The sequence below is a fragment of the Hermetia illucens genome, chromosome 3 (genome assembly GCF_905115235.1).
Source record: "Hermetia illucens chromosome 3, iHerIll2.2.curated.20191125, whole genome shotgun sequence".
NCBI lineage: Eukaryota > Metazoa > Arthropoda > Insecta > Diptera > Stratiomyidae > Hermetia > Hermetia illucens.
This window is the reverse complement of record NC_051851.1, coordinates 85,268,646-85,340,734: the sequence shown is the minus strand read 5'-3', so window position 1 is coordinate 85,340,734 and position 72,089 is coordinate 85,268,646.

Below are 72,089 nucleotides of genomic sequence, written 5' to 3'. Positions count from 1 at the left end.
CGCTACAGGTGCTTTCAGCACATCCGCACCGTGTGGCGGTCCGGGTGCTACCATTCTGGCGACGTAACCCGAAGGTTTGTCTGTTCTTATTCAAAGTTAAAGGGCACCATCATCAGAAGATCCCCACATCTTCGTCGACAAGGCAAAGATCACAAACTTCCTACAATCAAAAATAGTCAAGGATCTCCGAAGGTTTTTGGACATGTTAAATTTCTATTGTCGTTTCTAACCCAAAGCCGCACAACATCAAGTGGTCCTCAACGCCTTCTTGTCTAGGCCAAAGACCAAAGATTCGCCCATCATTCCGTGGTCTATAAAGGCCATCCAGGCATTTGAGCTAGCCGTCGCTATACTCCTGGCATTTCCTCAACTAGATGTACCCCTAGCCGTATTCGTTAATGCTTCAGGCATCGCAATAGGTGCTGCCCTTCACTAAATGGTGAACAAAATCTGGAAGCCAGCTTGTTTTCAAAGCAATCGAATACAGCTCAACGGCACTACAGCATCCACGATCGTGAGCTATTAGCGATGTACATAGTAATCAAATACTTCCGATATTCCTAAGAAGGAAGTCCGTTCAAAGTGTTCCCGGACTACAAGCCTGTTACCTTCGCTTTGAAGCAGAAGCCCAGCAAAGCATCTCCTCCTCAACTTCGGCACCTGAACTTCATAAGCCAGTTTACTTCGTACACCTCTAAAAGGGTCTTGGACCATATATTCTGGCCCCATTTCGATCGATCTTGGGCATCCAACATTCGGACATAGGAAATATTTCCGGTCATCGATGGATAAGTATGTTAACTCCTGGGAAGTGTAAAGTCATCAAGCACATACAGAAAGCGGTTCCACGCGATTATCATTGGTCCCTTCGAGACTCGTGTGGCTTCAAGTATTATTGTCTCTCAATCATCCATAAGTTCACGCCGTGGCCAACCTCTACCGCCATTTCCGCATAATCGTGCATCGGGGGCATTTGACGGGAATGAAACTCACGGTTTGGAGTTCCAGCCGACCAGACCAAAGCCATTCGAGTTTATCCTGTTCATGGAGTTGGGCAAATTCCTAGGTTTCAAACGCCAGGGGACGACTGCGTACCATCTGCAATCCAATGGAATGTTGGAACGCAGGCATAGGACGTTGAAGGCCGCTACAATGGCACACAATGACTCCTCGTACTCGCAACTCCGGCCTTTTGTTCTACTTTATCTCCAGACTCAGACTTTGCCGCCAACTCCGCTGAGATAGTATGCAAAGAGAGCTTGAGGCTCCTTGGTGACCCAGTGCTTGATACTAGGTCAACCCTTTCCATCATTAGACTTGGGCTTTTGTTCCGGGACGCAGTGGCCAAGATAAAATCTCCCTCAACATCCTGTCATTATTTAACGAAAGCCAAGGACCTGCACACACGTCTTGGTGTAGATGGATGCTTCGCGGAGGACCCATATGAAGTGGGGGACCCATATGAACAGAGGGGAAATACTTTCTTCGACCCAAGAACGTCTCCGTGTCCAGGCTAAAGCCTTTTGTCCCCGGGGCTCAAATTTCAGGAAAGAGAGGTACACGGCGCGTGACATTCGATCTGCGTCCATAGAGCTGGCTGGAGTTGAGTTTTATCGCTGAAGCCCAGTATAAGCTGGAGGTGAGGTAGTGTGGAGGCGTTGCAGTGTGTGAATGGCTTAGCGGAGATGGACCCAAGCTCCACACCAAAATAAGCGCACCACAATTTACCACGACTGAGCAAACCGACTGGAAGCACAACTGCCTGAGCAACTCGCCTACTTGTCAGTATCAGGATGACAGCCACGAAGACGGCGTAGAAATCGGGCTCATGAGAGTCTGCAGCTAGCTGCCGGTCGTTATTATTAATATGATAGCAAGAGTGCGTCTTAATTATAAAACAATGAATTGCCTTTTTGTTAAGAGAGACTAAAACTTGAATTGATTTAATCGAAAAAGAAAATGTAGAAATTGAACTGAATTTACTTTAAAACGAATAAACAAGCTAAAATATTTTAATGAACGATACCATTTGCATGGACCCCATATTTTTTTCAGATAATTGGGTTATTATCTATTAACTATTATCGGCTTCGTAAAGCACTAATCGATACCTTGATACCTCACACGAATATAATCTATAAAAAAATGTACACCTCTCTTTTAAATGTATGGAGACTCCTCCCCACTGAGCTCAACGTAGAACTATGTTGCTCCATGGATGTAATGGGATTCATAGGTCCCACCTTTCTACCAAAATCTCGTAACACTAGGGGTAACCGTTTCAGAGGTATAAGGTATGGCAGAACCTTAAAAAGGGGCTGGGGAGACTTCTTCATAAACAAAACTTTATTATTTCATTCGGATGTCAATTATTCTCATTAATCATGACGTCACCATACATACCTACATAGATACTTTATAAGTTTGAACCGCTATCACTGTGATATTAACAGCTAGATTTCCAGGAAACTTGAGCGTATTTATGCGCGATACTGTCCTCCATGGGCTGATGATTTAGTAACTCCAGGATGAACTCCTGGGCGGTTTTTCGGTCAATTTCGAAAAGTTGGTAATACACAATTAGTAAGTTTATTTGAGTAGAAATTGCAAAGGGACATATTTGAGGCCTAGATTTCGTATGAGCTTATCATCCTTTTTTTCAGTTTTTCGGGTTAGGTCATCATAAACGGCGCTACAACCGGTCTAGGCCTGCCTTAGATAACAACTCGAAAAATTCCAGTTTTGCGCCGAGGTCCATCAATTTGTTATCCCTAAAAGCAAGCTCTATCCCAAGGTCTGCCACGTCTTCTGTTTCTTCAATAGATATTGCTCTTATAGACTTTCAGGGCTGGATCATCCTCATCCATACGGATTACGTGACCGACCCAACGCAACCTGCTAAGCCGAATTTTATCGTGGTATCGCTAATAAATTGCATTGTTATAGAGGATAAGGAATCGTTCATCCTCATGCAGGCGTTGAAAAATTCTTCGGAGGATGCTTCTTCCGAACATGGCCAAAAACTTGCAATTTTTCTTCAGGTCTTCAAGGAATAAATAAGGACTGGCAAGATCATTGCCCTGTACAGTAAGAGTTTCGATCCTAAGTTGAAATAGGCTCTGTAGACAGCTAACAATCGTGCCTGATTTTGATAATCACAGCTGTTATCGGTTCCGATTTTCGACCCTAGATGGGAGAAATTATCAGCGTTCTCAAAATTGTAATCTCCTATCTTTATTGTCCGCGTCTGGCCAGTGCGATTCGATGTTGTTTGTTCTTGGGGTTTTGGTGCTAATGTTGCCATCATGCAATTCGTCTTGCCTTCATTAATGAGCACCCCGAGATCTCGTGCCACCTGCTTTATCTGGATGAAGGCAGACTGTACACATTAGGCCGGGTTAAAGAGGACGCATAATAGGGCGTCCCCTTGTCTTAGACCATTGTTGATGATGAATGGTTGCGAGAATGATCCTGCTGCTTTTATCTGACCTGGAACTTTGGTCAGGGTCAGCATAGTCAGCCTTAACAATTTTGTCGGGATACCGACTTCTCTTACGGCTGTATACAATTTTACCCTACTATTCTATCACACGCAGACTCCAACAGTTTTCCATCGCTAGTCGCAGAGAGAAAATTTGATCTGTTGCTGATTTGCCTGGAGTGAAGCCTCTTTAGTATGGGCCGATGATGTTCTGGACGTAAGAGACTATCCGGTCTAGCGAGATAGTGGAAAATATCTTATGGATAGTACTCAGCAAATTGATACCTCCGTAATTGCCGCACTGCGTAATATCTCCCTTTTTATGTGTATCCCGCACCTTGAGTATAAGCTTATGAACCGCTTGGTGTAGTTAGTCGCCTACATATTCAACCTGTTCGGCTGTAATTCATCGGCTCCCGGCGACTTATGGTTTTCAAGCCAGTGGATTGCACAGATTATTTCTTCTATGCTTGTTGGCGGCCGCATTCGTCCTTCGTTTTTAGTTGGCGGGACATCCAACTCGCCGATATATTGGTTGTTGAGCGGATCATCAAAGTACTCAACCTATCGCTCCAATATGCCCATTCTGTCGGAAATCAGACTTCTCTCTTTGTCTCGGCAGGATGAGCATCGAGATGTGCAAGGTTTCATGCTGCTGGCCTGTTGGTAAAACCTCCTCACCTGGTGTGGTTGCTCCTTGTACCTCTCAAGTTCACAGACCTGTTGGTTCTCCCAGGCTTCCTTTTCTCGTCCGTGAAGTCGCTTCTCCCTTCGACTGAGTTCGTGATAAGTCTACCACGTTCTATGAGGGTGCATTATTGCTCGGTATGCAGCATTCTTCGGTTCCGTTGCTAGTTTACATTCATTGTCAAACCAACCGTTCCGACTTTTTTGGGACTGGGGCTATATATGCTTGTAGCCTTATCAATGATAACCCTATTCAGGAAGTTATGAAGATAATTTGTTGATGCTTCATCTCCAGGACGTCTGTTAGCTGCGGTTATTGCGGCATCCATTTGTCCCTTATAGGTGTTATGGGGGGCTGTGTTGTGAATGGCTTCAGTTTTCACTCTCTCCTGGTTGCTAGACGGGATCCTGGGTGGTGTTGTTATTCGAGCCGGGAGCACAATGCCAACGAGATAATGATCCGGGTCTGTATTGGCCCTTATATGTTTTGATATTCATCAAAACCGGCGTTCAATCAACACATGGTCAACTTCGTTGAAAGTATGGACAGACCATATCTGTTTCTGGACCTCTTTCCGCGCAAACCAAGTACTTGCAGCAAACATTGGTGAAATATTGCTAACTGAATAATCTGCAATCCCCTATCATTTGTATTTTGATGTAAGCTATGGGAGCCAACGTATCGCCTGAAAGCGGGTTGTGTCCCTACTTGACTATTAAAATCCCCAAGTATGATTTTGATATCATACTTGGGACAGATTTCGGGGGTCCGCTTTAGTGTCTCATAGAAGGTATCCCGACTTTCAGTCTCCTCTGTAGGGGCGTAATCATTTATGAGGCTTATATGTCTAAATTTGCCTCGCAAGCCCAGTGTGCATAGCCTTTCGTTTATATTTTCAAAGCCGATTACAGCAGGTTTTATTTTTTGGCTGTCTGAGAAACCTAATCCGGACACATGGTTTACTATATGGCTGCTATAAGATATAGTGTAGTGGCTCTTCTCCAAGAAACCGGTCCCTGTCCAACGCATCTCCTATAATGTTATAACATCAGTCTTATATTGGGACAGGGTGTCGGCTAGTTGTTGGGCAGCATTTGGTCTGTACAGGGAGCGCACGTTCCAAGAGAAAATGCACAATTTTTTATTGCGTTTTTGTTGCCGAGTTCCTTACGTGGCTTCTTAACAAGTTGTTTTCCGTGTAGGGTTGTCAGCCCTACTCAACTCCCAACTTGGAGGACCAGTCTAGACAGGGGAGACTCGCTTCCATCCCTCTCCATCTGGACTTTCTTAAGAAGAAGGTCTTACTTTAAGTGTGCACAATCCTCACTAGCACATTTTGCAATTTATGTCAAAAATAATATCAGTCCCAATCCAGACTTTTCATTTAATGCCCGACATGACTATATTCGATGAAAAAAAGTTTTTAGTTTAAAGTTTCCCCCTTTGCATGTATGGGGAGCACTTTTGGAACTCGATGTAATTTCATGTCACTGCTTAGGATTTCATAGTTCCCGTATGTCCACCAAATTCCGTCCGGATCGATGTAGCTGGTTTGGAGGAGAGACCGTCTGACAGACAAACAGTGAATCGATTGTAATATGGTTTTGTTTTACACCAAAGTTTTACACAAAACCTTAAAAAGGTAAATTTATTCTTTCAATTCAGTTTATTTCCCAGATATCTGGCACTCCCCGTTCTTTGTCGGTAGAAACTACAGAGAATAGACTTATCCATTTCATTTAAATACTCTGCAGTTATCCACTCCTCGCTTGGGAAAGTACAAACTGGGGGTACCAAATCATTCGATAGTTTTCTTGTAAAAAGGATACAAATTGATTTTCACTTCCACCCTTAGCTAATACGAATACACACTTGCCTAAAGATTCTCTAAAATGCGCTGCCATTACCCATTGGGTTAGTAGCGGGGGAGCGTAATTTCCCAACCTAGTTGAAAACGTGCCCCTGAATGTGCAGGCGCGATTATCCAAATATCAAAAGATTTCATTCTGTGAAACAAGAGAGCCGAAAAACAACGCTTTCGCCCAAGAGTTTCCTTTATCTCAGACTATCACATTTCAAAGCTATCAAAATTGTTCACTCTCGTCTCATTTCAAACTAGATTGGAGTGGCACAGCGAGCACGGTATGTAAATGTGGATCGAAACCACAGCACCTCAGGTGTGCATGTATCAAGTACCAGCTCCGCAGCTTAGCTTCCAGATTTGCATATATCATGGCATTAGAACAAATATACGTAGTCGGTTTCATACACACTCCCACGCTCACAGGATAAGGTAAAAATGTACTTGATGAGCCCTCTAATGCTTTCAATCTAAAACAGGGATGATGGCGGGCGGCCCTTATGCCAGGTGCTTCCCTCCTGCTCGCAACACTAGTCGTCATTTCATCTGTTCTTTGTCCTCCTCGCTTCATCCGGATGATCTTCTATTTCTCATTTAACACCTTTGCATGTCCCATGAGTGAAATTTCGTTTCCTAGATGCTAATGGTGTTTTCTGATACTCTACCACCGAATTCTATCCGACGATGGCATTGACACGCTGTACACTGTTAAGTGTTTTTCGTTGGTACCCGGTGGAAAGTGCGGGAGCACATTACATATTTAATTTGATGCTCTCACTGATTGAATTAGCAAGGAATGGTTGCTCCTGCGAAGTGTAGTAATAAGAGGAAGGACTCGTCATTCCTTAGAAACCTCCTGTTGGTTTGGAAGGTTAAGTACTATTTAGGGATATGTTGGTCCTCCACTAGTCCCAATATATTGGATAACAAAATGACCAGCTCCTTCTTCAGCAAGAATTTAATATTTTTCGTACAAGTGGACTTTCCCCATTTCCAGCTGGATCTGCAAACAACCTCATAAACATACAAAATGCTCTAGAGGTAATGAGAATGCGTGGTTTTTTGATAATGATGCGAACGAATCGTAAAAGAACAAAGTTTATGGCTCAACCTGAAGCCGAAACTGGAATCCTTGACACACTACACTCTTAATTAACGTTAATAAAGATCTTGCATTTATTATAAATTAACTGGTAACGACTTTTCAGCATTCAGTCAGTCAGTAGAGGCGAATGTGACTGTTTATTGTTATGGAAGAAATTAAAATAAACATTAAGAAAGATGACGGCTATAGAAGCGAGAGGAGAATTTATCTAATCAGGCGAAATGGTAGACGTCGAGTATTTTTGGAGCAGTAAGTGAACTCTTTACGACGGATTTTAATTTAAAAATATAGAAATGTCGAATGGGTTCAGGCAAATGCGCTGTCTAGAGAGGGTAAAAGGTTGAATGCAGGAATTGGAAATCGGACCTCTCTCACTTGTCTCCAATTCACATGGAGTCATCAATTGCACTAATTCACGCATGGTGGTCAAAGGGTAGTATAGGTCCCAGGGCGAAACGTGGATTGGTATTCATGATGGAGCATAAAACCTGGGAAATGCCTGCTGAATCAACACCAACAGCTCTACTACCAAACCCTATCTCCACCTCCACGTGGTTAACGCTGGGAGCTCTTTCTTAAAGAAAAGCTGCAAACGGAGAAGGATGAAGGCGAGTCTCCTGCGCTTGAAAACCAGGTTGGGGGTTGGGTAGGGCTGACAACCCTACACGGAAAACCGATGTTACGAAGCCACAACAGGAGCCTCGGACTGGACGGATTACACAACGAAGAACCCGGCAACGACAAAGGAAGAACGATTTTCGCATTTTCTCATGGAATGTGCGCTCCCTGTACAGAGATGAAGCTGCCGAGCAGCTAGCCGATACCCTCTCCGAGATAGGACTGATGTAAGAGCGTTACAGGAGATGCGTTGGACAGGGAGCGGTCTCCTGGGGAAGAGCTGTTACACCCTATATTACAGTGGTCATCCAGTAAACCATGTGCTCGGAGTAGGTTTCTTAGACAGCCAAAAATGAAACCTACTGTTATCGGCTTTGAAAACATAAGCGAATGAATATAAGCCTCATTAACGGTCACACCCCTACAGAGGAGAATGCAGAGCCGGAGAAGAGTACCTTCTACGAGACAGTAGAACGAATCCTCGAAGCCCGTCCCAGATATGATATCAAAATCATACTTGGGGATTTTAACAACCAAAAAGGGACGGAGCCCACATTCAGGTGATACGTTGGCTTCCATTGCTTACGTCAAAATAAAAATGATAACGGACTGCGGATTATCCAATTCGCAGTGTCACACGAATTGGTTGTTGGAAGTACCTGGTTTGCGCGGAAAGCGGTCCTCAAACATACGTGGGCCTCTCCAAATGGGACCACTATCAACCCAATTGACCACTTTTCAGCCTTGATGAATCTCAGAACATAAAGGGGGGCCAATGTAGACTCGGATGACTATCTCGTTGGCATGGTGCTCCGAGTTCGAATAACTACACCGCCCAGAATCCCCTCTGACAATCAGGCGAGAGCTATCACTGAAGGCATCCACAACGCAGTCCTCCGCAATACCTATAAGAAGGAAATCGATGCCGCAATAACCGTAGTCAACAGAAGTCCTGGACATGAAACATCAACAAATGATCTTCACAATCACCTGAAGAACGTTATCATTGATACGGCCACAAACATACTTGGCCCCAGCCGCAAAAAGAGTCGAGTAATATATGGGACAGAGAATCAATGCCTGACGATTGGCAACGAGGCATTATCTGCCTCATACATAAAAAGGGAGATATCACACAGTGAAGCAATTATAGAGGTATCTCGTTGCTGAGTACCATCTATAAATTATTCTCCGCTATCTGGCTGGGCCGGATAGCCCCATACGCCCAGAACATCATTGGCCCATACCAAAGAGGCTTCACTCCAATCAGATTTTCTCTCTGCGACAAGTGATGGAAAAACTATTGGAATATGGACATCCGTTGCACCAACAATTCATCGACTTTAAAGCCGCCTATGATAGCATAGCCAGGGTAAAACTGTACACGGCCATGGGAGAATTCTTTATCCCGACGAAATTAATAAGACTGACTAGGCTGACCCTGACCAATGTGCGAGGCCAGATAAAAGCAGCAGGATCACTCTCAAGACCATTCGACATCAACAACGGTCTACGACAAGGGGATGCCCTATCATGCGTCCTTTTTAACCTGGCCCTCGAGAAAGTGATCGACGATGCTGAAGTAAATCTTGATTTGGCGCAGGTGGTGAGCTTTCGCCGTTAAGTAGTTTCAGTAGATTCCGCCCCTGACAGTCGCTTGCAGGACACAGACTGTGCTCACCGCTATGCTAAAGAGCATAGCTTCGCCTGGCCAGTCTGCAAGCCCCGAAGCCTAGGAGACCGTACGATATTTTTGATCCGTCCGGTGAAGAATACTGTGTCTTAGCGTTGCAACGCGCAGTCAATCTTCCACTCTGCCTGATTTATAAATTCAAAGCAAAGTTCTTCATGAATTTCGGTTTGCGTGTTGAATGCAGGAAGACCGTAAGGCTTCGTTTTCCAGCATCCGGACTCACGTAGTCTAAGAGCACGGTACGTTGCAACGTAGGTCAAGGTCAAGGACGAGGAGGTATAGAAGTACATTTAGAGCATTTGCTGGGCAGAACCGCAGAGTTACGGTTACACCTGTCCACATGGTTCTTTGAATACTAGATATTATTGATTATTGTACTCTCTGTTCAAAATCTGCCACCATAAAATAATACTATAAGTTAGGATGGGAAGCACAACAGCTACCTACGTACAGAGAACCATCGTCGACCAGAGACCCCATTAATTTGCCAATGTTCTCGTGCAAGCATACAAGGCTATACAGGCCTCCATAACCCTGAGTTCCATGTTCAATCTCCAATTTAGCGTCAAATCCATGGTTATACCAAGATTCTTTGCATTGGAGGAAAGAAGGAGCCTTTGTTCATTCAGCAAGGGAAGGTGGAGTTAGGGTCCCTTTTCTTGGTGGAGAATAGTATCAATTCTGTTCTGGTTGTATTGATGCCAAATCCGCATTTTGCGGTCCACAGTCATATCTCTCCCAACGCTCCTTTTATAATGTCACTCATAAATAATAATCAATATTACCAAGTCGTCGGCATACGCCACCATCTTCACCACCTTATTCAGTATTCGTGTATCACTATTATTAAGAGCACTGGAGAGAAAACGCTATTCTGGGGCATCCCTATGTTCATAGTTCTGGTCAAGTGACTAGCTCCCAAATTGGATTGGCTTATCCTGGTTCTTAGCAATCTTCTCCAATCAGATAATGATCAACACTTCCTTGATGGTGTTGGTACCAACATTGGTGTCCCTCTATATCCATGAAGACAACTAGAGTATACTGCTTGTACTGCAATGAGCGCTCAACCATGTCAATTACCTCGTGGAGAACCGTTTATGTCGATTCGCTTTTGATGTAGGCGTGCTGGCACTTAGAGAAAAACGTTCTCTCCATAGTCGTCCATAAGTGAATGTCTAGAACGCACCCTTCTTTCGGTGCGAAAACCACATTGATAGTCTCCCACGGCTGGGGTGGCTACATACCTCGAATGACAATCCTTCTCGCCGGGGGTGGAACTTCCCTAATTCAGTAGCTCCAGGGTTTCTTTCTTCTTCAGAAGATTGCGTTCAGGAGCCTTTCAACTTTTTAAGAAACGATGGACTCCTGTGTTCCTCGGACAGAATTTTACTGAGCCTCGCAGATAATCTGGTGCGTTCAATGTTCTGACAATAGTCCACACAGAACCGTCTCTTGACAGTTATACGACTTAATGGCATAATAATGTTCTTTTTCAGGTGTTACGCAGGTCTTTGGTTAGGTCCCGAAAGGGCGTCATAAGATCTGCCTGACTGCAGAAAAGTGGCAGCCGATCGATGAACGGAACGGGTTGGCTCTGATCGCCGCGAGTCATGGCGGGCATGTCGTGCTTGAACTCGTGACAAAATAGAATTTCCCATTGTTCTGGCAAGCCGAAGAAATACGCAATGATTTCAGAAGTCTATACCGCATCACGAAAGAGTTTGCAAGTGGTCACAAATTGTTCAAAGGTCCTCTAAAGGACCTTAACGGTAAATTTCTCGTTCACAATGGCGATCAATTGAAGAGGTTGAAACAGCTCAGTGCATTCAAATGGGGTAAAGCCATTGGGCTTAACGGTCTCCGACTGGTTTCCGATCCAGGTCCTCTTGCATTGATCACATCAATATGAATTTAACTATAAATCTGTGGCGCGGCAGGATTCGCGGCATTCGAAATTTATTTCGAATGTTGCGAATACGAGCGGGTAGATGGCGCACCGACACTGTCCACGCTTTTTACAACTCGCAACTGGAGTGGAGAGCTAGCGGCGAGAAAGTGCCGTTGGTTGGAGGCAGAGGGACCGCATGGAGAAGAACCAGTCTCTTCTGTTCCAGCCGTCGGCGAGTGCACTCACGATCTCAGCAGTCCAGAATAAGTTAATTCTAAGTTTGGTTTTCGGATTCTTGTTAAAAAATAATGAATTATTCTGTGTATAAAAAGTGTTCTGCTGCAAGTTCATTATTCACTTCCTGCAAGATTGGTGCAAGTTCAAAAGAAAGAAAATCAAGTGTTCCTAAAAATCATTTACAATGGGTCACCACTGCGAGTTCGATGGGCCACCATGGTGCTCAGAAGCTATAGCTTCTCTCTTTCATACACACATGAATCATATTAGAGGAGTGCCGGAGTTTATATGCTCTTCTTCCATTTAGATAAGGCTTTTCACAGTGTGAACGGGGATTGTATCTGGGGTGTTCAACACAGGAGAGGTACTACATATGATGATACAAAATGAAACGTGCTGCACCAAAGTAAAAGTCTGGTAGATTTTCAGGCCGAAAGCAGAGCCCGCCAGGGTGGCATTTTCTCGCCAATATTATTCCTTTTTGTTATCGCTAACGTTCTTCATGTTGTCCTGCTCGGATCACGTAGAGGAGTTCAATGGACTAAGATATCTTTCCTCAATCATCCCGACTACGCTGATGACATCCACTTGCTCTCTCATCGGGTCATGGATTTTAGGCAAGTGGACGGATTTGAAAAGAGACAACTAGAATTCGGCTGAAATAAACACTAACAAAGCCAAGGTTTTCAGTCTGACGCGTCATTGCACTCTCCCTATTTGCATTTATATCCAGAATATCAAAGGCGTCGATCAATTCCTATATATATATCTACTGGAGAATGTGCGCCTCCTAGGCATAAAGGTGCCACATGCCTGGGAGATGCATTATGTCACACGAGCATGAGAGCTCTATCAGTGGGGCCCCCTAGGTTGGCCACACTTCAACGAAGCTTTGGTTATCCAATACTCATCCAGACAAGCCTGACGTCCTCAGCTCATACTCGTGTCTTGCCGTGTAGCTCTGTCTATAGGCAATATAGAGGATAATTGCCTGATAATCACTGTGGGTGTAGTCTTCAGTGACGTGCTAGGATATAGCACGCACCAGTGTAATATTGCCATTGGTCAGGCCAACAACCGAACCGGACCCCAATTACGGAAAGGTTACCTTCGTTTTCCAGAATGATATCTAACTACTATTGTTTTTGCTTTCCCATTGGAAGGCCCACGCCAATTACCTTTGAACTTCATCCCTTTGCTTTGTAAACAAGGTTGTGTTCAAAGTCAAACAATGTGATACTGAGTGGAGCGAAGCAGCAAAATACGTACACACTGCACTGGCGGATAGCCTTTCATCTTCATCATCAGCGGCGTAACAACCGGTATCCGGTCTAGGCCTGCCTTAATAAGGAACTCAAAACATCCCGGTTTTTCGCTGAGGTCTACCAATTTGATATCCCTAAAAGCTGTCTGGCTTCCTGACCTACGCCATAGCTCCACTTTAGGCAGGGTCTACCTCGTCTTCTTTTTCTACCATAGATATTGCCCCTTATATATATTCTTGCTAAGAACCCAAGTTTCCGAGAAATACGGACTGGCAAGATCATAGTCTTGTACAGTAAGAGCTTTGACCCTATGGTGAGACGTTTCGCGCGGAACAGTCTTTGCAAGCTGAAATAGGCTCTGTTGGCTGACAACAACCGTGCGCGGATTTCATCATCGTAGCTGTTATCGGTTGTGATTTTCGACCTTGAATAGGAGAAATTGTCAACGGTCTCAAAGTTGTATTCTCCTATCCTTATTCTTCTTCATGTTTGGCCAGTGCGGTTTGATGTTGTTGGTTGATTCGTCTTCGGTGCTGACGTTGCCACCATATACTTTGTCTTGCCTTCATTGATGTGGAGGCCAAGATCTCGCGCCAGTCGTCGCCTGCTCGATCTGGATGAAGGCAGTTTGTACGTCTCGGGTGGTTCTTCCCATGATGTCGATATCGTCAGCATAGGTCAGTAGTGAAGAGCATCGTACCTCTTGCATTTGCCTCAGCATCACGGATCACTTTCTCGAGGGCCAGGTTAAAGAGGACGCGTGATAGGGCATCCCCTTGTCGTAGACCGTTGTTGACAACGAATGGTCTTGAGAGTGATCCTACTGCTTCTATCTGCCCTCGCACATTGGTCAGGGTCAGCCTATTCAGTCTTATCAATTTCGTCGGGATACCGAATTCTCTCATGACCATGTACAGTTTTATCCTGACTATGTTATCATAGGCGGTTTTAAAGTCGATGAACAGATGGTGCAACTGGTGTCTATATTCCAATAGTTTTTCCATCGCTTGCCGCACACAGAAAATCTGATCTGTTGCTGATTTGCCTGGAGTGAAGTCTCTTTGATATGGACCGATGATGTTCTGGGTGTATGGGGCTATCTGGCCTAGCCAGATAGCGGAGAATATCTTATAGATGGTACTTAGCAACGTGATACCTCTATAATTGCTTCACTGTGTGGTGTCTCCCTTTTTATGTATGAGGCAGATAATGCCTCGTTGCCAATCGTCAGGCATTGATTCGCTGTCCCATACCCTGAGCACAAGTTGATGAACCACTTGGTGTAACTGGTCGCCTCCATATTTAACCAATTCGGCCTTTGCTGGAGATAAAGATTGCATCTGGGCAAAAGTGAGAACCTTCGCTTACTTTTCACTTTTCGGCTGCTTAGGAATTTGAAGAGGAGGAATGCGGGAGTCCGAAAGGGATCAATAACTTCAAGAAGTCGTTCTTAGAAACTACGCACCTGAAAAAACTGAAGCAAATTATGGTGGTACATGCAAGTGGTATTTAAGCCCCGAAATACTCTTCGTTATGATATCTTCGCAAGTTTCCTATTCCCTATGAGATATTGTCATGAAGCTTAATAATATTAATAATAATCTACATAACATCATACATACAACTATATAAACTTATTATGAAAATAAAAATTCAATTGTACAAGTAAAATTTACTACAGGGAAGCACAATGATCCGTGCACTTGCAAATTATGACGCCAACCCAATAGTTTGTAAATTAGGAATAAGATTTTAGGCAGGTAAGAAATTAACCACGTACGCATTTCAAATTGTATATAAGGCCGAGAATTTACAAATAAAAATTATTGAACTGGTCAACATCAGTTTCCATGCTGCTCAAAGGGAGAATAGCTTTTCGGCTTGCCCGGGATAGGAATGGGGAGATAGCTTCTCCAGCTTCTCCACGGGTCAGGCCAGTGCTATGGCGCGCACGCTGCACTGGAAGTCGGGTTAAAGCTGTTTAGCTGCTCGCCCCTGAGACCGCGTTTACCACCGCCCCTAGCTAGAGCTATAGGGATTTACGATGCTCTAATCTATAAATCGGGATTCTCCAGTTGCGACTAGAATCCCATAACAATATAATGCCAATGCCACATTGAGCTATAGATAAATGGAACCATCATGCGCCCAAATATTCTCATAAAAAATATATGTTCTATAACCCTGAATTGGTCTTTTAATTAATTGATTTGGTCGTTTAACGGCACATACATATACATCTTCCTGCGAAATTCATTTTACATTCAATTAATTGCACCTGTTGTCCAACATGCTGAGAAAACTGATTTTTCAGTGGATGTATTTAATTCCAGCAGGGGAGATCCCTTGTCCTTGTGGTATGGCTTAAACTATCGCCCCGGCGTAGGGTATGTATCATTTCTTATCTGGGAAATAATTATTATTTCCAAACTAATGCACTTTTTGTCGCCTTTTGCTGATCACCATTACCCATTGTTCTGGTTCGTGGGGGGTTCAGGGTTTCTCGATTTTTGCCGGTGCTGAGGCAACTACCGAGAAATTAGAAGTTTGTCAGGTGTGCTTCTCACATGACCCACGTGCTTTTCCAATGCCCTAATATGGGACAACTTAACCACTCATGAACTTACAGAATTCGTTTATCTGTTCCTAACTCTTGGAAATATTTTTCCCTTTCGCTCATTACTCTGTTCCCAGGGCAGTGGTGAGGCAGCACCTGATGAGGTGATTTTAGACTGGACGATACCGTTAACCATTTTCCCTTTTACTTGTTACGGTTTTATGCAGAATAAATTTGTCTATATGGCCCTTTGTTTGAATGCGTGCCTCTTGGTATGTCTGTCTGTCCGTCAGCCAATTTATCTATCATAAGCAATTTAATCAAGATTATCTCTGAAACGGATAAATCATGGAATAGGTGACAACAACGAAGGGAACAAACGAACCATGTTCGTTGGACCTATAGATTTATTCCAAGGTCAGGAGGCAGAAAGGGCGGAGGGAGATTAAGTGTTAACCCTCCCAATTATATACGGGCTTAAATAGAAAATGGTGGTCTTTGCGTATGTAATAATAATAATCGTTAGCGCAACAATCAAATTTCGATCCAGGGCGTGAATTGTTAGAACGCTTCATTTCTAGACCGAAAAAGTGTGACTAGGAGGCAACGTAGTAAATGTACTCCACATGGACTGTTATCTGGTTTAACGCAGGTTTTGATTTAGGTCTGAATCAAATAAAGTCCAGTGGCAAGCCTCAATATTTTCCTACCATTGCGATTGCGATTTGTGCACCCTACCTTTCATTTCTGCAGTTTAATTTCACTTTTTGGACTGTCTTACCGTTATTACCAAAAATATTTATGTAGTGTATCGAATTAGAATGAATTCTATATTTCTAGGGTTTTTTGTTAAAGTAAATCCATACTAAAATCAATCTACTATTTGCCTACCTGCCAATCTGTTTGGTTGTCCACATGTCACCCGCACTTTCCGCGGGAATAACTGCCCCAGTTAGACTGAAATTTGGTAATCATATGCAGACTGTGAAATCTCACGTATACAATGAGAGGCACGATTTTGTGGGTTTAAAAAGAAAACCTTTCATATCGGAAGCTTTCAGCTTCCTGTTTCCAACTTGTTTAGTTTTTATTGCAATAATCAATGAACATCGCTGGACGCAGGAAGCAATCCCTCTTAGACATAAAACGCTTCTTCTCGCAAAAACCAAGCCTTTCATCATTCATCTGTCTCAGGAGTCTCAAAACGAAACCTTGGAAACACCCACACTCGATCGCTCCTCGATTGCATCGGTAATCCCTTTATTTATCTTCCTCACTTTGGCAGTCTCTTCGTTTGCAGATCTGATTTTCTTGAATCCATCTGTAGTTTGTCGTCCCGCGTTTTGGGTAGGTTACACGACGACAGATCTGCCTCACATTTTCCATCCCTTTTCCTGGTCATAATCTCTTTCAGAATTGCCAGCAATTAAGAAACATCTACTTCATGAAAGTACCGCGAACCAGTCAACTACCCCAGATTCCTTTTTATCAGTGAGGTATGTTAAACCAACGAGCAGAGGATTCAAAAAGCAAGAATTAAAATTTAGTCCCGATCGTAATGATCCTGCCATATTGAGGGATGATTCTGAGCTCAATTTTAGAGCCAATCCAATTGCAACCTTATCATGAACGGGCGAGCCAAAACAGGCTTCTGTCAGGTCTCCTGAAGTTGCGTTCCAGTCGGCATCACCTACTGAGTGGAAAGCCTTACCTATCGGTAAGCATTTAGCACGAAGGGAAAGGTTCGTGCAGGATATCTGTAGGTAAGGCAAACTGAAGATGCGATGTTCCTCTGATGATTCCTACTCGATTATTTCATCAAAGAAGCCTGTATTTGCGACTAAGACAGTTTGAGAAAAAGCTCCTCCAGCTGCGGATCAGCGTAAAGAATTGTGTTTCGCTTTCGATTAGTAGGTTACTACCGTAAAATGTTACGGCTAAACTTTTCCCGAAGAAAATAAAAGTGATTTGCTTGGGCAGCACTACTCTTTCTAGAACGTGTCTGTGCTATCTTGCATATGAGTAGCGTAATGGCATCATGGTGCTCTGGGAAAACTTGGATGCTGCTATAGAGTAGAGCAGCGGAGAGAGCTGATGGGCCAGAAACTCGATGTTTCTGAGCCAGATGTTTAGAAAATTCGAGAAAAAACTGAGCTGCTGCATCCATTTCAAACTTCAAGTGTCGCCTCCTAAACTCAGCAAAAAGGAATGATATTACAATACTTCTCAAATAAATAAATAAACACAAGGGCCTTGAATTATTGGTGGCGAAACTAGTGGTTTGAACTTGCAACAAGCTGACCAATTGTATGTCGATGGAAGCGCTAGATCCCGCTCCTACATGATGGTTCTAAGGGACCGAGAGAGTTGAAACAGATCTTTGTAGAATATAGCCAGCAACTGGATTGCATATGTTTACGAAGACCAATAGTAAATTACAGGTCAGGGTCGACAGCTACATTTAGCCTTGAAGTGTGAGCCCTTGCTGTAGGTGGTTGATGACATGCAGGCTTTCTCGCAAATATTTGTGGACGATCAAGCCTTAATAATTATCGGGAATGCGCGAACTTGTAGCTACTTAAATGCAACCGTGTAATAGTTGATGCCTCTGTAACGCGCTCACGGAGAACCCTATTGAAGCTAGAATGTCTATGTTCGCTAGAAATGTGAAAAACTGAAGCTGTAGTCCCTCTTTGGCAGAACGATCAAATGGATTGATAGTTGATCAACAGATCGTCATTAACCCCGAGACTTCTCTTAGACAAGAATTTACACCTGGACGCTTAACGAACTTTTCATAGCTTTTTAAAGATGTTGCCAATTCATGTACTCGCCCGATTTCCCAAAAATATCGGCCGCAGCATTATATTCAGCACCACATCAATACTGTTGGTTATCTTTCCTAAGGTGGGTTCAGTTCCACGCCAGAAGCTGGCAGTTGCGCGAAAAGGGTTTTGAAGGATTTGTTAGACAGTTTCTTTGCAGACATTCAGCTGCCTGTTGACTTTTACCACTTCACATGGTTTCCAAACCGAATGGCCAATTGAAACCTGAGGCGATAACAGACGACTCCAGATGGATACTTCATTCCACTCATCCATTCCATTCCAATAGATCCTTAACGTTTACTTTTCTGGGTCAAAGGCCGAAGACTCCCGTTTAATTGTATGGTCTCCAGAGCCTGTCCAGACATTTAATACCACTAAGGAAGAGCTAAGCGTTCCTTTAACTCTAGCATTTTTTCAGTAAGATGGGCCATTAGATTTATTCACCGGTACTTCAAACATTGTCGTAGGTATTCCCCCCATCCAAAGGTAAACCAAATCTGATTGCCTTTGAGCCTCTCTTCCAAGGAGCTGAACCCCAATGGAACTGCAGCACTTAGGATCATAGAGTTAATAGCCGGTCACCTCATAATTAAATACTTTAGGTATTTTCTTCAAAGCAGGGCTTTCATAGCTGTTCAAAACCCCAGGGCCAATTTCAATTTGTAAATAACAAAACATTTGAGGAAACGGGTAAGCGTGTTCCCCCGGTCTACCAAGTGCTTTCATGAAATCCATCTCAATTTAGTTAGCCATTTCCGAGACGCGCACGGTTTCGGGTATTACCTCACAGCCATCGATAAGATTACGCTGCACCTTGGAGCGAAATCTCTAAAAGACATTCCTACACAAACTCGTGTTAGGCAAACTCGTTGGTTTCAGACACCGCCGGGCAACCGCGTACCACTTACAGTCCAGTGCGATGCTTGGAAGATGGCACAGGACCCTTCTTGGTGGTAAGTCCTGCATTTGTTCTACTTGACCTCCTTTGATTTTGTTATAGGCATTGATCCACCGTCAACTTCAAAATCTATGTAGGACAGATTGGGCGACATCTAAAATAGTATTGAGCGCCCAAGTAACGATCCTTGGACGGCGCAAGCTTTTCCAACCCAGCTGTCCACTCAAGATGCTAAAAAAATGTAAAACGCCATGGAAGAACTCGTATTTGTCAAACCAGATCAGAACGGCAAAGATGTTCCTCTCATCTCAGGCCCAGAAGCACTTACAACCCTCAGCTGAAAGATTGGACTGTGGCATGCAAAGTGTAATAATATCACCAGAGGTTTATTGTAGCATGGTGTCTTAGAGGTTGCCCACTGGGAAGAGTTATCTTTCCTCTGTTATGGCCCCCAGTTATGGACACCTTGCTTTGGCTACTGGAGGACACCAAGTTCTTAAGCATTTGTAGACGATCTAGCCGTAATAATTATCGGCAAGTTTGTGGGCACAGTATGTGGTGGCTTGGATGCAACTGTGCATGTAATTCACAGTTGGTGCCTTCGTAAAGGACTCACGGTGAACGCAAGGAGGAGGTAGATAAACGCTACTCACCGTATCAACGGAACAGTAGAAACAGTCAAATATTTGGGACCATGTTTTCACTCCAAGCTAATGTGGAAGCGCCACAGAAATCCTGCAGGTTGCTTTGGTTATTCCGACGTGAATTGAAAACGCCTTGCAATCTTACAAGACGACTCGGAAATGAAGGCTTGGAACTCCCAACTTACTAGTAATTGTTTACTCACAGATATTTATATAATAATTTTGCTTGGCGTTAGCGTAGTAACTGCGCTTTTAATTTGCTGAATAGGTATATGTACTACACAGATACTAGATACTAATAAGTTTATTGCCCATTAAAGTATGAATTGAGTTGAGGGAATCGCAATAATTGCAATTCGCTTTTCAATGTTCTCATATTCCGCACACTAAGGGCCGCCCGAGTCCTCAACTGCATGCTCTTCATACCAGGTTGATGATGGTGACGTTAAATATCCTAAAACTAGTAACGCAGATACATAGGAAGAGGGTTTTTTTTGTGTTTTTGGGAGTAGGGTAGGTGAATGCGTTTACGTACAGAGTGTTGGACTCCTGCAATAGTACACTATCGGACTACCCACTAAACACCTCCCTGTCATCAGAAAATTAGCCTGGAACCATTTGACACAATACTTCAGGCTAGCCCTCCCGCTCCCGGCTTTTGGAAGCCTTCAGGTCAGGGAATTCCTTTTACCAACGGGAGAGGAGGAAGGGAGTTCTTAGCTCAGGGAACTCTTTCTCCTCAGGTCCCTCCGCCGGTCGAGTTCAATCTTCTTCGCAATAAGAAGAACCCGAACATGACGCCCAACACGACTCCAGCTGTCAGCGCTCTTTAGTATCTCTCTGATAATACTATCTGGAGAGAGCTCTCCCGTCTTTCAGATAATCCCTCAATATCTGCAAGAGGTAGCTTGGCACGTGGAATGCGTTTTCTAATATACCTAGCATATCTGTCCATCTTACTGAATTGAAGATATATAATTAGAGGATTGAAGACCATTTGTTCAGTCTATAGACTATAAGTTTTTACAATTTCTGTCACTGTCATTATTCCTCTGGTGGCAAGTTAATGTGTTGTGCCAATTCCCTGAGTTTAACATTTGCATGATTGGGGCCGTTTTTAAGTAATTACATTGTCGATTCGCTGATGAATGTTCGTTGACCGCCAGTATCTAACAGTGATCGTAAAGTTATGACTCCACTTTCTGGTTTAACGATTTGAATCTGTGCGGTAACTATTATAATAATACCTAGCTTTCTAAGTTCTCAGCGTGTGCAAGAAGATTCTGAGTATTTTTCAGAATAGCAGCTTGAGTGCTATCCATGTGCAAAAGCGAATTGTGCTTCTTCCCACAGAACTTGCAACCGTGTTTCGAAGGGCACTTATTGGCTCAATGGTTTGTGCTAAGCACAATTTTTTTGATTCCACGAAATCTCGCCGAGCTTGATTGCTTGAAGGTATTATCTGAAAGGGTCTGTAGGTTCCCTTGCATTTCAAGCACGACCGATTATCCTCCGTCCGTACTGCATGGGCGGCGATCGATCCTCCATTGTCTGATTTACCTTTCTTGTTCGTATGACAATCAGTGACCAAAAGGGATTCGAGTATCCTGAGCCGCTGTTTAATGAATCCTTCAAACTACAACAATGGCGGAATTGAGCTACCAATATATTTCTGCCATTCCTTGAGAGCCTGCACCCAGTTTCATACTAAGCATGAAGACTAATACTAAGTCGAATGGTTCGACTTCGAATGTTTTGACGCTGGCTAATAGCTGCTTGCTGACGTCTATCGTTCGTTTTAACCTATTGAAATCGTTGTGGGAGCATTTCTGAATGTTCCAGAAACGTTACAATATTTTCTGAGAAATCATGCAGTGTTTGTCGTAGCGTTCGCAAAGCAGCTTCCACGCAAACTCCTAGTTTATCTTTGTTATGACAATAATTAATAATTAATAAGCTGCTCTGCATCATCACACACTGAGTTGCTGCTGCATTTTTTTTAGCAGGGTTGAGGCTAGTGTTCTTATGGACCATGATTTTGAAGAGTTCCCGGAAGATAGGCCAATGGATGTAGGCCCCATTAAATCGCGGAGTCTTAATTATCTTCAGCTTTAGTGACTCCTTTAGACCGTTAACGCTTGTTGATATGGCTTGTGACCGAAGAAAGTTCAACTTTTCCCGGAATATTGTAGAATAGTCGTTCGGCGTGCCCTTTGGCAATCCCCTAGGTGTTGTAGTATGTTGGTTTTCGCACCTTCTCGAAGTACGCCAATCTATGACGTGACTCGCTGTCCTTCCTGTAATTTGTAGTACTGCGTTGTACCGCATGAAATTGAGTTCTAGTAGCTCTGATGTTATCTTTTCTGCTTAGAAAAGAGGAATTAGTATTTATTTACTTTTATCTACTTGCCTATCATCAAGGATCAATGTTTCGGCATGAATTGGAAACGTCTTGCAAGTTCACAAGGCGACTTAAAAATAAAGGTTTGGAATTCCGAACTGAGTAGTAATTGTTTATTCCCAGCATAAGAATGTTCGCGACAAAATTGCTGGGTCACACCATTCGAATCTTTCCGATAGTATTAAACCAATTTGTGCGGAGTTGTCACCAGGTGCTGTTGAAACTTGGCCGATTGGACGAGGAAACTGACCGACTGGATTGCAAGGGTCTGTATCCACAATGGTGGGACCAGAACCAGCTTTTGGCATCCGGCCATAATTTGTAAAGTCTACTTTGAATAGTATTCGCAAGGATTCACGCAGGTGAATGGAGAAATTCGAGTTTCGACAGACAAACATTTTTATGAAAGAACCCCATTTTAAGACGTAGGACATGAAAAACCTAGTGGGACTTTTAAGGGGACTGGTCTCGGCTATTTGCAGCCAGGAGGAGGAGACGGCTTTGCATTTCATATGCAGTTGCCCGACCTCCTCCTTGGTAAGGTTTTGTCAAATAAAGAGTATGCGCATTCTTTATCTCTGGAGCATGTCCTCAGATTCGTGAAAGCTTGTGAGCGTCGTGAATATGTGATCTCTGGGGATAGTGGGTCTAACAAAAGGTCTGGGTGCTTGGAACTATGGCTCCCGCTACTAATCTAGCTTAACTAACCAGTCCCGGCGTCGAAGCCTAAGGATTTACCCAATATGTATTTATTTACTTTTTAATTTTTCTGTGGCTTGTAATTTTGGGGAAGACTAAAAATTTGGTACCAGATTATCCGACCCTTAACTCAACTTCCCAACCTCTCTGTTACTTCAATTATATGAATGCCACTCAAAAATGGAAGTGAACTGCGTGCTTAATCAAGTCCTTGCTTTGTAGTGTTTAAGGTGAAATTATCTTTTCCGTGAAAAGAAACGCCTCTACCACAACTTTCTCGACAATAAAACGCTAGCCAATTGGCAAATTTATAAGAATGCAAACGGGAAGCAAGGAAAACGATCGCTGTCATCCGAACAGCCCACTACAAAAATCTCTACGATAAACTGGACACTCGGGATGGCGTATGGTGTATCGACTTGCCAAAAGCCGAAACGAACGCACACGGGATATCAAACGCTTACCGATCGTCGGGCCGTGATAGATTGATCATCATCATCAACGGAGCAACAACCGGTATACGGTCCAGGCCCGCCTTAATAAGCAACTCCAGGAGGAAGTAGGCTGACATTTGTAGAGAACGGACGTGTCTACAAACTGATATTATTAATAAAAATAATTTAAAATTGAAATTAAATTAACTTTTATCAAGAATATAAAAAGATATTTATATTACTTAATTAATAATATATAATTTAAAACTTAATTGAAACTAATTTACTTTTGAGTTATTATCTAAGTTACTTTTCCTTAAAAAGTTTTGAGAAAAAATTCGTTTTTTTTTGGCTTGGCGGGAATGAGCGGCGAGCCGCCGGCGGGTGGCGGACCAGACCGGCCCCCCACCATAAGGCCTAGGGGCACTCGGATCGGTCGTGGAGTCCGCAACGAGGAGGATCCAGACTTGAAAATAGCCAAAGTGAGGATAGCCAATCTTGAAAGGAGAAATGGCACTCGAAGATTTCAAAAAGCAAATGACAACATTGATAAAAAAAAATGAAAAGCTTACAGAGCAGCTAATGGCTGGGGAGGCGGGCCCGCCGTCTCCAAAGGTAGCCAGAAAAAAGGTTAAGCTATCTTCGACTACTTTTGCAATCATGGAGGAACCGGGCTGCCTTGAGGGCGAACAAGTTCTCGACAGCGAATCTGTCCGTATGGAGGACATAGAGAGCAGTAAAGCAGACGATACGAGAGTCGGCGACAACGGTGGCGATGGAAATGTCCCAGAAGAGGATGCTAACCAGGCAAGTTGCAATAGTGAAGATGGAAAATTGGGGGAATTTTTGGTCTATGTTTCCAAAAAATTAAAGAAAAAAAACAAAACTCAAGAAAAAATATTAAATAATGTTAAAAATAATGCAAGTACGAGTGAAAATTTAAAAAATAATGCAAGTACGAGTGAAAATTTAAAAAATGGTCCGACTGGGGATACAATTAGCACCCGAAATAAAGAAAAGGGGGAAAGGGTGCCCCCCATTAATGTTTATAAATTAGTTGGTAGAGATTTAGCCACTCTACTTAATAGGAGCGCGGGGCTCTCAAATTTTGTTATTAAAAAGACGGGGGCCGAGAGAGCCCAAGTCAAATGCAATAAAATTGCAGATTACAAAAAAGCACGGGAGGTCCTCGAGCGAGTGAAGGCTCCTCACTTCACCTACACTCCAAAGGAAGAGAAGGTGCAAACCCTCCTTCTGAAAGGCTTGGATGCGGAGGAAGAGCCCGATGAGGTGCTCAAAATGCTCCGGGAGACGGGAACTGAGGTTAAGTTCCTCTCAGTGTCACGGTTTAGTACGAGGAGGTCCGTTTTGGAAAAACAAATCCTGCCGCACTTCCTCGTGCAGATAAGCCCGGAGAGCCGGGGAAGCGATCTGATCGGCATCAGGTCGCTTAATTACCAGGCCATTCGTTTTGAGCGCCTGCTAAGGGGCGAAATAGTCCAGTGTCGAAGATGCCAGCGCTATGGTCACTCGGCAGTGAACTGTCAAATGACCTTACGATGTGTAAAGTGCGGGAAAGACCATACCGCAGCTGAATGTTCGCTGACTGAAGCAGATGGCAAGGAAAAAACTTTCTGTGTTAACTGCGGAAGCGGAGGGCATCCGGCTTCGTACCGTGGATGTCCTGCATACCGCAATGTTAAGGTCACAAGGCAGCAAACACCGAGATCGGCCCAAAAAACGAAGGTGTCAGCGGCGTTGGATGGTACCGTTCCTTCGGCAACAATCGTCTCGGGGATCCCATTTGCAGAAGTAGTTCGACAAGGGGGAGCTAAGAAGCCCCAACAAGATGCAAGTGGCGGGATGAACACTATCCTCAATAAAATACTAACCATGTGTGAAAACATGCAGCATACGCTACACGTACACAATACAAAAATAAATAGCATAACAGAATATTTACACAAACAGCATGCCCGCTGCTTGGTCTGCAGTCACAGCGGTACCACTGGATGGTCTCCGGATCATCGCGATTAATGTGAATTCCATCGTAGGAATCCATCGAAGAGCGGAGCTCCTTGATTTCGCTGCCAGACAACAGCCTGACATAGTCTTGATTTCAGAAACCCACCTCAATCCGAGGCATTCGATAACATTCAAAGATTTTGAATTCGTGAGGAACGATAGACGAAATTGTGATGGGGGAGGTGGTACCGGAATACTTTTGGGTCGCCATTATCGTTTCAGGCATATTAATAGGCCTGAATTTGAAACCTTTGAGTGTATCGAAGTCTCATGTATTCTGTTTTCACTGCCTAGAGGAGGGAATTTATACATTCTGTCAGTCTATGCAGTGGGAAACAACCGAGCCAAGTTCAGGGAGGAATTCCATTCTCTGATTACGATACTCGAACTGAATAGGCTGCATAATTACTATATTATAGCTGGCGACTTGAATGCTAAGCATACGTCGTGGCTAAACGCCACAAACAATCCCAGAGGGGTATTCCTCAAATCTTGGATAGAGCAATACCAGATAGAGTATAAATGCGAATTATATGGGTCAGAGAGTCCAACCTGGCCCAGGGCAAATTCCTATCTGGATTTGTGCATTGCTGACGCGCGCTTGAACTTTAATTTTAGGAATCCTCAACGGAAACTACAGACTCTTCCTTACGATAGCGACCATAACGCTATTCTTATTGAAGTTCTGTTTGATGGACGAAGAGTTCGCCTTCTGCCGATGGACAGTGGCGTCCACAGGCTGAACTTTAAACAAACAAATTGGAAGAAATTCCAAGAGAGGTTTATTCGGGGATATCGAGAGGAATGCCCACCTCTTGATGGGGAAAACGATAGTACAATTGCACCAGGTGACAGGAACTTGAGCAACGAGGAAATACTTCAGTATCTTCTCAAGCTGGAGAACTTGACGCTGGAAACAATTGAACAAGTCGTCCCTAAAATTAAACCTCGGAATAATATGGAAGGATATGAAACTGCAGCCATAAAACGGTTGAAAAAAGTGAAAAGCCTTCTGCTCACTCGCGTCAACAAAATCTATCGGAGATATGCGGACTATCATCATCCCATATTGCTTGGGTTCAAATCACTTCTAAAGATCGCGCGGGATCTTATCCGTCAACATTACGTAAATGAAGTGAACTCCCAGTGGCGGGAGAAGTTAAAGGGTATTTCACCAAGCGATCCAGATTCCATGTTTACTAAGATAAATACGTTATTCCGGAAGAAGTCACGAATAACTGTGCCGAGAATTAAAGTCGGTGGCAGCGAGATACAACACCTTATTGACTCTGGTATAGACACGAATAGTGTAACTGCTGATGCGCAAGGCAATTACATCGTGATGGATGATGCTCTGAAACTTGAACTTATAGGGGAGCACTTTGAATCGGTGCATCGGCCCAGAACGGACTTAGAGCCAACGCGACTTTCGGAAATTGTAGAACGAGATGTCCACAATTTCAAATATAGCCTGAACGGCACCACAGTTCTCCAATTTAGCTCTGCGTTGCAGGCTGATCTCATACCGAGTGATAATATGCTTGATTACTTTGTCTCATGTGTTAACTTCCATATTCAGAAGAGTAAACAATAAGAGATCATCCGGTATGGATGGCATTCCCAACGTGGTCCTCAGGCATTTACCAGACATTGCCATTCGTAATTATTGCATTTTGTTCAATAATTTATTGAACAATTCCTTCTTTCCAGGACAATGGAAGAAAGCCCGAGTATTCCCGATTTTAAAGAGAGGGAAGGATTCATCCAGCCCTCAAAGCTACCGCCCAATCAGTTTGCTGCCTAACATCAGCAAGGTGTTTGAGGTTTTGGTATTGAAAGCCTTGAACGGGCATATCAAGAAGAAGGGATTATTGCCGGACGCGCAATTCGGATTTCGATCTGGACATTCGACAATACATGCAATAACGAAGGTAACGTCTGATATTTGCTGGCGGATTAACAATGGTGAGTGCGTAGGCGCTTGCCTTATAGACATGGAGAAAGCCTTTGATACCGTCTGGTTGGATGGACTGATTTTCAGGCTCCTGAAGAATGAGTTTCCCAGTCACCTCGTAGCGATGATGTGTAGTATGCTGTATGGCAAGTGCTTTGGACGGAAATCTCACTACTAACAGAGAATTTCATGTTCTGAATGGATTACAGCAAGGGACAGTGACTGCGCCTACACTTTTTGTGGTATTTGCCCGCGAATTGCTCAATTCTTTCGATTTTAATAAATCTCCTAAAAGGTCGTTGGTTGCCTTTGCTGACGATCTGATAGCCTACACGGCGCACAAGAAGGTAACTGAGGTGCAAGTTGAACTTCAGAAGATGTTCAATGATATTAAGTTCTTCACGAACAGTTGGCGGATGAAAATCAATGCGCAATGTGTGAAACGATTCTGTTTCGAAATTCCTTGGCGTATGCCAGTAGGAACTTGAAAAGGAATTGGAGAGGTTTCCACATTGTCGCGAACGAGGATAGTTCAGAGCGCATTCCTCATAAGAAGTGCGTTAGATACCTGGGTGTGCGTCTTGACGAACGTCACCAATTTAACGAGCACGTTAAAGTCGCGCTAGAAAGCGCTCGCAAGGCATTCATGTCTCTTCGAAGACTCTTTTATGCTCCACATCTTAGCCGGAAGGTTAAGATTATTTGCTATCTTACTTTGGTTAGACCGGTGCTTACCTACGGGTGTGCTATCTGGTTTAATTTGAGTGCTAGCCAAATGGAGAAAATAAGGATCTTTGAAAGGAAATGTCTGCGTGCTTGCACGGGGCTTAATAGGACTGCTTCGTCAAACTATGAGCACTATGTAACTTATGAAGTGATGTATGCAGCTGCTGCTGTGCCAAGAATCGATACAGTTATCGTCAGATTGATTCGGAATCATATAGTACGATCTGCTTCACATGGTGAGAACCCTTGGGTTTCGCAGCCGTTCTACCCAAATGATGGGTATTTCGAGAAAACTCTCACGACAGGCTTCATTCCTCCCGAAACGTTCGTGTATCTTGACAGGAATGGTCTAATTCTTGATTCTGCCGGTGATCCGGTTATGTATCATATACATAGACGGGCCACGGACAAAAGGATAGAAAACTCCCCGAATTTGACAGTGGGGGCTCCGGGATTCGACTGGAGATACTCCAGAGCGAGAGCAATTGGCATTAAGCGGGATGAAAGCGAGAGCAATTGGCATTAAGCGGGATGAAAAAGAGAAATCTTGGTACTGGTGGCTGCGGGATGCCCGTTAGCGGTGGCCGTGCTCAGTCCTGCCATTTGTTTCTTGGTGGGGCTTTGTAAATATGTATACATTGAACGGGTGCTGATTTTGTCTCCAGTTGTAACTTATAAATACATACGTTATTATTCTTTGTTTTTTTTGTATGGATGTTATTGTAAAAAAAAAGAAAAATGTGTAATATAAAATCTATGATTATGATAGTTTTAAGAACAATAATTTAAGTTAAAAGTATCTTTTGAAGCGATCAAATATTTATTATTACTTTTTATATTTCTTTATTTGCCACTAAGGCCAAGTGAATTCTGTCGGGTTTTTGACCATTTCCCGACAACTTATTGTAAAATTAGATTTTCATTTCTTACTGTTTCTCTTCTCTGTCTGTAAATCGTTATTCAAAAATTTTGAGAGCCCACAGTGGCCAATAGATTTAAGTTATTTTTGTTATTTTAAAAGATTGTTTTTTTTATTGTTCATTTTTCCAATCTATATACTATTGTTACCTATTTCTTAAAAATAAAAATGATTTTAAAAACAAAAAACAAGCAACTCCAGGAACGTCGGTCTTCCGCCGATATCCCTAAAAGCTGTCTAGCGTCCTGACCTATGCCATCGCTCCATCTCAGGCAGGATCTGCCTCGTCTTCTTTTTCTACCATAGATATTGCCCTTATGGATTTTCCGGGCTGGATCATCCTCATCCATACGGATTAAGTGACCAGCTCACTGCAAACTCTTGAGCCGGATTTCGTCGTTATGTAGGCAACGCGACGAATAGATGGCGAGAATATTTCGAGCAGATTCCAACTGAAGAATTTGTTGCGTCGTGTAGCGGTTGTATCAAAACCGCTTGGTTTCTCTGTTGTGTTTCACAAGGAAGCGCGATCTTGACAACTTGTCGAAAAATGGAATGATTGCCTCATGCAACACGGATTCAGATTGAATCTGGAGTTTTTGACGACCGATCTCCATAAAACAGGCACAATCACTGTCAGTGGCAGTAACCTGGCCAGAACTGAGCGATTTGTATATCTCGGGTCAATGCTATCTGTCAATGGGGAACTGCATTAGGAAATTACATCAAGCATTAACGCAACCTGGATGAAGTGGTGTTCCACAGCTAGTGTTCTTTATGGTCCACGTTGATACGTCTTGATATAGACGTCCGTCTTGTCGCTTTCTATGGTTACGAGTGTTGGCCGACTATAAAACAATGAACGGCGTCCTGCGTTAATGGAGACGAAGATGTTGCTTTGGACTAGTGGTGTGGCACGTTTTGACCACATCCGAAATGAGTTATACCGATCGTGGAAAAATTGCGATAGAGATGACTTCGATGGTGTGGTCGTGTAATTCACGCTAAAGAGAACTCACTTGTCAAGATTGCTCTGAACATCGAAGTCAATGGTAAGCGGCCAAAAGGCTGGTCGACACAACGGTGGTTTGATACGCTGGATGGTGAATTGAATGCCTCGCGGCAACATCCAGATCTGGTCTTTGATCAATTAAAATGGAGCAACAAGCTACACAAGCGGGACAGGAATGAAGGAATATTTTGCATTTTTAGCTATATATGAATGGAAAACCATACATAGAGAGTTTCTCACATAAGATGAACACAAGACCTTTATTCTTTCTATCTATCGTTCGCTAATAATGTTGTGTCCCATTGTGAAGTGTGTGAGATTGCATGTCAACCTGGCTATCAATACCCAACTTTCTAGGTCAATGGTCGATGGCTCTTTACCAAATAGAGCTCAATTGAATTTTTAACTATGTACGCCCAGAACTGACATGCTTTCGTCGTTCCTCACATAGGGAAATACAAAACCTTTTATAAATGAAGCGTCTAGCTTCCAATTTCCCGACTCGTGTTGTTGAAAACAAAACCTTTTTAAAAAATGGTTGATAGTCTATTTGTTACATAGACTTCTCAGAAATGGTCCACGATCGTGGTAAAACTGCGAGAAAGCCGTCTTAGTTGGTATGGTCACGTAATTCGGCCTAACGAGAATTCACTTGCTAAGATTGGTCGATGGTAAGCGACTAAAAGGCATTTGATAAAATAAAATGGCGAAGCCGATTACGACGAGCCTACCCTGCTTGTGAACGGGACAAAGGCTGAAAAAAAGAAGAAGAAGTAAGCTGCAGTTTAGTGGTCATAGATACACGTATATATATGAATATGACAAATAAATAAACAAATGAGTTCTGACAGTTATTTCGAACAAAAGTTTAATAGAAAGACTTCTTTTTTATAAAAATAGGAGAGGCGTAGCATTCCTAAATGAAAGTTTTATGAAATCTGAGCAATATATTCAGAAAAGTTGCAGAAGGAGAATGTATTCATTAGAGCCGTGCGTAAATATCCCTTCTTTCATTCCAAGTGAAATATGCCGTACAAGCAGACGCTCAGCACTCGAAAATCCTGCTTAAGACGTTCAACAAATTAAAAAAGTATGAAAAACTTCCATGCGAGTATTTATGCAACAAAAATCCATTTCATTTAATGGTTGCATGTCATTCTGGGTGTTATAATTGCACATCATACACGACTTAAGCATTCTATGCAGATGAACGGGAGCAATGCATGTTTCCAGGCGGGCTCAATTCTAAATAAGTGCATTTGAAGCTCCTGCAAGCACTGGGTTCGAACTCGTTGCAACAAGGAAGAAAATAATTTCAGCATATATGCATACGTATCCGCGTCGCTTCAGTTTGGCTTTGAGACATTATGGATAAGAAAAGATGCAAAACTATATACATAATTCATGGCGATAAAATCACTGCAGCAGACAGGCGAACTAAACCCTGAAAGCCTCACATAAATATCACAACATGTGACAGCGAAAAGCAGCCACATAACTTTCATTGAATAAGGAGATTATGTACACTGCAGAGGGTCATGCCATAGCTTGCTACTGGGTATGGAGGATAGTGTGACTGTGTGACAAAAATGGGTTAGCTTTGGCTCAGTTCAGCTCAATTCGATGCCGGTACTGCCAATTTGTTGTAACTTCTTCCCACGGAAGTCGTGCCAGCTTCCACGGAGCCTAAGAAACGCTTCCTACTAATCCATCAGTACAGACGAAAATCAGGTTTTATCACAAAAGCGTGTCTGAGTGTTCATTATGACTTTCTAATCATTTTCCGACCATAACTCAGCCTCATACTTCAGCTTTTCAATCAAAAAAAAGCCAGCGTGTACTTAACCAGAAGCGCCAGTTGACAACCCTAGCCTGTTCACGACAAGGACATCAAGTGAACCTAGGCTCATCCTCTCCCAAATCAGATGACGGTTTGCCCCGCGCCGCACAAAATGTACTTTACGGGGTCGCATCAGTAGCATATTTTACATATAAGGATACAACCAAGCCAGGATATGTGCACAATATGAGAGAGACAAAGTCTCGCAGCCTACACGGTGGCAAATATGGGCAAGAAATAAAACAAAATAAAGCTGTGTAGTCGAAAAAGCAAACCGGCTGACGACCGGGAAAAAAATAACTAAATACGGAAAAACATATAAAAGGAAGGCTTATACTGCTTTATGTCCCGGATGCCACGGTGATTTGATGCAGGACAAAAACCTGGAGCAACTGAACAAACCCAAAGCCCAAATACGGAGATGCTCTCATCTTTTCTGCTTCTGATGCGACCAACCACCGCCGCCAACACCATTGCTACTGTTGTCGCTCCTGTTAAAGGACATACAAACGTACATGTCCCTACCTGAAGGAGAATACTGTTTTGTGTTTTCTCTTCACATTTTTTGTAGGTTTGTTGTCTTTTAATTTAGGCTCAAGAAATATTTAGGGCATTCGTGCTCGGAATGCATTCCGAAAAATTTATCCTACTTCCGTTTCTCGTCGGAAGAAAAACCAGTTGTGGAGGAAAATAATCGATGGTTTGCCTGCGAGAATTTCCAGACAGTTTGCCCTCATCTGTTGTTTTCTTAGCAAGTATACGTGCATCTATTTATTTTCCTCTCAAATTGGATGGCGTCTTATTTATAATGTCAGTATCTACATAGTGCATGCAATGTACGAAATTGGATATTTTCCATGCTATCATTTTCTAATTTGAATCGATCGTAAGCTTTTATCGTACGCCAGTTCATCATAACGGTCATAATGTTGGGCTTTTCCCGCTATATTCAGTTCCTGGACCTTAGATGCATTGTAGAGAAGGAGAGATTTCACTTTCCTTTTCCCGATATTGATTCATTATCCCTATGTGATCTGTTTTCATAGGAAAGTATGAGTTTTATTTGTATCTAGTAGAATAAAAACTATCATGCGAGGAGTTTTCAATAAATTGCACCATGTGGAAAGCCAGAAAAAATGTTTTTGATGAGGGGACTTTTTTTCCGGATTACTAGTAACCCAACGACTTGAACTCAAACTTTATAAAACAACAACAGAAACGGAAGAAGAGGCGAAGACTATCATCTGAGGATGAGCTATTGGCATCCAGCCGGAAGTCAGTAGCTGTCGAGGGCAGTACAATAGGGGTCAGGTATAGAATGGCTGTGTTCGAACTAACAGCAGGAATCTGCGGTAGGTAGGCGACAGATGGACTAGCGGTTTTTAGACTGGAAACTTGGACGTAGCGAGTGCCAGTCGCAGTGCTCCAACCCCAATATCGTGGTGGCCGGAGCCCTCCAAAGAACAACCACTTATCAAAATATCGTTTGGAAGTTAATAAAGAAGTGCAGGTCAACATGGATTGCATATCCTAGAAGAGAGGCTCTGAATCATAGTCCTCCTCGCTAGAGTAAGGGTATTAGAAAGTATCAAACTTTAATCTGAGAAAAATCTTTTTATAGTCACTCATCATTTCTCCACCCAGAAAATCACATTTTCGGTTAGGAGGGTGATACCAAGGACCTCCTCCCAATCATCATAGTTCCACGAACTGGAGAAATGGAAGGTTTATGTACTTTCTCTGTTGCGCTCCCATAGATTTTTGTTAATAACAAACTGAAAGAGAGACCCACCAATCGGAGGATTAACAATAGATTCGCTCAGCGCACTTGAAGCTCGGCAGATTTATTGACGCTACCCTTCTATCCATAAGTCATTGAAAGTGTCGACTGGATCCAGGTCGACGTCCAGTATTGTTTAGTGTCTCCGCGCACTCCCCGTCTAACAAATACTTGCTGCCTACCTGTAGGTTTTTCCTTTATCACCTCCCAGTTATGCATGCGGATCCTAGTGAAGACGCATAGATTGGACGAATTTATCCTTATCCGTGTTGATCTTTGACAGAACATTTTAAGATTTACGTCCTCCCAGTCGTCGCAGATCTTACAAGGTACAAACTGAGAATCTCCCTATACAATTTTTGCACGCATGCTTTGACATGGAACCCACGGAATCGAAACAGAGGATGCATTCCTTTCCATACCTCAGTAATGTCTAGGAGATGCTCGATGACCATCTTTGACTATCTTGATCTCGACGCCGGTCTATAGCTCGGGAGCAAGTTTGTCGCCAGCGATATTTCCAGCGCCAACTGTAAGTGACACCCGGCCGCGTCACTAAAGGTGCACACTATCCGCCTTTTGTTTTCTTTTTAGACCTCATCCTGAGACTGATTGCAGGTTGAAGGTAATACGTTTTGCCTTCTGCTGATTTGCCAGGCGTTTGTTGTTATATTCCTCGGCAATCACCTTTTACTTAGCGGGGTCGTTTTCATCCTGGTCTTTAACAGTATCGGTCTCTTTATTTTTCACAATTTTATTGATAATATCGATGGCGTTCTGATACTGACTTTTGATCGGGACTCTAGCGGACCTCCGCTCCGCCGACTTCCAGTAACCGATATTTTGATAAACGACATTATAATGTCAGCCATGGTTCCGAAATAGCGCAGTTGAAATTTATTCGAATTGTATTTCGTTCGGATACGCACTGTGCGTAAAGTTCGAAGTTAGTCATTGTAAAGAAAAAGAAAGAAAAGACTGTAGAATGTAGTTTAATTAACTAATATGTTTATTACGTGCAAGTTAAAATACAATTCGACACCAAATCGTTCGTTTTTTACAGATAAATTCAATGACTTTATGACCTTCAAAAGTGAGTAGTAGGCATATTGGCACAGATCTGCATATTGAAGAAAGCTTTTTGTAGATTGATGATTAGATGCTATGTCAGTTTTATTGAACGAATTATGTCGGATAGTGTACAGATATTAGAGAATATACCGATGATGCAATTGGTACTGGGGGTGGATGTGGCGGCAAAGACCTGCGCAGGAGGTGTTGATACTCAAAGCCCGCTTTGGCGGGACCTTGAGTCCGCGAAGGATTTTGCGGCCGATTAGCTGATGACTTTATTGTTGAAGACCCTATCTTGGACACCAGATTAAGTACGGCCATGGAGAAGAGTATCCAGATGTGTCAGTGGTTAGAGCGCTAGGCTGTGGCAGCGGCAATGAGATTTGGATTGTGACTGGATGTCGGATACCAATGAACTCAGCTTTGAATGCGTACTTGAATTGAAATAGGGTAATAACTAAGGGCGACTTCATTGCCTCCTACAGGATACCAGTCCTACAGTGGGCCTTCATGGTCTTGAACTAGGTACCCCAACACACTTCAAGGCCCTGATCCAATTGGTTTTTTGTGCAACTTATTATTATCAAAAGGACATTCTCAAAATCTCAGTTTAATTATCTCAAAGGCAAATCCGCGGAAACTCATCTTCACAAGGTAAATAGTAATATATCCTAGCTGCAGAGCATTTATCAAGGTCAAAGAAACTCTAACAAGAATAGGATTAGAAGGGTGTCCCACGCATTGGATATTATCAATCCTCAGAACTAGGAGTCCCAGCAAATGCTTTCAATGTACTCCTGCACATTTTCCCACTTGATCTCCACAATAAATACACTGTAGCATGTGGTGCTGTCAAATTCGTGAGTCCGGATCTTGTACAGTGAAGTTCTTAAACCATAGTACCATCTCAGTCGAAGTACGCCGGGAACTGTGGAGACTTTTTAACGGACTTCGGCACATATAGCCTTAAAAGAAACTTTCCTGGGTGCTTTCTAACTAGGATAAAGTAGATGATCGGTAATGTGTTGCAAGGTTATACTACAGTACTCTTCACCGATGGATCAAAGGTGGTCTGTGAAGTCGTGTCTTACGGTCATACAGGATTAGCTAGTGTATTCCTGGTGGATGTGTTGGCGATAGAGGAGGGCTGTCGCAGGCTTAGGAATGGCCCATGCCTCAAGCGCAACATAGGGTAGTCTTCCTGATCAACAGCCAGGAGGGCATTAAGGCTTTGAACTCACTAGCTACGTCATCCAGGCTGGTGGCGCGGTGTGGATGCACTGAACAGTCTGGGAAATTGCTAAACGTTACCCTCTTCTGGGTGCTTCGTGCATAGACAGGGGTGAGTGGGCCGAAGGGAAATAAAACTAAAATGAATTGAATAAATTAAAAAAAAGTCCGTCATAGCTGGCGCCAAGATCAATTATTACAGAAGGACACAACTTTAGTCTGGTTGACTATAAGTCACTGGAGCGTCTCGAGGCTAGATAGAAAAAGTCGATGTGGAAACTGAACGTAGAACTGAGAGTGTTACGATAATCAGATACATTACTCCGCCCACTGCGGCTTTTCAGCAGCTACCTATGGTGACCAATTCACTAGGTACGCATAGCTGCTATCGCGGAGTTACAAAAATGGTGGCAGATACCGCAACATATCTTCTTGGTTGCACCAGAGATTCGTCGAAAAATATCCGCGATGCGGGTACGTAACTGCACTGATTACGTCTCGACTGCGTGTTTATTTTTTGTTACTGTAATTCAACTTACTTGCGTATTGTGGTTCAATTGCGGCTGTCGAATTATAAGCCCAGAAAATCCACTTTTGTTATCTTCGTGATCGAAAAAATCCAACATACAAAATTCATTTAGAATGGTGGTGGAACTCACGCAGGACATTTCGAAGTTGACTCAAATCAGTACTGAAAATGCCAACAGAGGGGGAGGGAAATTCAAATACATAGCATCTACGTAAACCAATCATAGTTAAACACTTCTCGTTGAAATTTAGGGCACCCTCGGACAGAATATTTCCCCCGTATGCCGGCGGTTGCGATGGTGTATTCGAAGTTACTCCGAATGTGTTCTGAATGCAACGTGCACGAGGAACAAGCGCAGCTTTTCCAGATCACTCAGCGAACCCCAAGCTCAGCATGTTAAGTACGCTCGCGATTACCCTCAAAAGCATTCGCAATGCCACTATTCCGACCATGAATTTTGTGAATGCTGGCGAAGAGGAAGTTTGACGAGCCATAAACAGCTCGAACCTCTTCAATTGTTCTGGATGAGATGCAGAATTTTTTGGTAGAAAAAAAGACATTGGTTAGCACATGGAATAAATTATGGGTCAGCCGGAGCAACTTTGCTCTTGCTCACTGCGGGAGTTTCCTAACTTTCCCTAAAAAGATGTGGTGCAGGATCCCACACATACAAGACTTAATTCCCAACCATTCCACAAATTCGTCAGTAGTTGACCTCACGACCAATAACATTCTGTCCGAGGAGCAATGGATCCCAAAGAAAAACTCATAATCAACTCGATAGATATTTGCAACTATCATGAACACTGCAAGAAGTTTCGATTTCTTGGTTTTAATACCATCGTCAAACCCACAATGTATCGCAATCGCCTTCAAATGCAATATTATTTTTCAAAGAGTTCCAAAGGGTCCTGTATCTATTTTTCGTACAGATATCAAAAAGGTACTTCAATTTCAAAGCAGACCAAACGTTCTTCTAGCTGATGATTTCATAGCCTGTTACCAATCATGGGGTGACACTGTTGATTCTCCCAAAGGTCGGGGCTTCCAGCACTCCTTTCTAGGGCAGATTTTTAAATTATAAACAATGGCAAACCCACTTACCACGATCTCATCATAAATCACTTAGGAAAACTTCGCGCTTGCACAGAAATCAACTAAATTATCTCATGTCTACCATCTGCCATGAAAAGCCATTTTTCGTAGTAATAACCACTCTACAAGGTCAAAAAGTTTGTCAACCTCTCTTGAAAATCATCTTTTCATGAAAATAAGCTGTTCATCCAACCTCTCATATTTCTGCACCTACATCTGATGAAGTGAGACCGCTCATATGCAGCTGTTGAAGTCTCTTAACTCTGTATGGACGCAGAAATCTATCCCGCCTGAACAGAGAAACATCAGTGCAGTGCCAGTCTGAAACTTCAGATTAATTCCTGCAAGATTTTGATTGTTTTCCAAGACGAAGCTATGCGCATAAATCTACAACCACATGTCTAATTGAGATTTTCTCACACATAACTTCCGAAAAATAGGAAGCGTGTATCTGTCATTTCTTTCGACATCCACTGATATGGACATTTTGTATTGGGCTGTAAACTTCCTCCTTGACTCAACGTTGGCAATTCAATTTAAACCCGTCTACCCAAGGTAGGGTAATTCAATTTGTACACTACTAGCCTATACTCTATTGCTGGCAACTCAATGGCAATACTTCAACTTACTGATGATGTCGTCATCATTTTGTCTGGCAAGACAACCTAGAATTGAAAGCCAATCAATTTTTAAACCTGTGCAGCAGATAAAGGCTACCCATTATTCAGCTATTGTCAAAATAAATAAACGGAACGGAAGAATGCTCCATACCGAGCAATGTTGCACTATCACGCGCAGAGACCTATCACCAGGTTCGCCGAAGAAGTGACTTCAGAGAAAGAAAATGGAAGCCTTGGAGAATCAACAAACCTGCGAAATCGAAAAGTATAGGGAGCAACTGCACCAGGCCCGAGAGTTCTACCAATAAGTTAGCAGGTCTTACACACCTTAATGCTCATCCCGCCTAGACAAAGAAACATGGTTTTCGACCGTATGGGCATATTGGAGCGGTATATTAAGAACTTTAATGAATTGCTGAACTGCAAAAGGTAGGAAACTACAACTTTGAGAAAGTTGATAATTACTCCTACCTCACAACCGATAATTGGTACGACGCTAAAATTCGTGCAGCCAACAGATCCTATTTCTGCTTGAAAAACTGTTTCGCTCGAAATGTGAAACCAATTGGTCAAAGCTCGTACTGGACAAGGCAATCATCTTGACAGTCCTTATGTATTCCTCGGGAACTTGGGTTTCAAGCAGGGAAAATTGCGAGCTTTTGGCTGCGTTTGTGAGAAAAATCCCCGAAGAATTTTTGGTCCCCTACATAAGAATGGACGACTCCATAGCCTACATAACGACAAAACCAATGAGCGATATAACGATTGCCTAAATATAAATAACTCCGGTTCAATAAGTTATGGTGGCCGGGTCACTTAATCCTTATGGATGAAGATGATCCAGCCCGAAAAGTCTATAAAGGCAATATATATATGGTAGAGAAAGAATACGAGGCAGACCCTCCTCAAATGGAGCAATGCCGTAAGCCAGAAGGTCGGACAGCTTTTAAGGGAATCGAATTGGTGGACTTCGGCGCACAAAGCGGGGTGCCTAGAGTTCATTACTAAGGCAAGCCTAGAGCGGATATCGGTTGTTGCGCCGTTGATGATGATGATGATACGTGGTTGAATGTAGAGAGCTGTGGTTCCCCATCACAATACAGATTTCATCGCAACGATTCCTGGCAACTTAATAAATAAATTAACAATTAAATGTACAATAAGTGAACTAAAACTATTGAGTAAATGCAACTGAACATTTTAAAACAACAACCAGGGACACTCGGAAAGTTCGCGCACGGTTCGAAAATGACCCGTGTTGGTAGTCAATGCAGGAGCATGAAACCAACCTAGTCGCTGTCGAACAAGCTTTCGAGTTGTTCGTTGGTACGTTCCAAGATTATCTTAGCAATTATTTTCTTAATACAGTGAACGCACAGATACCATTCCAATTGTCGCACTCAAAACAAGAGTTCTTATGTGGAATGCTCCCACAATCTGGAAAAGGTTTCGGATTCCTAGGACTTCCATATAAGTGGGGGAAATCGTCAAACCCCGTGGTTTTACTTCATTCGAATGAGTAGTGTAGCTATGTCTGGCTTGTCGGACTTTCTGAAGAAGCTATGTCTGGCTTATAGGAGTTCCTGAAGAAGCACTTGCCGAGAAGATTTCTGGTCTTCTTGGAAAACACTCCGTACCCGCAAGTTACGTTGGCTAGCTGTTTCATCCACAAGAGGTGGAACCTTACCGTGATGATGTGTTCTTTTCCCCTCTTCAGATGCTCGTTATCCTGGCTTGAACTTCCCAGGATCCGCAGTTCAAGGGCATAATGCTCGACATTATTTGCAGGGAATCAACAAAGCCCTCACTCTCTTTCCTTTATCGATCCATTTTCATGATTCCACAAGCAGTCAGATCTTTTGTCCCCTCTCGGAACATGGCTGGACTCCGAAAAGAGATCATTTTTTATGTGCAACCAAACGCTCGTCGATATTCTCAGCCTTGTTTATCAAGGCATCTGCCGTCCCACTATCGAGTACCATTTTGATCATATAAGGGTTTGATATTGTCCGGATAGCTCAGTGGTTAGAGCACAAGGCTGTCATACGGAAGGTCGCGGTTCAAATCTCACTGGTGACAGTGGAATTTGTATCGTGACTTAAGGTCGGATAGCTCAGTGGTTAGAGCACAAGGCTGTCATACGGAAGGTCGCGGTTCAAATCTCACTGGTGACAGTGGAATTTGTATCGTGACTTAAGGTCGGATACCAGTCGACTCAGCTGTGAATGAGTACCTGAGTGAAATCAGGGTAATAATCTCGGGCGAGCGCAATGCTGACCACATTGCCTCCTAGTGTACCGCTACGGTCTTGAATGAAGTGCTCTAACACACTTCAAGGCCCTGATCCAATATGGATTGTTGCGCCAACGATTATTATTATTATGAAGGGTTTGATATTGAACTTGGGGGTCGCACCTCTCCAACCCTACTAGATGCGGCGCACATAAAACGCAAGAGAAGGCAAGCGACCATTAGACCTTTCGACACCGATATCGGCGCCTCCCCTTCTACGCACATCCAGAAGACAATTAATAAATCTACTGTTGATCGTAAATTGGCCGATCACAATGTCACCCTTAGGAAGCCTCTTCAGAACTGAATGTAATTAGTCATATAGAGCAACTCCCTTCACTATATCGGAATTCTTCGTTGGAGCATAGCATGCATTACCGGAATCTTGCAGTCAAAATCCTTCCAGAAACCGGCTCTCAGGACGAGAGAGCGCCTTAAGGCCTCGTACTAGTAAGCTTTCCAGAGCATATTGCCATTAGTGTAGCAAGAGAGAGAGGTGTACTTACCAGAGTCTCATCATTTTATTTCGCTTAGGCATAGAACGTGAATGTTAGGGAAGTGACCATTCTGGGAACCCTCGGTACCGTTGCGGAAGGGCTGGTGCATATTCCAGAGGCCAATCGTTGGCTGTTTTCGAGAGTTATTTCGATAGGTGTAGACCTTGAGATCATTTCACATCCAAAGCGATTGACATTTCGGTAGCAGTAAAATTTCAAAATTTGCAGGTGTCTAGCCCACAAGCAAGGTAGACTTTGTGCATTTTTAAACTTAAACTCACAGGGCACAGCGCAATATCAGGAAACTTTTGAAATTAATAATGCACTACCTAAATTTCTCAAGCGTGTAGAAAATTTGTTGAAAGGCGTGAACCTATTATTTCGAATCGGTTGGAATGCCCAGTCCGGCACTTCCACAAGCCAACACTACCCATATATAACGTCATATTTCGGGCATCATGGTGTAGTCACGTAATTCGCGCTAACGAGAATTCACCCACCGAGATTGGTCTGAACATCGAAGTCGATGGTAAGCGACCAACCCAACGGTGGCTAGATACGCTAGATGGGGATTTGAAAGCCTCGCGATTGCGTCCAGATTAGGCTTTGGATAAAACAAAGTGGCGGATGTCGTTTGTAGCGAGACACATGGTGGAGCAAGCACATACAATTGGCTAGGTAGAAATACTGGAAGGGATTAATTCTAACTAAACTTGCCCCTACGAAAGTCATAATAGGTCTGGTGCCTTTCTCAAGTGTAATTATTGTACTCTAACGCATAAAATGTCAGTATCATATTGAAGTAAATAGTCCGACATACTCCATACATATATTAGGTTGTTGCATATGGAATGGCCGTTTTGGCAATGAAGCGAAGTTAGTTGCGATTTTGGTGTATCAAATCACAACCAGTTGGCGCTGTGGTGTTGAATATTGAAGTATAAATACTCCTACATTTAATCAAGGAGCCATTTCGGTTTTGACCATCGTTGGGATAACAGGGAATAGAAAGGAAAAAAAGGATGGAAAAGAGCAAAGAACGTATACTTTTTCTGTATGAGTTCAAACTGGGCAAAATAGCGCGGAGGCGACCAAGAACATTAACAGCGCATTTGGAGCTAATATGGTAACCGAACGAACCACACGGTGGTGGTTCCAAAAATTCCGGTCAGGTAACGTAAACCTTCAAAGTGAGCCACGTGGACATCCAGGACTATCGATTGATAACGACGTGCTACGGTTGCTAGTCGAATCCGACGCACGTCAGTCTGTGAGGGACATTGCAGGGAAACTGGGCGTACACTATTCGACAATTTCCCGGCACTTGCAACAACTTGAAAAGATGAAAAAGCTCGACAAATGGGTTCCGCATGCCCTTACGGAGCAAAACATGGTGCTTCGAATGGAAATTTGCAGTTCTCCACTCACCCGCAACAGAACCGATCCCTTTTCGCACAGAATAGTGGCATGTAATAAAAGGTGGATATTATACGGCAATCGTCGCCAATCAGCACAATGGCTAGATGCTGATGAGCCACCGAAGCATATGCCGAAACCGAGCCTCCATCCGAAGAAGGTATTGCTGATTGTTTGGTAGTCTACAGTTGGAGTTATCCACTATTCTTTTCTGGCACCTGGAGAAACGATAAATTCACAAAAATACTGTGGCCAACTCGAGGAAATGCACCAAAACTTGAGTATTCCACGGCCGAGATTGGTCAACAGAGATGGTGTGATACTCCTTCACGATAATGCACGACCTCATGAATCTGAAACACCGGTTCAAAAGTTAAACGAATTGCAGTATGAGACTCTGCCTCATTCACCATATTCACCGGACCTTTCGCCAACCGACTACCACTTTTTTAAGCATTTGGATCATTTTTTGGAGGAAAAACAATTTAGGAACGAAGAGGCTGTCAAAATTGCCTTCGACGAATTTATCAACACCCGGCAATATGACTGTTACGAAACTGGCATAAATGCTCTTGAATCTCGCTGGGACTCAGGTACCCATCAATCCGCAAAAGTGTGAAACGATTCAGTGGGAACAGTACACAGTAGGAACCTGAAAAGGAATTGGAGAGATTTGCACATTGTCGCGAACGAGGATAGTTCTGAGCGCATTCCTCATAAGAAGTGCGTTAGATACCATGTATCATGGTGTGGTCTTCAATTTAACGAGCACGTTAAAGTCACGCTAGAAAGCGCTCGCAGGGCATTCATGCCTCTTCGAAGACTCTTTTATGCTCCACATCTTAGCCGAAAGGCGGGATGCCGGTTGGCGGTGGCCGTGCTCAGTTCTGCCATTTGTTTCTTGGTGGGGCTTTGTAAATATGTACATATTGAACGGGTGCTGATTTTCCCTCTAGTTGTATAATGACTTATACATACATACGTTATTATTCTTAGTTTCTTTGTAAATATTACAACTGTTATTATTACCTTTTCTAACTATGGATGTTATTGTAAAAAAAAAATAAAAAAAAATATATAATATAAAATATATAATTATGATAGTTTTAAGCACAATAATTTAAGTTAAAAGTATCTTTTGAAGCGATAAAACATTTATTATTACTATTATTACTTTTATATTTCTTTATTTGCCACTAAGGCCAAGTGAATTCTGTCGGGTTTTTGACCATTTCCCGACAACTTATTGTAAAATTAGATTTTTATTTCTTAATGTTTCTCTTCTCTGCCTGTAAATTGTTATTTGAAAACTTTGAGAGCCCACAGTGGCCAACAGATTTAAGTTATTTTTGTTATTTTAAAAGATTGTTTTTTATTGTTCATTTTTTCAATCTGTATACTATTGTTACCTATTTCTTAAAAATAAAAATGATTTTAAAAAAAAACCTAATACATTAGTAATTGCACCAAAATGAAACCATAGTGCGTTCAAATATTCTTGCACGAAAAACCCATGAAATCTTTCAATTTGCTACTTGCTTTTAACCCGTCACTTTAAGATTTAGGGGCAATGGCGTATATTTTGTTTTGTTTTCCAAAAGCAAAAAAATCAAACCTGTCCAGTCTGGGACGATTATTCCGACGCGTCTAGGACATCAATATTCCGCATTCACAATTAACGTATGTTTAGTTGAGTGTACGCTTTCCATAGGCCAGGCCAAATTAATTATTATCGAAGTACATTTATTTATTGACTTACTTCATTAATTGCATTTTTCGCACCACTGTTCTGCACGGTTTTAATTACATTCATTCCTATTGCCTCGTGCAATATTTGCATATTTTGCTCGAACAACTTGTTATCGTCAATGGAAAAATGAAAATAACACTTTCCACAACCATCCACCATCACGTAGTCAATATCATAAAAAGCTATTTAAATGAGAGATGATTTGACAGCAATTAAAATAAATGGCTATGAGAATCCTTTCAATGCCCTGCTTGTTCCTCGACAGGAGGCACAGGCATCAGGCATTCGATGATTTACTACAAAATTTCATCCGTCGCTTCAAATTACATTTAACATAATTCCCACGATGACGCTTTTTTCCGCAATACAACCTCACTGTGGGGTGGCTGTGATGTTCGTGCGCCCCTTCGCAAGCACGTAGCCATGCCTACCGCCTATATTGGACGCCGTGCAGGCTACAAAAAGCTAAATCATTTTCCAAGAGGACCCATACATATTGGAATTTTGCAGCGAATCATCCAGGACCTTTCAAGGGAGACCACGAAGGACCACGTGGAAGTCTTGACTGGCCACCCTAGTTCTGTCTGGACGTGTTTGAGAATTATGGATACCCTTTCGAGTGGTAATCAACGAGAGTTTTACAATATTTATTACCGAGGAGATTAAAAAGTTGTTCGAGGATCAGCTACCACCATGTGGTCGCTCTAAACAAAGGCAAAGGATTCCTTTGAACTAACCTTTGCTTCCAATTTTTCCAAACTCGTTGGTCCTTTAATTTATGCGAAATTGTTTGCATACGTATACTTCCTTACGCGACTGGGAAACTTTTATCATCTTCTTGGTCATTCACCGCCAGAGCATGTTGTTGAGTTTCATGAATCCTTTGAGCTCGTCGTGATTTCTTTGTTACCTCGACTCGGTTTGACTTGATTCGACTTGAGGCGACGAAGAGTTACGACACGACAGAACGCCATCGTTACAACAGGCAACAGACAGCAAAAGAGAGAATGGAAAAATGAATGAGACCCAGATTTGAGGCGAAATCCTTTGAAATCCTCCTTTTTCCTTTGCAACGAACTTGATTGATCACCTGTAGTAATAAATGATTTTTCGGGGTAATGCTAAGGTAAATGGTGTAGTTGGTCGCCCCTTTCATTCGTTTTCTACCGCTCGTGAAGATTAATTACACCACCATCCATTGTTAACTCTTCAAATGGCTTAAAATAACGTTTGTCGAAGGACTCGTCTGTTATTTTAACTCCGGCTCTTTTGTAACGCCTTTGTTGTTTCCTAACGCCTTGAAAGTCCTCGGACGGTGAGGCTGAATTGGTGTAAAATGAAATATGGACGACTTCGGGTGTAACATATATATTTATTTATTTGTGCTTTTATACTTAATAGGTTCGCATGTCAGGTCCAGCCCGGAGTGAAATCGATGAACATTAATGATTGTTGTAGGAAGATGTGTCAAGCCGATTTGTGAAATGAGTTTTTAAAAAGGTACGAATTCCTGGAAAAATCATCATTTCAAATTAAGAGGTAATCTCAAATGGAGCGCAGGAGAATAAAAATTATTGATTAAGTTCCGGGTTCTGATCCGAAAATGATTAATATTATTTTTGGGAGCAAATACATCAACTGCTGCGTATGTACATTTCAGGTCTTCAGAAGGTTTCAGTAAATGCTATATCCATCCATGTATTTCCAGATTTAATTTGCTTTAAATTCAATAAGAACGGCAAAAAATGCCAGTTTTCACAATCCTTACAAGGGAGTTTTCTGACAATTTCGTTGACGAAATACGGAGGCGCAGTTTCAAATACGTATAGGCTTGTACGGTTTTCAGGACGTTTCTGGAAGGCATAGAGTTTACAGGTTTCTCGTTCAAGGAAACCCTCCTGACATATATTCGTCTGAGGTTTGACAAAGCGAAGAGGTACCATTTCAAATCAAATCATATTCAATGTTTTGTTTTTTAGAAGTTGAAAATCTTTTGAGGACATTGGCCTGGATACGCCAGAGTGTGGGATTTTTACCCACTAAAACCACCCCAGACTCCCTCTTACCCCGTGGAACCACCGGAAAGTATTACATCACGGGGCGGAGACAGCTTACTCTAGTTTTCTTCTCTACATACGTAACGGCGCTTTCCTCGCCTTCTCTGCCTTTCGTAGTCTCCTCTAGGTTCTTCTTGCCTTCTATAAATCTTGGACAGTGGAAAAATATGTGTTCTAAATCCTCTGAGACTCCATCACTGTTTGAACAACCGGGTAAGCCATCCAGGTTGAACCTGTAGAGGTACTGGCGATATCCTCCATAACCCGTGAGAAACTGGGTAAGATTATAAAGAATCTCACCATGCTGGGTCTCCAACAACTCCTCTAGAGCAGAGATGAGCTTGTGGGTGGCCAACCTTTTCCCGAGCGTTCTCAAAGCTCTTGGGTTCTTCGTCTGCGATAAATGAGAGCTGCACATGATTTAATATATGTTCTTCACCTCCTCTGCCAGGATATCAATTGGCATCTTCTCCGAGATAACGAAGAATCATCGAACACAACTATAAAGGCTGAGCACATCCTTAGGGTTATTCTTCTGTGGAGAGTAATTAGTTTGTTAGCGGTCAATGAGATTCGCAATGCCTTCCCCAAACTGAAACTGATATGATTCCCAATTTGAAAATGGGAATACTTTCCTTTACGGCGATTGATGATTAGGATTGTTTCCGTTTTTTCATCGGCGAGCGTCAAACCAGACTTTTCTAGCCAACGCTAAACATCACTGATCGCTTCACATAACTGTAACTCAAGATCCTCGGAATGCTTTGCGGTTACAATAGCGCTATATCAGCGCCGTAACCCATCACCTCAGCTTCGGAACCGGAAGATCAAGAACATCGTTGCACATGATGTTACACAGCAGTGGACATGATACGAAGCCCCCGCAGAGAGCATACTCTTAGGGTGCCTTACTACCGTAATACCAGAGCATCCGGTTTTGTAAATAGCTGTAGACAATAGCCGCGGGATAAGCGAGAACACCAATTTTCGTCAGAGATGCCCATTTTAGGATCCAATTGGCCGAATTGAATGCATTTCCCACGTCCAGTTGATAGTATCAATGGTTGATTTGGTTTAACGGAACCAATACTGCCTATTAAAATGCCTCATAAGACATAAAGGTGTGTGGAACGATAGCTCACCTGGAGGTTTACCAGCCTTAGGCAGTAGTACTAACCTCTGCCGGGCCCTTCGAGCATGTTTCCTATTCTACCGCAGCAGCTCATCTGTATTGACTGTCAGAATTGCCGTTACATGTAGAGGTCACTGGCAGCTGTCAGTACCCTCCTCTTACTGGGGGTGATTTTTAACAATGTGGTAGGACTCGTAATCTTGGAGAAGGCTTCTGAAGCGTCCCATCATGATTCGATAGCCACCCCCAAGGACCTACGTCAATTTCCATAGCAGGCTGACCGAATGCGACGATGCATCAGGTTACATGGAGAGCTCTTTCTGTAGGACTGCCTTCCTGGCTATGTTGGTCCAGCCGCATTTCAGTGAAACATTTATAGACCAGCCAGATGCCCTCCCGGCTTATGGTGATTGCTGTGGGTGTAGTTCTTTTTAAAGTGATAGGACATACCACGTACTAGTGTAAGGCTGAAAATGGCTTGCTCTCGAGGGCTCAAGCTTTCCAGTGACCGACAATCACCTTTGTGTTTCATCTCCTTGCGTCGTGAACCAAATTGTGCAACATGTTTTCAAATTCAGATAATGCGACACTGGGTGGCGTATTAGTTTTACAAGTATATGCCGCCCATTTTCACCCACACAGAACAACTGGCGGTCTAACTCAGGGAGCATCAAATAGGTTGACGGCCGCAAATCCACCCCCACCCGAATCTGTGACTAATACACCACCGTCACAGTTTCTGCAGGATTGTGATTTCCAACTCAGATTCATAAGAGGTCACTCCAAGTAAATTATGTCGGAACTTGCAGTGGTTGTGGTTTATTTGTATTAACCTAATTTTTCATTGCAACGCCTTCTTAAATTCCGGGCATTTACTACTTCCGATAATATGGCGATTCTCCAGTCTTTCCTTTACTTCATACAGTAGGCATTTGGGGTACCTATTTCACTCCCCACAACTTGTGCATTGACCGGATCAATCAATGTAGTCGTAATGTGGCCGTTTGAGTAACACCATAAAGCTAACAATGGATTCTTCTCCCAGTTCCTCCAAATTAAATTGTTCTTTAAACGCAGTGCATATTGGACTGAATGTCACTTCGACGAAATCCTTGCAGTAAACCTCATACTTTTGCGCCTGTACTATGACATTCTCTCCAAGTGAGTTCTTCACTTGGGCGCGGAAGCCGTCAGTTTTGCCTAAGCCGGATTTTTTCAGCTCAAATGTAAGATCACTTTTTGGGTTCTTCGCATCTCGTTAATATTTTGGCGCAGATCTTTTCGGTCGGCGTCAGTTTTCACCCTTTTTAGAATCTCTGCGAACCACAAATTGCCCTTACTGGAGATGTGTTGGGGCAGGGCTCGCAGCGAATTCAAATAACACTTAAAACGTCATCTGTCAGTAAGTGAGGCAACCAAGCCGAAACACTTGCAGGCAGAACTCCACTGGGCAACCGGACAGTCAGTAAGCTACTTAGGGAAATGAAGCAGCTGGCTGGGGAGATAGTGTAAATCATTGTGGTTGTAGCGTCTTTCAAAGGGCACCCGTGCCATTTTTGCTTGCGGGGTCTCTAGTTTACTGGAGATGCAGACAGAAACCGTCGACAAAATCTATGAGGTACACTCGCGGCCCATGGTTGGGGCTGAGGGATGCGCTAGATAACTCACGCAACTACAACATCCAATGGCCGCATTGGCAACTACCGTAACAAAAGTAGTCGACACGGTTCCTGCTCCCCATCCGGGACCAAGCTCCTGAAACAGTTTGAGATCTGTTCCTCGAAACAGGCGCTCGAGTATGTCAGAACATATAGGGGGGCCAATATAGACTCGGATCACTATCTCGTTGGCATGGTTTTCCGAGATCGAATAACAACACCACCCAGAATCCCCTCTGACAATCAGGCGAGAGTTAACACTGAAGCCATCCACAACACAACCCTCCGCGACACCTATAAGAGGGAAATGGATGCCGCAATAACCGCAGCCGACAGAAGTCCTGGAAATGAAGCATCGGCAAATGATCTTCATAATCACCTGAAGAACGTTATCATGGATACGGCCACAAATATACTTGGCCTCAGCCGCAAAAGGAGTCGGAACGGCTGGTTTAACGATGAATGTAAACTAGCAACGGAACGAAAGAATGCCGCATACCGTGCAATGTTGCATTCTCAAGGAACGTGGGCACGCACAGAAACTTTTCACGAACTCCGTCGAACGGAGAATCAACTTCACAGACGGAAAAAGGAAGCCTGGGAGCACCAACAAGTCTATGAACTAGAAAAGTACAGGGAGCAACCGCACCAGGCGCGCAAGTTTTACCAACAAGTCAGCAGGATGAAGCATTATACACCTCGATGCTCATCCTGCCGAGAAAAAGAGGGACATCTGATTTCCGACAGAATGGGCATATTGGAGTGATGGGTTGAGTACTTTGATGAGCTACTGGACAACCAGAACATCGGCGAGTTTTAGGTCCGCCAACTGAAGACGACGGACAAATACTGCCACCACCAAGTTTAGGAGAAACAGTCCGTGCAATTCATCGGCTCAAAAATCATAAGTCGCCAGGAGCCGATGGAATTACAGTCGAATTGGTTAAATATGGAGGCGACCAGTTACACCAAGTGGTTCATCAACTTGTGCTCAAGGTATGGGACAGCGAATCAATGCCTGACAATTGGCAACGAGGCATTATCTGTCTCATACATAAAAAGGAGATATCACACAGTGAAGCAATTATAGAGGTATCACGTTGCTGAGTACCATCTATGAGATATTCTGCTCCATCTTGCTAAGCCGGATAGCCCCACATGCCCAGAACATCACTGGCCCATCGCAAAGAGGCTTCACTCCAGGCAAATCAGCAACAAATCAGATTTTCTCTTTGTGGCAAGCGATGGAAAAGCTATTGGAATATGGACATCAGTTGCACCATCTATTCATCGACTTTAAAGCCGCCTATGATAGCATATCCAGGATAAGAAAGTACGCCGCCATGAGAGAATTCGGTATCCCGACTAGGCTGGCCCTGACCAATGTGCGGCGCCAGATAAAAGCAGCAGGATCACTCTCAAGACCATTGGACATCAACAGCGGTCTATGGGAAGGGGATGCCCTGTCATGCGCCCTCTTTAACCTGACTCTCGAGAAAGAGATCCGTGATGCTGCGGTAAATGTAAAAGGTACGGTCCTCTTTAAGTCCACCCAACTACTGGCCTATACTGACGATAGCGACGTCGTGGGAAGAACCACCCGAGACATACAAACTGCCTTCATCCAGTTCGAGCAGGCGGCGCGAGATCTTGGGCTGCACATCAATGAAGGCAGGACAAAGTATATGGTGGCAACGTCAGTATCGAAAACCAACCAATCAACAACGTCAAACCGCACTGGTCAAACAGGAGGAATAAGGGTAGGAGAATACAACTTTGAGACCGTTGACAATTTCTCCTATCTAGGGTCGAAAATCACAACCGATAACAGCTACGATGATGAAATCCGCGCACGGTTGTTGTCAGCCAACAGAGCCTATTTCAGCTTACAAAGACTGTTCCGCTCGAAACGTCTCCCCATAGGGTCATGGCTATTACTGTACAAGACTATGATCTTGCCAGTGCTCATGTATTCCTCGGAAACTTGGGTTCTTAGCAAGAAAAATTGCGAACTCTTGGCCGCGTCTGAGAGAAGAATCCTCCGAAGAATTTTTGGCCCCCTACATGAGAATGGACGATTCCCTAGCCTACACAATGACGAAATCTATGAGCGATACCATGACCGTCCGGTTGTGGATAAAATCCGGCTCAATAGGTTACGGTGGGCGGGTCACTTAATCCGTTTGGATGAGGATGATCCCACCCGGAAAGTGTACAAGGGCAATATCTATGGTAGAAAAAGAAGACGAGGTAGACCCTGCCTAAGATGGAGCGATGGCGTAGGTCAGGACGCCAGACAGCTTTTAGGGATATCGAATTGGTGGACCTCGGCGCAAAACCGGGATGTCTGGAGTTCCTTATTAAGGCAGGCCTAGACCGGATACCGGTTGTTGCGCCGTTGATGATGATGACTTACCGTTATCGGAATGCGCGATGGCATTGCCAAGTCCATTGTCTCGTAGGGCATTTAGCTCTAACTTTTAAGGTGCACCTAAAAGTTTCTTTCAGATATAGTCAAAAATGAACAAAGCATAGAAATAATATTTATATTGTGCGTCCCTAATAACTGGCAGCCGAGAGTTTTTAAAAGAAAAAATATGCCCTCTTATGCACATTTAACTGTAAGTGGTGCAAACTAACTAGCAAGCTATGTACCTACACCGCTCCATATACAATATGTATGTAAATGCGTTCATGGGGAGAGAAACTTGCAAAGCTGGTGAATTACTAATCGTGTTTATGAGAGTCTTTTTCAATTTTTGCCCCGTTCAAAAGCAAAATTGGTTCGTCTGGATCTGTTGCACTACTTTACTTTGTCATGAGGCTTTCAAATACCATATACCGTATCTATTCACCGTTGTTTCGGCCGACGTTTTGGTTGTTTCACATCGACTTCGATGTTCAGATCAATCTCAACAGATCAATTCTCGTCAGCGCGAATTACCTCACCTTGCCACGCCGAGGATACCAATATCGGTGCAACCCCATAAAGATCGAAAATATTCTCATTTCAGATGTAATCTTCATCTCCAATACAGCGAGGCAACGCTCGCTCAACACTGAAAACCATAGAGGGCTAATCACACCGCGATAAATTTTGGATTTAAGGCATTCGTTGATACTTCGATCCCAAAGAACTTCTGTTGTGGAAATTCACCCAGGTTGCGCTAATGTGTCAAACAATTTCATAACGCAGTTCAACAATGGCTACCAGCATTGATGATAGCGATTTGGTGCAACACGTAAAATCTACAGGGACCCCGAAGTCGTAGTATGGCAGACGTCAAAGGCGATTTTTTTGAATTTTTCTAAACAAAATCTAACAATAAGTTTGCAAATCTTATAGCTCAAATTTGGATGTATTGCTCGCTGGTGCTGTAGAATACATAATTCTCAAATCAAGATTACAGATTAGTAGGGGTTAGAAAGGGAAGCTACCCTTCCTTTGAACTTCATTACCTAAAATGAGATCTCCTCTCTCACTGCTGTAATTTGAAAGTCCTTGTGGACGTTTTCGTTTTCGCACCGGTGATCATTCATAGTATCCTAGACTGTGCTCTCTGTAGCAACTCACTGTTAAATGCGCACGTTAAGCTCCACAGCATTATGGCGGCTTCATAGAGTAGGCGCTTGTGGTTGATTCCCAGCACAGAGTTTTTGTTTAGAAGCCAATACATACTTTTTCTCAGCTTCATTTCCATTGCCTTCATCTCAATATGTTTTCGCCATGTTATTTGTCTATCCTGGTGCAAAACGAGATATTTTACATCACTCTGTTAAGGATCGTTACACCATTGATTGAGACCTTAGCACAGTTTCGGTGGTTCAGGATGAAAGTGACATGACAGCACCTGGTTCCGCTTACGTGAATTTTCCATTTGGTATGATAAAACACTATTTCAATTCGCCTCAGGTGGATTTGTAAGATTGAGGATTGGTGTGGATATCTAAAATGGCAGTATCACCTGCAAACGTCGAAGTTATTAGATTACGAATAGTTGGTAGATTCGAGGTATAAATGAGGTCGAGTGTCGGTGCAAGGACACCGTCTTGAGGCATGAAACGACATACACTAAATGAGTAGCAACCCTTTTGGGAAAGAGAGTAGAGACGCAGATGAGATTGATTATCCGTTTACAAGGCTTCTAAACAGGCATGGAGGTTTTTGGTGTCACATGCACAAAGCTGGGAAGGCACGATTCTCTGACAATGTATTCACGAAGTATATTACATCTTCTTTTCTTGTTTTTTTCCAGCGCAAGGTTGGAACCGTGAGCAGTCATCCATCCGCTTACCCGTCGCAATAATATGCAAAGTCTGCTTTGCCCCTGTTCAACAGTGCGTCCGGCAACAAGTGCCGCAAAGTCGTCTGCATAACCGACCAGGCGCGACTCTTCGGGCATACCGAGTCTCAGCAGGCTATCGTAGGAAGCGTTCCAGAGGTCTGAAGGCTTGCGCCACATCCAAAAAAGCAATAATAAAATAATCTTATCTCCGACGAGATACTGTGCCAAATTTTTTTTTGAAGCTAGTATTTTTTCGAACACTTTTGAGAGAATGGATAGCAGACTTATAGGTCTGTATAATGCAGCCTGCGTTTGGTCCTTCCCACGCTTAGAAATCATTGTAACTTCTGAAACCTTCTGAACCGAGGCGAAACGTATAATTGCGTTGAATATGTGAGTCACGCGAATGATTGCGATACGTTGAAGTTTCTTCAACATTTTTCTTGTGATTCATATCCTTGAACTTCTGTGATGTTACCAGTCCAATGATAGTTCCGAAGGGTCGTATTTGTGCCCCCTCCGATCCTAGCCTCTTTATCTAGCCTTCTCTCTATACGAATTTATGGAAAGTCGGCGCAGCTAAAGTGTCAAACTCCAGGCCAACCGATTTTGGGAGCAGCGATTGCTTAAACTCCACAAGATTTAAACACGTCGTGTTCAGCTTTCATAATTCTGACGAACTATATATTTCTCAATTCATGTTTCCTAATTTATACAAAATTTACATATGCTTAGTAGGCCTGTACTTTTAGATACAGCAGCTTGTTTGACTCTAAATGAGAGGTTTCCTTTCACTGTAGGCATGGATATTTTCGGAAGCCTTGACTCCATCTTCGGCAAGTGGGGGAGGAATACCTTTTGCAGGTGTTTTATAAATGCAGCCCCTTTTCGGAGTCATTTTTTACCCTGCTGCCGTCTGCTCAGCGGAGAAAATCAGTTCATGCAATAGGCGATAAACCTAGTAGTAACCTTATAGCTCCTGTTTCCATTGTTCCTTAAGGGCTTTTTTTGAAGATTGGCGATGGGCATGGGGTAGAGAGCTGCGTAGCCTCGGTCATTATTTTATTGAATTTCGTTCGTTGATTTGGTTGTTAATGTCCAGCTTGCATCGCTTCTTATAGAAGGTACTTTCACAAGTGTTATAATGACGGGCGGGTGGTCTGAAAGCAGCTCATTGCACGGCTCGCTCGTTATCAACTCTCACCTCACCTTTTTAGTACACCAAAGTAAATCAGGTGCGGGATTTTTCGTCCAATAAGTGGCTTGTCGAGGTGAGATGCTGTCAAGTCTAGTGTGCCATTCTAGCATATCCCGCAACTGTCTTCCTTTAGGAGTGATCAGTCTGGAGCCCCAATGAATGTAATTAGCGTTGAAGCTTCAGTGGTAAACAATCTGTTCCCAGTGCGTTAAAAATATCTTTGAATTTCTGAAAATTTTGTTTAAACTTTAGGGGACAATAGATTGCGGTGATGGTTATCTCACTGGCCTACTCCAGTAATCGGATTGAAGTTGCTTGATGCGGATCTGATAAATATTCCGGTACCACAGTGGGCTTTTCCTTCACGACTCTTAGTGTCGTAGAAGCAATATCCATCAATTTGAAAATTGTTTTTGTGATTGATAAGCGTTTCGGATACGAGTATTATGTTGATTTCTTTTTTAAACAGGAAGTGTTGTATTTCCAGTTTATGCATTCTAGCGATATATTTGGTGCAGGCTGGTTAGCTTCTGAGAAGGACATGTACGATCTGGGTCTGATTACGCATCATTTCTTGCATCATGTTTTGCATCGAGACCATAAACTGGTTCAGCGTTTGAGTCAGTGTAAGCAGAAGCCGAGGTTGTGAGTTGGGACACTTGTATTTTCTGGACTTTGAGATGAGGATTTTAAAACGCGAGCATAGCTCACGCCTTGTTGAGGAATATTTTTAGAGCCTTGTAAATATGCTGGCAGGAGCCATATTTGTTTCGACGTGCTGATTCATTATTTCGGTTGCCATTTTTGTTTAATTTTGGCATAAATTGGGCAATCTCTGCAGTTAGCCGTCTGCGGTCCAGGACAATTGCTACGGTTTTTGTCATTAGCATCGCCTTATTTTTCTAAAAATTAGCTGCTGCGTGCAGATCTCCACAACTGGCACAAAGAGTGGCCGTTCTCATTATTCACGTACCATAAACCAACTACTTTCTCTTTGAAACAAAATCCCGACTAAGCGTACCTTCGCCAGCTTCGGCAAGTTATCAGCCAGTTCACTTCAGACATTGAACACGCATCTGGAAAAGTTTACGTGGTTACTGACGCTTTGTCACGCGTTGCAAAGGTTAAGATCCCCGCCACCGTCGAGGATGCAGAAGGACGACGCAGTTCTTCAAAGTTTGAGGACCAGCTCCAAATATACATTTAGAGAAAATTCTATCTTCGACTCAGCATGTACTGCTAGACCTCAGATAAGGAACCAAGGTCATATATTCCGGCCAATTTTCGAAAGGAAGTATTTAACCCCTTTCACTATCAAGCGCACTCAGGTATTCCGACAACGAACTGGTTAGTCACCGCAAAATATTTCTGGCCATCCATGAAGAAGAACATTAATTCTTGGGCCTGACAGTGCATTACATGCCAGAAAACAAAACAACAAGGCACGGGAGGAAGGAGGTGGGAGTATTCATTCGGTCTACCAAGCGTTTTCGTAGAATACACCTCGACATCATTGGTCCTTTGTGAGACTCGTACGGTCTCAGGTGTTGCGTGACAATCATCGATAGGTTCACGCGGTGGCCTGAAGCAAGATCTCTGAAATACGTTACTGCACAATCTTGTGCAGAGGTCCACTGTCGAGAATGGATTGCATGCTTTGGTGCGCCGGCAATTATAATCACCGACCAGGTAATGCAGTTTGAATACTCTCTTTTCTCAGAATTGGGCAAACTCCTCGGTTTTAAACGCCACCGGAGAATCGTGTACCACCTGCAGTCGAAAGTTGGCACAAGTGTAAAGGGCCACTTGAATGGCCTAGGAGGACCCTTGTTAGTCGCAAGTCCTCCCACTCATTCTTCTTGGCCTCCGAATAACCCATCGCGCAGAATTTGTTACAAGTCCCGCGGAGCTGGTATACGGGAAGAATCTGAGACTTCACATCGACCCTGTTCTTGATAACAGGTCTGAACTCAAAGCTACCGGTCTGTTGCATCTGCTCAAGAACACAATGCCAAAACTGAAGTCACCACCACCCGTCAACCACGCAAAAACCGTGACTCACGGGTCCAGGGATCTCGAATTCAGTACGCACGTCCTAACTAATTCGACGAACGTTCCTCGAAAGCTGCTGCATCCACCTGATGAGGGCCCCTTTGAAGTCTTCGAGCGAGGTCGACATTATTATAGCCTCAACGTCGGGGGCACGACCAAATGGGTCTCCCTGACTCGACCAAAGCCCTTCGTCCAGAAAAACAATGCGACAAGGACGAGAGGCGCGCCACGCGTCCGTTTTGCCTTGCGGCAGTCGAGTTGAGGAGGCTGTGCATCTGGTTCCTCGCTAAAACCCCCCTTTGGTTTCAGCGGGGGGTGGAGTATTGTGGCGCAGCGTATCGCACTCGCGCAAGTGCAAATCGAGATGCCGCGACCTCGAAAAACAATTTTTGCCAGCGAAAATGTTTTTCGATTTCAGCTGAACTTCGATTAGAGAAGTGGGCAATTGGATTTGCCGACTAGGAAAAATAAATATGTTCACGTAATTCAGTCAATTCGTTATTCTGTCCATGGCGATGCTACACGTTTTAACTGTAAGAAATGTTAAATATAATGTCACGTTGCTCAATAAAGCACAGTACGGTTGCTATTCACTTTCAAGATAATTTCTAAGCACATTCGAAAGCCGGGAAGCCGATGTATACATAGAGAAATTAAGAAACTTAGACTCTTAAATGAAATTTATGAGCAGCAAGGGAAGGTTTGCTTAAAAGTCAGAAATATACTTACGTAAAATATTATAAATTCACTTTTGGGTCCAGTAATATTATATTTTCTATTAGAAATAAGCAGGGAAAGTTGGGTGGGAATTCATTCTAAATTACTGCATTCGATTCACAGTTGGCATCAACCTTTTCCGTGCAAAAATATTACCCTAAAGATTAAAGTTTTCAACTATAATGAAAATCACTTAACCAAGTAAAACTATGTCTATGTATAAAGATTAATTTTGCGTATAACATACATATGATTGCGTCAAGCGCAACAAAACATCTAAATTTCGTGAATAAAGTTTCTTTCAGGCGAAAGCAATTTTTTGGTCAATTTCCCTTTGGGCTTTTCTAATTGTTCAGCTGTCTATTTGTGCTATTAATGGTTTCCATTCCATGGAGTGTGTAGGCGTATAAATCTATATATAATACATGAATATATAGACAGGAATTGTTATTGTCATTGTCGTCTAGAATAAATATAGTGTCACGTGTTTCGAATTTTATCTAGTAAATAGTAAAAAAGCCAGGGCCGAAAGAAAGTAATAATTTGATATTTTGTTAGTTGCTTTGAAGTTTTCAAATAATAAAATTATTTCAGGCGAATTCGTATGTCATTTGGAAGTGACCACTCCTTAATTCAACCCGCAGATTAATGCCCTGATCATTTTCCCGCACTGTGATCACAAAAAATTGAAGTAGGAGAACCGTTTGAACGCCCTGCCCCCTGCACCTTCCAAGAGGTGGTTTATACTTGAATGGTTTTCTTACTATCACCACTACTTCCTAGTCTAATGAAGCTATACCCTTCCCTGCGCTTATAATTTGTATTAAAAATGTACCCTTTTTCCCAGTTTCCCCATCAAATCAATTTTCAGTGCAGAGTGTACAAAACTATATCCAGCCATCATAACGTCCATTTCACCATATATCCAAAAACATCTACATATATGCATATGTACGTGCACTGAACATATAAACTCCATTCAACACCAGAACCCAAAGCTGAAATGAATATATTATGAGTGGCACTCAGGAGTATGTTTTGTGCCATTAATTTTCCAGCATGACATAAGCACTTTTGTTACTAATCGGACCAAAAAGTTAATGCTGTCCATAAACACAACATCCCCACCGTACATGTTTTCGGGAATGCTGTAATTGGGCCCATAAAATTAGAGGATGTGCCATTGAACTTCATGTTGGTTTAGTACTTCCTTATGACTTGACCGAGTCCCATAATAAAAAACTTTTCTGCAAAGGAGTTATATTGCTTTGCGATACCAAGAAACTTGAAGGAGAATTCAAAAAGGGATTATCGTAAGAATAGAAAATGGAGGAGTAGGTACCGGTGAGGAAATAATAGCAAATACGAATCAACAATAGAAGTACTCATCCAATTTTCAGTGGCCGTAAAAGCTTGGGAGTTATCTCGAGAAATGTATGTGGAATCGCAGTCTCGTAAAGGGATTAACCGTGGTGCACTCATATTCTTACTGAGGATAGTAATCTTGCAGGAACAAAGCACACTGCATGGAAGAAATAGTATCCTCGACGGTGTATGCAGAAAAGTGACTTATTCACTTGACTTCAGCAACAAAGGTAGCATAACCTAAAGGTCAATGAGAATGTAAATCAAAGCGACAGCAGTTTGTTTCCACTGGCAATGTTCACGCATAGCTTCGGCGAAAAGACCAAGGAGGGGATTGTAAATTGTCAAGACTTCCAAATTTTGCTCTTTCAGTGGATAATAAATATGTACTTTGTTTAGTGCTGCATGTATATATAAGAAAATTGATCTTTATTCGTATCATCTAGATCTAGAATCAATAGAGCAATATTTCTGATTCATCGATTGGACGTGGTCTATCTATTGGAATGCTCCCAGGTTAACTTCAGAATTTGATGAAACTCACACGTGGTCTACCATAGATTTCCGATCTCGATGTTCATATGAAAATCAATTAGTAGGGCGGAGTAGAATGCTTCACCCTTTATTATCAATTTCGATTCTATGTTAGCACCATTTTTCCTTGTTTAACATAACGAACGTATTGTAATCGGTACACTGTTGGTCTACCTGTCTGTCCTTCTTCAAACAGTTGGAGATCTCCGTCCTAGTCCTGCTGTCACCTTTCCGCCTTGCGAAGCTGTTTTCCCGCTTCTGCTTTGCCACATTTCGCCTAGCACCTCCTAAGCACTGACAACATTTTGAATAATCTTCTCCCTTCTTTTAGAGAATCACTATACTCCTCTTCTCCGAGCAGGATCACAAGAGAACATGATAAGCTTTTCGTCTTCATTCCATCTGAATCGGCAAAAATACTTTCCGTAAATACCATGCACTGGCAGGAATTGTATCATATATAATATGATTACCATAAACATCGTCGTTGGTTTCCATCATAGCGTTTCAACCCATCCCGCGATTTTAGGAGAAGTTTGCTCTCCTCGTCCGCTGTTCTGTACCACGTAGAGCTAGAGTGAATAGTTGGGTTTGATTGCTTACCATAACTCGTAATGGAATTGTAAGTTTTTATCAATTTATGGATGTCCCATCCACTGCCATTTCCCTTTCCTCTTTAATAACTTCCGGGAATGTGGCCCGTTGGTCGGCTAAGTTCTGCATTTGTTATTGTCTCATGCCAAAATAAAAGATTATACGACACAGGCATATATTATCCAAAGCTAGGAGCTTCCTATAAGAGCCATGACCAGTTTCCATGTACTGCTTTCATGTGGTAGCATAGAGTGAATGTTTGCAAGGAGCAGTCATAACTTGATGTTGAGATAGTTGCATTTTCTAATTTTGTGCAAAATAGCCAAGGTGAATCAGGCCCTATAAATTCGTCGAGCGACATAAAGTCCAGCGCCGTCGTCCCTAGAGGCAACGCTTCCAAAATATATAAACTTTTCGGCGTCTTCAATATACTTCACATTATTGGGGTGTCCAGTCAGACTGAGGTCCTTGGTTATCTCAGTATTTATTTTCAGTCTGGCTCTGCTTTCCCCCGTTCCCAAATCTATATCCGCTTGGCCGTACTCCCTGACTTGGTGATAGATCAAACAGACATCATCAACGTAACTGAGGTGATTGGGGAAAGATGGCATATTTAAAACTCGTCATCGATAACGATCTAAATATTGTATATCGACGACAATACTCAACCCTGCCTCAACCCGCTTTGAACTTCAGATTCCTCAGAGATTCTACCTTACAGCATTTGTTATTTTGCACCTCATGAACGGAACCAGTTTTCTCTCTTATGCGTTCCAATATTGTGGCGGACCGAGCAATCTGTGAGTCGGACGCACGCAGACGTGAATCATGGTTGCCATCATATTCAAAAACAACTTTTGACAGCGAAAATTGTTTTTCGGTGTAAGTACAGAAGCCAGAAGACAGACGCACTCCTGTCTTATAATTCACTACTAAAAGTTGTAAATATTTTTTTAATTAAGGAATAAAATATAAGTGTCGATAATAAACTAAATCTATGAGCGATACCACGACTGTCAGGTTGTGGATAAAATCCGGCTCAATAGGTTACGATAGGCAGGTCATTTAATCCGTATGGACGAGGATGATTCAGCCCGGAAAGTCTATAAGGGCAACATCTATGATAGAAAAAGAAGACTAGGCAGACCCTGCCTGAGATGAAGCGATGGCGTAGGTCAAGACACCAGACAGCTTTTAGGGATATCGGGGCGTGTCTGGAGTTCCTTATTAAGGCAGACCTAGACCGGATACCGGTTGTTGCGCCGTTGATAATGATGATGGTGATGATAATAATAAACTAAATAACATGAAACGCTTCATGGTTCTGTGTTTCACAAGCAACAGAAGAATTTAATTTGTAAACTTGTTATATTCCCGTAGACATTGAATTTCAAAATTAGAACGTGAAAGTGCTGCTTAAACATAAGATGATTTTAAATAGAACTTCAAGAGATTAGGAAGAACGCAAATGTCCCTTCAATTATCACACTTGAAACGGGTGCTTTAATCCGGAATCTTAATGATCACCTGCTTTTTCCACTCGCTGCGAAGGATCGTTCCCAAGATTTACGAAACTATGCCGGTCGCAACTCTGTTGAAAATGAAACGATTATATGAAATAGTTTCGACTAGGTAGCGTCAAAATCAGTGGCTTTTCGTCGTTTGAGTGCCGGGAAACCTTAAAACCTTGAAAACCTTGAATTAACGTTCTCTACGGGACCACCAGAAGGCTTTCGTCCACGTGCCCTTTCATAATGCAGTACACGGTAGTAAGGTCCTTGAGAATTGCGGGAGTTTCCACCTCCCTCGCTAACGCTAGAGTGAAGTTCTTTTTGTCCCAGCGTACGCTATGCTTCTCATACTCCTTTACTATAACGGAGCTCCAAAATATCGCGCTTGCCTCTTTCATAGCGCTTAGGTCCTTACGCTCAACGATCTGCCTAGATTTCCACATCAAATAGGACTTGTAACGTTCTTTTGGAATATATCTTGCCACTTAATCTGCATCGAAAATGTAGTCTTCAAAATTCGGAGGGGAGTTATTTGAACTTTTTGTGGTTTTTCAGCAATGAAAGTTTTATTACTGCTGAACGACGGTCGAGATGATCCGTATTGAATTTGAATCCGAAAACCATGTCAAAACTAATTTTGCAATTTACATAATTTCCCTAAAACTCTCCTTTGAAATTGGTTTTCATACGCGCAAAACCGAACTCCGTTTACATAAAACAACGGAATTTGTACCCTAAATATAGCATTTGGAAAGTTGAAAGACAGATGAAAGGAAAATATAATATAGCTTTACAAGTCTAACGCTCATTTGTATAGCATTGTAGTTCTGGAAATCCGGTCCGTTTGTGGTTGTCCTTACCTCCCGCTATATCACACTAATTATATTTTAACTAGTCACTTCCGAAAATCATAGTCATTTGAAACTTTAACCCGGACCCTCTCCTACTTTGCTATTCTGAGTTGATGCAACTGCCTAAAAAAGCTGGGTTGATGGAAGTGCCTGTTGTATCGTCGACGCAAAAAGACTATACACAGGAGCAAATTCAGCACTAAAGGAATCGGATCTTTCGGATAAGGACGAAGTAGGTAACCGGTATTGATGTGTCGATGTCGCCTTGATGGTTTTCCTGTGCGTGTTTCTTCATCCTATCCTAGCAGGAATTGGAACCACCCAAAAGATTGATCTTGGATGTATCTACTTATTTCCCCACTTCCTAAGAGACTACCATTGCGGTCGAACGTGTTCAACACTTTTTCGTGTCAATAAAATTTCAAAGAATATGATTCTTCTGAGTATAGTCTTCTTGCATCGAGGTATTCCAATATGAGGCAATAAAAAACCAAGAACTTCATCGGCGTACAAGACAGACAGCTGCCTACATGGAAATCAACATAACTCGTTGCACGAAAAATTTCACCTGGAAATGGTTGTATCGTGTCAGTAAAGCTGCAGTCAGGTAGCCAAAAGGACTATTGCTCCCTATTCCAATTTTAAACAGAGACGTTCACCTCAGGCGACACAGCATGACGAGGCCCATCAAGAAATGAACAAGTGTTACTGACGCATTGACGACGTCAAGACATAAGAAAATTAGTCCAAGCACATCAAATACGTGTTTACACACTAAATATTGGTCGCCTCACTGGAAAAAGCGCATTGATATTTGTGCACTACAAGAAATTACCAAAAGCTACCACATTGAAAGCAAACACGCCAAAAAGGCTATAATTTTTTCTATTTTGGTGTTCCACATAATCTATATGGTGTCGGCATGGCCATCTCTGAGGGTTTCCCTGATGAGCTCTCGATTGATCATACACTTCTTCACCAGATACGGATCACAGACGAGTCGACCTGATCCCCAAAAGAGATCCAAGGCACCAGTAAATTGTGACGATTTTGCGAGAGGAAATGATCTTACTTACGAGATTGCCAACCATTCGAAATATAGAAGAATCTAGGAGCCAAGCGAAAAACACGATCTACAAAACAGCCTATCTAACTCTCGGACTTATCAAGCCTGGTAAGCGATCCTTCAACCGCGATCCTTGGCGTTTGAGTGACGATTTACAAATGAAGGCCCGCGAAAAGAAAGGCCTCTATCTTTCTCGACAAGAAAGACCTGCCCAATTGAAAAATTTTCAAAAAAGCCGTTCGGAAAGCAAAGAAAGCAATCGCTAATACCCAAGCGGTTCACTATAAAGATCTTTACGATAAGCTGCACATTTGGAATGGCAAGAAATATCAGCGTTGACTTGACAAAAGCCGACACCAACGCACACAGGACATTGATCACTTCTGTTGTGTTATTGATAAGCACTGTACTTTCCTTACCGATCGACGAGCAGCGACGGACCGATGGCGAGAATATATCGAGCAGATTTCATCGGAAGCATTTGTCAATCCTCCACTTCCACAAAGAAAGGAAAGAAGCAGGACCTGTTCTCATGGCATTTTAGCTCGAGAAAGCGAAAATTTAGGATCCAACAACACTAAGAGTTGGTGAGGTGAATACTATCTGACTGGCAAGGATGCACGACCATTCCAATATGGAAAACGAAAGGTAGTCCAACAGAATTTTCAAATTACCGTCCGATCTAGTCGCTGTCTTTCTCCATGAAGTTTTTGAATTCATTCTTCACAACTGTATTCGCAAAATCACTTAAATAACCGTGAAACAAGCTGGATTTGTCAAGAACTACACAACTACTGATGGAGCACACGCTGCACGGTTACTCCTGCGGAAAAACCGTTGGAAGCCATGGTCTTCTTGAAATTGGATTTGTGGACCTAATGAAAGCGTTTTACTGAAGCCACACAAACTCATCTAGTATACTCTGTGGCAACACCTAGTAGCAGAAGAACTCGTGCACTAGGTTCAATTGCGTAACCACGATCCAAAAAGTAAGGTTCGAAGTCTGGCAGGATTATTAAGCCAATGAAACAGGCACTATCACTGTCAACGGTAGTGACCTGCCCAGAACTGAGTAATTTAAATATCTCGGATCAATGCTATCAGCCAATGAAGAATTGCATTATAAAATTGCTTCAAGCATTAGCGCAACCTAGGTACAGTGTCGATCCGCAACTGGTGTTCTTGGTGATCGACGTATCAAAAACGTCTCAAATCAAAAATTTACCCCAATACCGTTCGGCCTGTGGTCCACTATGGTTCTGAGTGTTGTCTGACTATAAAAGACAATAAATGGCTCCTCGTGGTTATGGAGGTGAAGATGTTGTTTTGGACTAGTGGCGTAACGCACCAGGATTATATCCGAAATGAGGATATTCGCGATCGATATAGAGTGGCATTGATGGGGGAAACGTTGCGAGAGGGGCATTTCTGCTGGTTTGGTCATGTAATTTGCGCTAAGGGGAATTCACTTGGCGGGATTGATCTAAACATCAAAGTCGATGAGAAACGAACGAGAGGTCAACCGAAAGAACGACTTGATAGCGAAAATTGAGGAAGAAGGAGATTAGTTTTATTTATATTTAGATTTATATTATCATTCAAGGATTTTACTTTTTGCTTATTCTCCCTCATCAGTAGTTTTCTTCACATTCGTCTTAGTAGTGCTATAATAGGACAATAGCAGCCTTTTATTTTCTATATATGTTAAAATCTTGCATTTATGTTCTGATATTATGTACACTGAGTTTCCATGAACTATAATTATATTATAATACGTTCGCCTGCAGACAAGATTCTTCGGTTAAAGGGCCCTTCCCTCTTCCTTAGCTCCGAACGCCCGGTGGGGCACCTATCGAAAATAGACTTGGAAACGTAAAATTTATGTGGGAATCTTATAGACTGCACTTCATCATAGTCTAATGGCGTTCATTTGCATTCCGTTCGAAGCTCATCTTTTCAACGAAATATTGAGTTTTGTACTGAATAATAAAAACCATTCCTATGAATACATCCGGTTAAAAACAGCGCAATTTTGGGAGAGCATGTTGAGTAAATTACCGCCAAATGTACCCGGCTACCCACATGCCGGGCATGAGGGTCTCCAGTATGGGTCGGGTGCAAAATTTCTGGTACAAAAATTTCATCATACGGGCGGTTGGCTTACTAACCCTCAACCCCAAGTTCATAACGTCCATTATAAGTGGAAGGGTTATTGTACACCTCGAGACCACCAAAATCCTGTCCGAGGAGCAGCAGGGCTGCCAAATTGGATCAAGGAGTTCCAAAGAGCAACTCATCATCTTAGTTGTAGGACATGCAACTAGAACCCAAAGAAATTTCTGTAGCTGCTATCTCGTTTACGCCAAGGCTTTCAAAAGTTTTCTGCGACGTCCTACTTTGTACTGTATTGATTCCAAAATCCGTTCGCATACTAAAAAGCGTCTTGGATGAAGATTCATTAAGCCAAACACTGACAATCAAGTTGGATGGTGGTACTGATGGCCACCTTAAAAGTCTGGTGTGAATAGTAGACACATTTAGTTTAGATGGAATTTGGTTAGACAAGTATCCAATCGGAGCTATCTGCAGAAGTAATCATGGGTAGCATGCACTCCTTGCATTGGTGACATCTACATTAAAGCTATGACAGAGACAGAGTTCTTCAGATGCCTAGGAATTCTAGAAGGAATCCATGCACGATTTTTTGATCTGAAATATGCTCTACTATCCGAATTTCTTGGAAGTATGAGCCTGGTGCTGAAATCGCATATCTAGGGAAGGACCTTTCACTGGCATATGCATTCGGAATATTGCCTTGAAGACCACGTTTTCCAGTCCAAAAGACTGATACGCACTATTATGTCCAAATTCCGATTGCGATATCCAAATTCTGCCGTCGAGCGGATTAACCTACCTCGTGTCATCAGAGGCAGGGGTGTGGTTGACATTCGTGCCAACAGGTCGATTCATGGCGTTTTGTAAGGCAGATTTCAAGCTGGCTCCACTTAACCTGAAGAATCGATCTTTAGATTCTCGGAGTGGGGTGAAGGCAGGCCAAAAGCGGATCGATGAATGCAAGTGGAATGCAATACACAGTAAACGTATGACAACATCCAGAGCATATCTGAAATGCTTTGCTTAAGACAATCAACAATTAGTATCTCCGTAAGGAACTCACGATGAACGCCAGGGAGACTGGATAAGAATGTTCATTAGAACATTATCGTTTCCAGGAACAATCTCAGAAATCCTGCAGATTATTCCGGTGCTATAGGGCTGCGATAGGCAAACTCTGCGGATTTTTAAAATCGGGGTTAAGTGTATTTGCTCTTCCATAAGCCCATCGTTCATGTATGTATGCATCGTTTGACAATCCAATCTGAAGGTTGCTACTTGTACGAACCTGCTGACTCAATTCCAAAGGATCAGTTGCCTGAGTGTCTTTAGAGCGACGATTGGTACGCATCTCCGTACTATCATCTTACATCTTACATCTACCCTCCATTCATTTGTAGGTGGAACAGAACAACTAGCGATGGCTTAGTGACGATGATCATGAGTTTGTCGGAAAATCACTGAGCCAACATTATGTGGAACTGGCGCCTGCTGTTCTTAGATTGTCCTGATTTGATTTGTCTTGGAGAAGTTGGAATCTCCAAATGAAAGGAGTGGTCGCCTATCGGCATGGAACTTTCTGGAATATCGATTTAATAATGTGCACCTTTGGGCGAACCAAATTAATTTGTGGCGGATATATGTATATACCATTTTATTTACAATAGGAGAATATTTAAGTCAAAAATGGTTGACCACAATGTTTGGATCTGTTTCGACACTCAGGCGGCGTTAAAAACACTAAACAGCAAGATGTCAAGCCGGTTTGTATGAAGCTGTTTAAACTACATAAATAAACATCGCTGCCAACGAGATTGACGGATTGGCTCGCAGAATGATTGGGTTTACAATAATGGTCCAAAGCGAGTATTTGGCCATCCATATTCAAGTCTACTTTGAGGGATGAAGTTTCAATGGTTCACGCAGCCGAATGGAGAAACTTAAACTCAAGACATCAAGAGGGGGATTTTTATTATCCCTTAAGAATTGGCAAGGGGGCAAGGGAAAGGGGACATGGAGACTATTTTATTGCTTTTAACAGAGCAAATACCACATGGAAAAATTAGGCCATGAGCTCCACCATATATGTATAGCCAGCGCGAGGAAGAGGATGAAATGGTTCTGCATTGCACATTCGGCTGGCCGACATCTCCAATCTCTCAATATAATCCAAGTAAACGTTGTTAGGAGAAAGCCTTTACTGCCGCCCCTTTCAGAAAACTTCTGAATTCTTTCCCTTCTTCCAATGGCATTGCCTCTAAGTGAAGAGATCAGTATTTCGTTGTAGTGTTTGGTGTGGTGTTATTAATTTCACTGCTTACATTCTATCTATCGTTGTCAATTCCGATAAAAACCTGATCTTATTTGCCTACTGCAATATTTCTGATTTAGAGGTATTCCCACGAAGATTTTAAATTTATTGTCAATGTTATAGTTTCACTTTATTGACAAAAACTTTACAACAGATGTTTGTTTGTGAAATACTTATCAAACGCAATGTCGTCTGGGAAACCGTTCAAAGAGCTCATGCCAGATATTGTACATACTACTCGTACTTTACGAAAGCCACTGTACGCTAAGATGCAAGCTTGCAGGAACCAAAAATCATCCTTCAGAAAGCCATTCATTGCGGCAAGGAAGAAAACGTTTCCTTCCATTTACTTATTTCGGGCAGGAAATTAAGGTTTCGGATCAGAACGAATGAATCTTAAACTTGCATTAAATCTTGATGACAGTACCTTCTATCATCAGCTGGAGGAGCTCGTTTATGGCTCGTCTATGCACCAATGCATATGCATCCCTACATGCTTACATGTGAAGAGAATATTGGCAACAAAAATGAAAGGAGCAAGTGAACAAGTTCGTGCTGCGTCCGAATATAAAACTTTATGAAATAAATCAAAAATGCTCAATGGTTATAGTATCACTCTGCTGCATTCATTCCATCCTACCCCGTACTGGCCTCACCTCGTCCTGAATTGCAGCAGAATAGCAGATTACACATACGATTTCGCAGAGGACAAGAAAGAGAAGGATGCGACATGATGCATCGTAAAAAGACGTTCAAAATATGAGATCATAAATAGTCACAAAAGGATGCGGGGTCACAGATTCATATCCGTTTATTTTATCTGTTCGGCATGAATAAACTCGATTTTGAAAGCGATGAACTGCAAAGTTTTTGGTGCAATCTTTGTACCGGAAGTTTTCCCTTTGCAAATTTATGAGAGGAAACTGGAAGGACAATATTGGATAATAAGGTTGAAGACTTCAAAGTATCAATAGACGGGATATGAGTTAATTCTGTTAGTCAAAGATGGGTGCAACCACTAAGCAAACTAAGCGTACGAACCATACTAAGAATAGCACGCTCAACAATTCCAGCAGCTTTAATGGATTATCCTGAATTTAAGACGCTTCACACTTCCTCCCACTACAAAGAGCATCAGCAAAACCGATCGAGGCGCTTTAAAAGGAATTCCCGAAGTGGTACAATGTCCTCGCCTCCTTACAACGTAATTTCATCGATTTTTATCGCTTTTTACGATTCTAAAAGAGAGAATGATATGGGAACGAATTTAATGTATTTTATTTATATTAGACATTTAAGGATTGATGGGTCTTCTACGCCATCACCATTTCGGAATTCTCTGGAGAATGGAGAAGGTTTTTATGATCCGATGTAATAGATGAAAACGGGTCATTTTCATGATTAGATTATCGGAAATGCAGGAACTGGAATAAAACACACACGCATACAGCCACGTGGAGATTATAAACGATGATTGATTGACCGATTTATTGAATAGTGCTGTGCCTGTCGTGCGGCGCCTGCCATTCATACATGCATATGTGTGCTTGTGAAAGGGCAATGATAAGTGCAAAGAAAATGGTCAGCATAAGCTGTATAAATCAATACGGAGATTTCTTATTGTGTCAATTGGCTGGCTAATAATATTCAAAACAGCAGCCAGTTGTAGGCGTTGAGAATTGGCTTCCGGGGACCCAAAAGGAGAATGAAACCCCAGAGAGAGTATCCATGTAAAAAATGGTAAGATGGGGTTAGTCAAGGCTGTACTAAGTAAGATAAGATTATTCAATTATGCACTTAGAATGTAGGTAATCAAAAAATGTCGTAATCGTCGTTGATATACAAAAGTTCTAAGGCGATAGTATGTTCGTAGTTATGGAACAATGACTGGTTTTCCTAGAATGGCTTAGGGTTCTTAAAGTTTTGTCTAAAACCTTAGTAAAGTCTGTTCATTGTGTGATTTATTTAGAAACAGTAATATAGCAATTTCATGGAAAAGTTGGATCTATTAACGTTCTCAAATGCAGTGTCGGAAATAATTTTATGTTGAATGTAATGGAGGCTCTCCGTACGGGAGTACAATTTGTTCCTCCTTCTACTCTTTCCTCGTGCGGTATTCTGGACGCCAACACCCGTAAGGTGAACACAAGATGCGGTTGACTGCGGAACCATGGAAGGAATCGATGAAAGTAAGAGACTGGAGGCTCTATTGATCACTGTGATTGGTGGTTACGTGTCCATTCTTAAAAACTAGTCGAAAAATTCCAATACATCCCAGAATCGAAAAATATTCCAGAAAATAACCCACAATATGGAGCGCTTACCTTCACTTGTGTGTTGTATCCGCCACTTCTCGCAGAGTAGGAAAGCTGCGATGTCAGCTCTCTCAGCAAGGGGAGAGCTACTTTGCCCAATGAACGGCATATATACTGAGTAACCTAATATTCTCTGAAGGACATTAAAGGTCGGCTGCTCATCCACGGTGACGAGCAATTGAAGAGGTGGAATTGTATCACTTCCAGTGGCGTTCCCTCTCTTGTTGATAAAATGACTAGTCACCATACCATACGGATACGGGCTGTTCCTCTAAGTAGAAGAAAAATCATTTAGGCAATCAACACACTGAAACGGAGGGCTTGATGGTCTCTCCGCAAAGTTAAATATCGCGGCACCTTCGGTTACTGCAGATCTGCTACTTCCACTTGTATGGAAACCTTGCGAATCCGAGAACACTTCCAGAGGGTGAAAGACGGGATTAGTCGTTGAGATTCCAAAGAAGGGCGCCGATTTTCAAGGTGCCGTTGCAAAGATAATAGATAAACTAATCCTGGAACGCATTTAAGAAAACATCGGAAGCTTCTCCTACAGAAAGCAGGCTACTTTCCATCTCGGGTCCCCTTGCATTCACTATATCAGCACCCCACGGATAATAGTGCATGAATATTTGGTGTGTTCCACGCAGGATGGGTATTTCGCAGAAATCTCGGTGGACTTTAATGCCCAAAGCAAAGTCCGCCAGAGTTTCATCCTCTCACCCATACTATTTCCTCTTGTTATCGGTCACGTTCTTCTTGCTGGCTTGTCCGGAAGACGTGGAGGAATTCAATGGACGATGACATCTTTCCTCAAACAACTCGACTAAGCTCTCTCTTACCGGGCCATAGACCTTGGCCAAATGGCTCTGGATTTGGAAAAAAAGGCAGGTAGAATTGGACTGAAAATAAACACCAACAAAATCACGGTGGTCAAAGTGTAGTATAGGTCCCGGGGCGAAACGTGGATTGGTACCCACGATGGAGCATAAAACCTGGGAAATGCCTGCTGAACCAACACCAACAGCTCTACTACCAAACCCTATTTCCACCTCCACGTGGTGACCGCTGGAAGCTCTTTCTTGACGAAAAGCTGCAGTCGGAGAAGGATGAAGGCGAGTCTCCCGCGCCTAAGAACGGGACAAATTGTACCAACTGGTCCTCCAGGTTGGGGGTTGGGTAGGGCTGACAACCCTACACGGAGAACAACCTGTTACGAAGCCACAACAGGAGCCTCGGATAGGACGGATGTTAAAACGACGGACCCGGCAACGACAAAGGAACAACGATTTGCGCATTTTTTCATGGAACGTGCGCTCCCTGTACAGAGATGAAGCTGATAAGCAGCTAGCCGATACCCTGTCCCAATATAGGGCTGATGTAACAGCGTTGCAAGAGATGCGATGGACAGGGACCGGTTTCCTGGAGAAGAGCCACTACACCATATATTATAGCGGCCATCCAGCAAACCATGTGCTCGGAGTAGGTTTCTTAGTCAGCCAAAAAATGAAACCTGCTGTTATCGGCTTTGAAAGCATAAGCGAACGGCTATGCACTCTGCGCTTGCGAGGCAAGTTTAGAAATATAAGCCTCATAAACGGTCACGCCCCTACAGAGGAGACTGCAGAGTCGGAGAAGGATACCTTCTACGAGGCAGTAGAAAGAACCCTCGAAGCCTGTCCCAGATATGATATCAAAATCATACTTGGGGATTTTAACAGCCAAGTAGGGAAGGAGCCCGTATTCAGGCGATACGTTGGCTCCCATAGCTTACACGAAAAAACAAATGATAACGGACTGCGGACTATTCAATTAGCAGGGTCACACGAAATGGTTGTTGGAAGTACTTGGTTTGCGCGGAAAGCGGTCCACAAACATACGTGGGCCTCTCCAGACGGGACCACTTTCAACCAAATTGACCACGTGTTGATCGAACGCCGCCACCTCTCAGCCTTGATGAATGTCAGAACATATAGGGGGGCCAATATAGACTCGGATCACTATCTCGTCGGCATGGTGCTCCGAGCTCGAATAACAATACCACCTACAATCCCCTCTGACAATCAGGTGAGAGTGAACACTGAAGCCATCCACAACACAACCCTCCGCGACACCTATAAGAGGGAAATGGGTGCCGCAATAACCGCAGTCAATAGAGGACCTGGAGATGAAGCATCAACTAATGATCTTCACAACCACCTGAAGAACGTTATCATGGATACGGCCACAAATATACTTGGCCCCAGCCGCAAAAGGAGTCGGAACGGCTGG